This window comes from Aquarana catesbeiana, linkage group LG10 (genome assembly GCF_042186555.1).
Source record: "Aquarana catesbeiana isolate 2022-GZ linkage group LG10, ASM4218655v1, whole genome shotgun sequence".
Taxonomy (NCBI): domain Eukaryota; kingdom Metazoa; phylum Chordata; class Amphibia; order Anura; family Ranidae; genus Aquarana; species Aquarana catesbeiana.
In genome coordinates, this window is record NC_133333.1 from 209204705 (window position 1) to 209276793 (window position 72089).

The 72089-nt window shown below is 44.5% G+C and overlaps 1 protein-coding gene across 1 annotated transcript; it reads right to left on the minus strand.

Annotated features, from left to right (window-relative positions):
* Window positions 1-6780: 6780 nt before the first annotated feature.
* SIAE (sialic acid acetylesterase) lies at window positions 6781-51721 on the minus strand. The gene is made up of 10 exons (XM_073603220.1): window positions 51441-51721; window positions 42579-42764; window positions 37872-38041; window positions 35342-35480; window positions 32957-33146; window positions 29857-29966; window positions 25954-26087; window positions 22762-22916; window positions 20263-20458; window positions 6781-12027 (listed from the first exon to the last, which is right to left on the minus strand). Exons 1-10 carry the CDS (start codon window positions 51493-51495, stop codon window positions 11800-11802), a joined length of 1563 nt encoding a protein of 520 aa, XP_073459321.1. The 5' UTR covers window positions 51496-51721; the 3' UTR covers window positions 6781-11799.
* Window positions 51722-72089: the final 20368 nt, after the last annotated feature.

Sequence of the window (72089 nt, forward strand, 5' to 3'; positions counted from 1 at the left end):
GGCCCATATTTATGAAGAAAGATTATTTATTTGAAAAGTTTTACAACAAAAACAAATACTTAAAAAAAATATATCTTTTCTGTTTTTTTTTTTTTCTTTTACATAACAAGAAAAACAATGAGGATTAAATACCACCAAAAGAAAGCTCTATTGGTCTTAACAAAATGATACAAATTTAATTTGGTGTACAGTGTAATTGTCATACAAAGTGTGACAGCACTGAAATCTAAAAACTGGCCTGGGCAGGAAGGGAGTGAAAAATTCTTGTCTTGAAGTGGTTAAAGCAAAATTAACCTCCACATTTTTTTTTAAATGGGCCCCCAGGAGCTGTTAACTATAATGTGCTAGGATGTTCCCTATATTAGCACATTATAACAGACATATAGTTACATAGTAGGTGAGGTTGAAAAAAAACACAAGTCCATCAAGTCCAACCTATGTGTGTGATTATGTGTCAGTATTACATTGTATATCCCTGTATGTTCTGGTCGGTCAGGTGCTTATCTAATCGTTTTTTGAAACTATTGATGCTCCCCACTGAGACCACTGCCTGTGGGAGGGGATTCAAGAACCCTCTATGTAGTTTAAGGCTAAACCTATTTTCTTCTAATTTCAATGAGTGGCCACGTGTCTTGTTAAACTCCCTTACGCAAAATAGTTTTATCCCTATTGTAGGGTCACCAGTACGGTATTTATAAATTGAAATCATATCCCCTCTCAATTGTCTCTTCTCCAGAGAGAATAAGTTCAGTGCTCGCAACCTTTCCTCATAACTAATGTCCTCCAGACCCTTCATTAGCTTAGTTGCCCTTCTTTGTACTCGCTCCATTTCCAGTACATCCTTCCTGAGGACTGGTGCCCAGAACTGGACAGTATATTCCAGGTGCGACCGGACCAGAGTCTTGTAGAGCAGGAGAATTATCGTTTTATCTCTGGAGTTGATCCCCTTTTTAATGCATGACAATATACTGTTTGCTTTGTTAGCAGCAGCTTGGCATTGCATGCCATTTCTGAACTTATCTACTAGGACCCCCATGTCCTTTTCCATCCTAGATTCCCCCAGAGGTTCACCTCCTAGTGAGTAGATTGTATTCATATTTTTGCCACCCAAATGCATTATTTTACATTTTTCTACATTAAACCTCATTTGCCATGTATTTGCCCACAGATCTTCTTGCAAGGTTTCCACATCCTGGGGAGAAGTTATTGCCCTGTTTAGCTTAGTATACAGAGATTAAACTGTTTACCCCATCCTCCAGGTCATTTATGAACAAATTAAATAGCACTGGTCCCAGCACACAACCCCGGGGGACACCACTACCACTACTGATTACTGCTAATGATACCGTTCTCATTACTAAAATCTTGTATATAGTCCCTTATCATCCCCTTCAAGAGCTTGCATACAATTGATGTTAGGCAAACTGGTCTGTACAGGCAGTTACGAACACCCAAGTTACAAACGACTCCTACTTACAAACGGCCTCAAATGCTGGCCACTTGTGCTCCACGCGGGTCCTGGATACCTTTCAAACACTTCCGAACACATCCCACACTACCGTACTACGCCCCAGATAATGTAACAAGCGCCCAGAACATCCCACATCCATGCACAGGCGGCAGTTACACTTACGAATGCAGTGTTCCGACCGGAAGTTACACTTCCAAATGCAGTGTTGCGACTTACGAACAACTTCGACGTACGAACAAACCTACAGTCCCTATTGTGTTCGTAACTCGGGGACTGCCTGTAATTCCCAGGGATGTATTTTGGGCCCTTTTAAATATTGGTGCTACATTGGCTTTTCTCCAATCACCTGGTACCATTCCAGTCAGTAGACGGTCAGTAAAAATTAGGAACAATGGTCTGGCAATTACTTGACTGAGTTCCCTAAGTACCCTCAGATGCAAGCCATCTGATCCCGGTGACTTACCTGTTAAATGATCCCTGTTGGCACTCAGTGGTATTGGGTGCTTTCATCTTCTCCCAGTCTTCCTTCCAAGTTTGCACTATTCAGCCACACAATTGGACAGGCCGTGATGACATCACTCTCATGCATGCGCAGCTCTGTGCAGATTAACGCTGACAGGCACTGAGAGACGCTTACCCATAGGGTCTCTTCTGTCATAAAAATACTACCTGTTACCAATTTTTTTTCATGTTCAATTCCACTTTAACCTCTTTAGCTCTGCCACATAGCAATTTTACTGCTACAGTGCAGCGGATCATATTATATACACACACACAATATCTCACAAAAGTGAGTACACCCCTCACATTTTTGTAAATATTTTATTATATATTTTCATGTGACAACAGTGTGCAGCGTATGGTCTGAGCACTGACAGGCTGACCCCCACCCACCCCTTGAACCCCTTCAGCAATGCTGGCAGCATTCATACATCTATTTCCCAAAGACAACCTCTGGATATGATGCTGAGCACGTGCACTCAACTTCTTTGGCCGACCATGGCAAGGCCTGTTCTGAGTGGAACCTGTCCTGTTAAACCGCTGTATGGTCTTGGCCACCGTGCTACAGCTCAGTTTCAGGGTCTTGGCAATCTTCTTATAGCCCAGGCCAGGGATGGCAAACCTTGGCACCCCAGATGTTTAGGAACTACATTTCCCATGATGCTCATGCACTCTGCAGTGTAGTTGAGCATCATGGGACATGTAGTTCCAAAACATCTGATGTGCCAAGGTTCACCATCCCTGGCCTAGGCCATCTTTATGTAGAGCAACAATTCTTTTTTCAGATCCTCAGAGAGTTCTTTGCCATGAGGTGCCATGTTGAACTTCCAGTGACCAGTATGAGAGAGTGAGATTGATAACACCAAATTTAACACACCTGCTCCCCATTCACACCTGAGACCTTGTAAACACTAACGAGTCACATGACACCGGGGAGGGAAAATGGCTCATTGGGCCCAATTTGGACATTTTCACTTAGGGGTGTACTCACTTGTGTTGCCCGTGGTTTAGACATTAATGGCTGTGTGTTGAGTTATTTTGAGGGGACAGCAAATGTACACTGTTATACAAGCTGTACACTCACTACTTTACATTGTAGCAAAGTGTCATTTCTTCAGTGTTGTCACATGAAAAGATATAATAAAGACATAATAAAATATTTACAAAAATGTGAGGGGTGTACTGCCTCTTGTGAGATACTGTATGTGCCACTTTGTTTTCGTTGACTAAGATACATTTACGTTTTTGGTTGTAACATGACAAAATGTGGAACATTTCAAGGGGTATAAATACTTTTTCAAGGCACTGTATGATTACATTATATATATTCCGGTTCTTCCGGGTTGGGCGCACACATGTAATCCCAATAGGCGCGCTGATTGTCAGCAGGCTTCACACTTAATTCAGATGCGGCCAGGGGCGGACTGACAACTCATGGGGCCCCCGGGCAATAGGAGATTATGGGGCCCCTGGGCAATAGGAGAAGATTATGGGGCACCCGGGCAATAGGAGATTATGGGGCCCTCAGGCAATAGGAGAAGATTATGGGGCCCCTGGGCAATAGGAGAAGATTATGGGGCCCCCAGGCAATAGATTATGGGGCCACACAGTATACACACACACACACACACACACATACAGTATACACACACAGACACCCAATATACACACAGTATACACACACACACTGAAAAGGCACTGGAGAGGTGGGGCAGTTATAATCTTGGGATTTAAAAAAAAACAAAAAACAAAAAACTGATTTTTACATACTGTCCCTGTTTTTATTGAAGCTGGACACCCCGATGGGGCCCCTTAGTGGCATGGGGCCCTCAGGCAGTGCCCGAGTGCCCGAATGGTCAGTCGCCCCTGGATGCGGCTCACAGCAGGGGTCTGGTGCGTATATGTTCCAGGGACAAATCAGGCCTGAAATTCCAACCTAAAAACTGAGCCAAAGACGCACAGGATCTCTGTGCAATGCACTCTGCAGCCACCCCAGAGATGTGTGAACCGACTCCATTGAGAGCCGGTCAGTCTCCTGTCATGCGAATTGAATGCAGAGAAACCTGCAACCAATTCGCATAAGTGTGAACCCAGCCTTACAGGGTTATTAAACCTAAAAATGTTTTTTACCTTAATGCATTGTTTGCATTGAGGTAAAAAAAAGCTTAGTTTCTCTGTGCCCCCCCTTGTGAAAGGGAAGAGAGGAGAGAAGAGATGAGTGCTGTGCAGGGCTGCATCTTTTCTCTCATACTTCCTCTATACACAGAATTTGAGCAGCAGCAGCAGGAGCCATTGGCTCTTGCTGCTGTCAGAAGAAGTGGGGGGGGGGGGTTGGACCTAAGTCCTGCTGTTTAAGTCTATGGTGTGCAGCTCCGTAGATACACAGGTTGGGAGTGCAGGGACTACACCCCCCCCCCCCCCATAGCCAGCGGTTGGCTATAGTGGTCCCTCAAAAGAAGAGGAGGCTCCAAGATCCCTGCCGGGGACCCCAGAAGACGAGGATTGGGGCCACTCTGTGCAATACCATCACGGCACAGAGCAGGCAAGTATAACATGTTTGTCATTTTAATAAAAAAAATTTGGAGAGTTTAGTAACACTTTAGGCTGGGTTCACACCTATGAACCCCGCATCCAATTTGCATGACAGGAGATTGTGACCGACTCTATGGAGCCGGTACACACATCTCCGTTGCGGCTGCGGAGCGGCTTGCACAGGTGTGCTGTGCGTCTTTGGCTCTGTTTCAGGGCTGAATTCAGGCAAAAATTCAACCCTGGTTTGTCCCTGAAAAGGAGAAGAGGGACACACCGGACCCCTGCTGCGACCCGCTTAAATCGGAGGTGTGAACCCAGCCTGAAGCTTGTTGAAAGCCTGCTAGCAGCTGGCAATCAGGACTCTCATTAAGATCGGTGTATAACATTTCCAAACAGGATCTGAAGGGCTCTTTAACGACTTAAGGACCACCCACCATAGATATACTGTGGCAGGGCGGCCGCTCGTATGTGATCTGACACTCCTGGGTCTCGGGTGTGTGCGCCGCCGACGGTGGGTACCGCAGACTCGATGTCCACCAGCTGTTCGTACACAGGCAGAACGACAATCTGCCTATGTAAACAAGGTAGATCGCTGATCTGTCAGTAGGGAAGGCATTGATCCTGTGTTCCTGCAAAGCAGTGACATGGATCCCTGCCTTCCCCTAGTAAAAGCACCTCCTACAGTAGACAACATCACAGGCGAGGCACACAGGTAACCCTTTAATCACCCCTGATCTTGACCCCTTCCCAGCCACTGTCATTAGTACAATGACTGCATATTTTTTTAGCACTGATCACTGTAATAATGTCACTGGTTCCCAAAAAGTGTCAGTTAGTGTCCAAATTGTCCGATGCAATATATCGCAGTCCCGCTACAAGGCGCTGATCGCCACCATTACTAGTAAAATATAAATATCCCAGAGTTTGTAGACGCTATAACTTTTGTGCAAACCAATCAATATACGCTCATTGGGATTTTTTTTTTTACCAAAAAACATGCATTAGAGTACATACTGGCCTAAATTAAAGAAATTTGAATTCTACAATTTTTTTTAAATTTTTTTTATTATTGGACGCGTTTTATAACAAAGTAAAAAATGTCCCCCCTTTCAAAATTGTCGGTCTTTTGTTTATAACCCAAAAAATAAAAAACCCAAAAGGTGATCTAATACCACCAAAAGATTGTGGGGGGGGGGGGGGGAATAAATAAAATTTGGGTACAGCGTCGCACGACCGCGCAATTGTCAGTTAAAGTAACGCAGTGCCGTATCGCAAAAAAAAAAAAAAATGACCTGGTCGTGAAAGGGGTAAATTTTCAGGAGGGCAAGTGGTTAGGGAAGTTTCCCCACTAGGATAAAAACAGCATTCAAGTAGAGTTCCACCCACTTTTACAACTCTTCAGCATCCCTCACTAAACTGTGCACTGTAAACGAATTGGATATATTTTTTTTTTCTCAGCACCTACCTGTATATCTGCTGTATTCATTTTTCACTTCCTCCTCCCTGGCCGTGGCCCATCGCATCATTTCCTGTTTGCAATGCCTTCTGGGAAGGGGCAGCAACTTCCTCTGGCACTGTCGTTGTTATGGAAACCTGACCTGAAACCAATTACACTGCTTATGCTGCACTGAGCATGTGCGAGATCTGCAAGGATGAGATCCAGGAAGAAATACAGTCTGGCTTCAGATGCCCACACTTAAGATGGCCACGGCCTTCTGTAAGTTTAAAAAAATAACAAACTACTGCTATAAACTAACAAAACAGACCTTAGTTTACAGACTAACTTTACTAGAATACATTAAGCTTGTGTATTATAGGGGTAATTTTATTTAAAAAGTATAATTTCGGCCGGAACATCACTTTAAGCCCGCGTTCACACTGATGTGTGTTAGACATCATGTGATTTCAAACCGGCAATGCAGTCCGACTTCTAGGGCAATTTACAGACATCTCTGTGGGTTCCTGCACAGATATCTATTCAAATCGCCCCTGAAAGTTGCCAGAAGTAGTACAGGAATTACTTGGGGAATCGGAGTGGTGCTCATTCGGACAGTGCCATTGCTGGTAATAGTCGCTGATTTGCTGTGCGATTTGACAGGTCAATGTGAACGTGGGCTAAAAACATGAGGGTATCAAACCCCACCTATCAAAGTAAATGGCTGGAGATCTGCATTCGGTATCACTCTCCCCCCCATACACACACAATGAAGATACCACATACACACATAGTGGTGGAAAAGACACGCCTTGCTTTTCTGTTAAAGTAAAATTCCAGGTTTGTTAAGGAAAAAATATATCTTTTATTGAGACAAATTCATTTTCATGTTTATTTTACATTCCAGCATTGTGCATGATGAAGAGTCACTGAACTCAATTCTTTCAGCAACAGAAAATTAAAGCAGTCATCTGTTTTCACAGGCAGGATTGTACTTTTTATAGGGGCTTATGGCCTTCTTACAATGTGCATTAGAAGCTGCAGCCGCCTCATTTCCTGACTGGAGGACATCCACCATCATCTAGCCCTCTCCTCCTCAGCCTGACTGTCCCTTGTGTGCTCCTTTCATTCACCTGATTTCAGTTCTTTCAAACATGGAAGCTCAGCAGCACTTGACCTTGGGTAGTCTCCTTGCAAATACAAGCCTGCTTAGAACACCCATCAAGGCATGGAAATTTGCATATCTCCTCCCAAGAGCCAGCCCATTGCTTACATCCCAGCTGAGAATTCTTGAGAGGAGTACTGAGGCCGGGTGCTGGGATGTTTTCAGGATGCACAGCACTGTCTGCCCCTCCCACCAGCCATAATATGCCTGCATTACATAGAGAAGAACAGAGACCCAGTGGTTACATTGCTGGGTCTAAATTAGGGTAAGAAAAAAAAAATTAAAATTATTTAACCGCTTCAGCCCCTGAAGGATTCGCCCCCTTCCGGACCAGAGCATTTTTTGCGATATGGCACTGCGTCGCTTTAACTGAAAATTGTGCGGTCGTGCAATGTTACACCCAAACAAAATTGAAGTCCTTTTTTTCCTACAAATAGAGCTTTCTTTTGGTGGTATTTGATCACCTCTGTGGTTTTTAGATTTTGCGCTATAAACAAAACAAAAACAAAAAAAAAAAAAAAAAAAAAAAGGGCGACAGGTTTGAAAAAAAAAAAAAAAAAGAGCAAGATTTTTTACTTTTTGCTATAATAAATATCCCCAAAAAACATAATTTTTCCTCTGTTTAGGCCGATATATATTCTACATATTTTTGGTAAAAAAACGCATTAAGCGTATATTGATTGGTTTCCACAAAAGTTATAGCATCTACAAAATAGGGGGAAAATGTATGGCGTTTTTATTATTCTTTTTTTATTAGTAATGGTGGTGATCTGCAATTTTTATCGTGACTGCAACATTGCGGCAGACACATCGGACACTTTTGACACATTTTTGGGACCAGTGATATTTATACAGCGATCAGTGCTATAAACAAAATAAACGAATTACCATTTAACCACTTGCCGACCGGCTCACGCCGATATACGATGGCAGAGGGGCACATACAGGCAGATTAACGTACCTGTACATTGCCCTTTAAGAAGCTGTTTGCGGGCGCGACCTCCGTGAGTGTGATCGCGGGTCCCACGGACTCAATGTCCGCGGGGATACCCGCGATCGTCTCATGGAGAGGAAGAACGGGGAAATGCTGATGTAAACAAGCCTAATGACACTGATCACAGCTCCCTGTAATCGGGAGCGGTGATCAGTGTCGTGTCACACATAGCCCCTCCCCCCCACAGTTAGAATCACTCCCTAGGGCACACTTAACCTGCGATTTATTTTTATTTTTATCATGACTGCGACATTATGGCGGACACATCGGACACTTTTGGCGCTATTTTGGGACCATTCACATTTATACAGCGATCAGTGCGATTAAAAATGCATTGATTTTTGTGTAAATGTGACTGGCAGAGAAGAGGTTAAACACTAGGGGGCGATCAAGGGGTTAACTGTGTTCCCTCAGCAGAGGGGATGGGCTCACTAGAACATGAGATCACTGCTCCCGATGACAGGGAGCAGTAGATCCCTGTCATGTCACTAGGCAGAACAGGAAAATGCCTGGTTTACATCTCCCCATTCTGCCTCTCTGTGTCACGATCACAGGCTACCGGCAAACATAGAGTCTGCGGGACCCGCGGGCACGCTCACGTGGCGGGCGCCAGGTACGCCCATTTGCGCAGCCGCGCCATTGTGCCAATGTATATCATTATGTGCTGGATGACAAGCGGTTAAAGTATACAGTGGGGACAGAAAGTATTCAGACCCCCTTAAATTTTTCACTCTTTGTTATATTGCAGCCATTTGCTAAAATCATTTCAGCTCATTTTCTCCTCATTAATGTACACACAGCACCCCATATTGACAGAAAAACACAGAATTGTTGACATTTTTGCAGGTTTATTAAAAAAGAAAAACTGAAATATCACATGGTCCTAAGCCTGAGGTCCTGAGCACTCTGGAGAAGGTTTTCGTCCAGGATACCCCTGTACTTGGCCGCATTCATCTTTCCCTCGATTGCAACCAGTCGTCCTGTCCCTGCAGCATTCCCTTTTGGGTACCTGTTTTTCGTATGGCTGAGTATTAACGTTGAAGGATCATTTATCGTCTCATCAGTGAACCTGCCATCCTACAACATTCTTTGGATATGGTTACAAGCCTTTACTGACTCCCAGACTGGAAAGCTGGGTGTCATTGTGATCTGGTGAGTGGGGACACATGTGGGGGTGTCTTGGTACACCTGAAATTTTTTCTGCAACATTTTCTCTGCACTTCCCGCACACATTTTTACACACTATTTGTGAAGCACCTTCATAGTTTTGTATGGACTTTTTGTTTTTTGTTATCACTTATTAATGTTTTTTGTTTGTGAGTGCTGTATTTATATATTCCTATGGGTCATGTTCACATCTGTGTGTTTTATAGAAATGGTCAGGGACTTTGTTTTGGTTCCATAGACTTCAATTGATCAAAAACGTGTATTGAAAAACACAAGTTGCAAACTGCATAGGTGTGAACCAGGCCTTAATGTATTCCTGATGGGGGGGGGGGGGGGGACTCTTCCTGCATTTGCAGGGGCCCAGCTCCTCTATGATGGGATGGCAGTCTCTGCTGTGCACCCTCTGTCCCTGGGCACATGCCAGCCCTACACCACCATACCATGCCATGCCAGGCCTGGAACACAGAGCCCATTCAACCTTCCAAAGGGGGGGGGGGGGGGGGGGGGGGAGGCGCTGTGTACACCGGGTGATTTTAGAACACAAATAGAACAGATCCAAAATTAACAGCATATAATATTGTGCACAGAAAATATCCTCAGCCTGGAAGGCGAGAGCAGTCAGGTTTAAACATTTAAAGGTTAAATGAAAGATTAATGAAAGATTAACTCCAAATATTCTGTCCACCCCGTCAGACCCCACTGCCCATAGCAGCCGCCATGCCCGTGTAGTGGCCCTTACACAGCCCTGGAAAGAGAATCCATCATAATGCTTGCAATGGCAAGCACTCACCTTCCCAGAGGAAAAAGCCTCAGATGTGCATCTCATTGGTCAGTAGCTCAGCACTGACCAATGAGCGCATTGTTAAAGGATAGTCACTCCAGGGCTTCGTTTTGTGGTGTATGGTGAACCCGCAGCACAGGCACCATACAGGGTCCGGTGGAGGGGCCAGGATATTTGGAGCCAATAGCCCCATTTTCAAGTGTAAATGGATCCTGAAGGGCAAGTTCCTTTTTTCACAAAAAATAAATATGAAATGGTGAACTTACTCTCTAGGCCCCATTCACACTTGCGAATAGGACTGTTAGCGATTACATGAGAGACCCAGCAAGGGTTCCCGGGATTTGCTTTCAATGGGGCTGCTGCCCACAGCTGTGGGAGGCTGACAACTCCCGCATGTAATCGCTCCTGGACCAATTACTAGTTAATGATTAACCACTTCCCATCCCGCGTATAGCAATATGACGGCCGCAAGGTGGCCCTCATCCTAGGCGGCTGTCATACAACGCCCTCGGCTTCCTGGCCGTCTAGGGGGCGCGCGCGCCCACCATATCACTCAGGAGCCGATGTGTGTGGACGGTGGCCGCGATGTCCACCAGGCACCCGCAATTACTTGTCATAGAGCAGGGACAGGGATCTGTGTGTGTAAACACACAGATCCACGTCCTGTCAAGGGAGAGGAGACCAATTGTGTGTTCCTTGTATATAGGGACACTGATCGGTCTCCTCCCCCCACAGTTAGAATCACTCCCTAGGTAAGAAAATTTAACCCCTTGATAGTGTTAACCCCTTCCCTGCCAGTGACATTTATACAGTAATCAGTGGATATTTATAGCACTGATAGCTGTAGAATTGTCAATGGTCCCAAAATAGTGTCAAAAGTGTCCAATAAAGTGCCATAAATCTTTCCCCTCTTTTGTAGGCACTATAAATTTTGCGCAAACCAATCAATATACGCTTATTGAGATTTTTTTAGCAAAAATATGTAGAAGAATACATATCGGCCTAAACTGAGGAAGTCTTTTTTTTTTTTTTTTTTTTAATTGGGATATTTATTATAGCAAAAAGTAAAAAAATATTGTGTTTTTTTCAAAATTGTCGCTCTTTTTCTGTTTATAGAGCAAAAAATAAAAAACGCAGAGGTGATCAAATACCACCAAAAGAAAGCTCTATTTGTGGGGGGGGGGGGATGATCAAAATTTCATATGGGTACAGTGTTGCATAACCACGCAATTGTCATTCAAAATGTTACAGCGCTAAAAGCTGAAAATTGGTCTGGGCAGCAAGGGGGTGAAAATGCCCGTTATTGAAGTGGTTAAGCATGTTGCAGTGCACGGTGCATGCTGATAGGAGGATAGAGCAGATTGCAAGAGAGATTAGCTCATCGCTGTGCTGATTTAGCCTTTACTGTCCAGTCAAAGGATGAGGACGGGGTGGGGACCTGAAAATAAAAGTGAAAGACAGACAGAACTATGCTGTGTGGCAGAGCTGTATAAAAAAAACCTCATGGCCAGAAATGCAAATCTTTAAGCAGGTAAATCATATATATAAATCATATGTATTCTGAGTATTTAGGAGTTTGCCCGGAGTTCAGCTTTAGATTTGCCATACTGCACTGGGCACAAAGCTCCTGTGTGCTGAGCCACCCCACAGGTGCCAATAAAAAAGAAAAAAAGGGAAGAAGAAGTTTAGCTCAACGTGTATACAGGAGGGGTTGAGGGTGGGTGTGGAGGTAGTTGAAATCAGAACAGAGGGTTCAAGTGGTAAAATATTTCACAAAGAGAGGAGCAGGAAGTTTCTTGTGGACGCTGTAGAGTGAACATTGCTTATACTCGCATGGCCAGTCATTCCAGGCATAGCGGACTCCTTGAGGTTCAGGGCATCCAACAAATGAGATGGTGACTGTTTTTGGAGATATAACCAGATAGGAGGCCGGTACAGGAACCCACTTGTAGCTTTCGCCTTTGGCAGGGCTGCAATATACCTGGAGACAAACAAAGGGTAGGTCAACGTCATGGCAAACACACACTATTTTATAGTCACAATTTTCAAAGCCCTAGTCAAGTAAAATAGGATTTTTATATAACAGCTTACCTGTAAAATCCTTTTCTTTCGATGGACATCACGGTACACAGAGCCACAGTAATAACTGATGGGTTATGTAGGTACCTTTTAGGTATTGGACACTGGTCACACCCTAATCAGGAAGTTCAACCCCCTATATAATCCCTCCCCTTCCAGTTTTGTAGCAAAGCAATATAAGTGTATTAGAAGAGGGGCGGGACCTCTGTGTCCCATGATGTCCATCGAAAGAAAAGGATTTTACAGGTAAGCTGTTATAAAAAATCCTATTTTCTTTCTCGGACATCACGGGACACAGAGCCACAGTAATAACTGATGGGATGTCCCAAAGCAATGCCAACTGGGGGGGGGAAACACAACCAAGTAGGGTGCAATCAGACCTGAGGACCCTGTACCGCTGTCTGGAGCACACTAGGCGATATCCTCATGCCTTCTCACACCCACCTGATACAATCTGGTGAATGTATGGACTGAAGACCAGGTTGCGGCCTTGCAGATCTGAGCCATAGAAGCCTGGTGATGCACTGCCCAAGAAGCACTAATAGCCCTTGTGGAATGTGCCTTGATCTGAAACGGAGGGATCTTCTGTTTCAAACCGTAAGCTTGAATAATCAATTGTCGAATCCATTTAGAAATGGTCGCTTTTGACGCTGCCTGTCCTCTATTGGGACCCTCTGGCAGCACAAACAAAACATCCGTTTTGCGAATTTGAGCAGTTGCTTCCAGATTTTGACTGCTCTTACTACATCCAAAGAATGTAGCGATCTCTCTTCCGAAGAACAGGGATCTGGAAAAAAGGAAGGCAGAAAAATGTCTTGGTTTAGATGAAAATCTGAAACCACCTTCGGTAAAAAACTAGGATGAGGGCGCAATACCACTCTATCCCTGTGTACAATCAAATAAGGCTCCTTACAGGAAAGAGCTGCTAATTCTGATACTCTTCTAGCAGAAGAAATGGCTACCAGAAAAATTAACTTCCTTGTCAGCAAGACCAAAGGAATCTGACGTATTGGTTCAAAAGGCTGTTTCTGTAACACTTTCAGAACCAAGTTCAAGTCCCAGGGGTTTAGGGGCGCTTTAATCGGAAGATTAAGACTCATCACCCCCTGCATAAAGTTTCGGACCAAAGAATGCGAAGCAAGTGGCCGTTGAAACAATACTGATAAGGCCGAGACCTGGCCCTTGATGGTACTCAAGGCCAGCTTCATCTCTAATCCTAATTGCAGAAAATCAAGAATTCTACCTATCACATATTTTCTGGGATGCCAACCCCTGGATTCACACCAGGATACATAAGCTTTCCAGACTCTATGATAAATCATTCTGGAAGCTGGCTTCCTTGCATTGATCAAGGTAGATATGACAGGACCTGAAAGCCCACGACTCTTCAGAACGTGGGTTTCAAATAGCCAAACCGTCAAATTTAGCGTTTGTAAAGCAGGATGGAACATTGGACCTTGAGATAACAGGTCTGGGCGTACCGGTAGTGTCCACGGGGAACCCACCGTCATCCTTACCATTTCTGCATACCAAGTCCTTCTGGGCCAAGCGGGGGTCACCAGAAGTACCGACTTCCTTTCCTGCCTGATCCTGCGAAGGAGTCGTGGCAGTAGCAGAATAAGCGGGAATGCATAAATCAGTGTGAACCGATGCCACGGAATCACCAACGCATCTGTGCCGCATGCAAGAGGATCTCTCGTCCTTGCCACAAATCTGTCTATCTTTTTGTTGAATCGGGATGCAAAGAGATCTACATCTGGAACCCCCCATCTTTGGCATATGGCCCAAAAGACGTCGGGGTGAAGAGACCATTCCCCTGGGAGTAACTGCTGGCGACTTAGATAGTCCGCCTGCCAGTTCTCTATCCCTGGAATGAAAACTGCCGATATGCATGGTACATGCATCTCTGCCCAGACTAAGATCTGGTTCACCTCCTTTTTGAGCAGCTCGGCTCCGGGTGCCTCCCTGATGATTGACATAAGCCACTGCTGTGGCATTGTCGGACTGGATCCTGACCGGGCAACCCTGTAGCCTGATAGTCCAGGTTTTTAGGGCTAGGTATACCGCCCGGATCTCCAGAATGTTGATGGGTAAGGTCCTCTCGGTCTTGGACCATAGCCCCTGGATGTTCTGGACTGTTCCAGAACTGCGCACCAACCTGACAGACTGGCATCTGTTGTTACCACCGTCCAGGTAACCGGTAGAAAGGATTTCCCCTTCTGCAGGTTTTCGGGTATGAGCCACCAATTGAGGCTCTGACTCACCGCATGCGATAGGTGCATCGGAAAGTCTAATGCCTGAACCTTCTTGTTCCAGGCCGACAGAATACTGTGTTGCAGCAGTCTTGAATGGAACTGAGCATAGGGAACTGCTTCGAATGAAGACACCATCTTCCCCAGCAGCCTCATACAAAGGCGGACAGAAGGACCCTTCTTGATCCTGACTGTCAGAATCAGTTCCCTAAAAGCAGTAATCTTTGCCTGAGGAAGAAAAACTTTCTCCCGGCTTGTATCTATGATCAGACCCAAATACTGCAGTCTTCTTACTGGTTTTAGGAAAGACTTTTCTAGGTTGAGGATCCAACCTAGTTGTTCCAGATACTTGACCGTGGTCCTCAAGTTCCCGTTCAAGGAGGCTACCGACCGGTCTATCAAGAGCAGGTCGTCTAGGTATGCTATAACAGTTATACCCTGAGCCCTTAATCTGGCCAGAGGAGGAGCCAATATCTTTGTGAACACTCGAGGTGCAGTGGCTATCCCGAAGGGCAGAGCCACAAACTGGAAATGGCGCCCTCCTAACTCGAAGCGTAGAAACTTCTGGTGAGCAGGAAAAATGGGCACATGTAGATATGCATCTCTGATGTCTATCGATGCCAAAAATTCTCCTCCCTGCAGGATGGAGACTACTGTCCGAATTGATTCCATGCGGAAGGACTGAATCCTTAGGAATCGATTCAGATCTCTTAAATCCAGAATGGGTCTGACATCCCCATTTGGTTTTTGGACCGTAAAAAGGTTGGAATAGAAGCCCAATCCTTGATCCTTTGTGGGAACCACCATAATGACCTCTTGCGACAAGAGTCGCTCTAACGCTAGAAGGAGCGACTGCTTCTTCTCTGGGTCTCTGGGAACACTTGATCTGAAGAAACGAGGAGAGGGAAATTCTTGGAACTCCAGCCTGTACCCTAAGGTTACCGTGGAGATTACCCATCTGTCCTGGAAGTCCTCCTGCCAGAGCCTTGAGGACTGCAGCCGTTTTCCCCCCCACTCGAGCGAGCGGGGGCGCACCTTCATGAAGAGGCCTTAGTATCTTGTCTAGAAGACTTCTTTCCCCAGTACTTCTTTTGTCCCTGGGGTTGACTCTTGTTTCTTGCCCCAGACGGAGGAGGCCATCGTGACTGCCTGGAGGCTGATGCCCCTGGTGCTGGGGAAAGAGTCCGTTTGAAAGAGGGACGCTTTTCCCACAAGAGATTCTCTTGATATAGTTATCCAAGTCTTCTCCAAACAACCTTGCACCACGAAAAGGAAACCCAGCCAAGAGCTTCTTAAATGGTGCTTCGGCTGACCAATTTTTCAACCATAAGATTCTACACATATGCACCAACCCAAGTGAAAGGCGAGAGGTTTGCATGATAGAATCTCTGATGGCGTCAACAACATAACATAAGGCTGCTGGAAGGTTAGCAAACCCCTGGGCGTGTTGTTCAGGTAATTCTTTGATGACCTGCTTAACATGGTCTCTTAAGTATTGACAGACTCCAATCGCTGCTACTGCAGGTTGGGCCACTGATCCTGCTAAGGAAAAAACATCCTTTAATAAGGATTCCATCTTTTTATCCACAGGATCCCTGAGCATCTGAGCGTTGTCTACAGGACAAGTCAGACTACTATTTATAGAGGAAATGGCCGCATCAATGGCCGGCATTCCCCACATCATAAATTTTTCTTCCATAGCATAAAGTGTTGAAAACTTTTTTGGCGGAAGAAATCGCTTATCTGGGTGATCCCACTCAGAATAAAAGGAGCTTTTCAAGTAAATTATGAACAGGAAAAGCATGTGCTATTTGAGAAGGTTTCAGTGACCCCAAAGAAGATGAAGATTCCTTAACAGATTCAGGTACGGGCAACTTAAATGTGGAGCGGACCAATCCAGTAAGGATCTGCACTAAGACCTTCTCCTCTTGGGAAGTCGCAGAGGGTCCCATCCTGATCCTCTGAAGGGGATTCATCTCCTTTATCCCAGAGCTCCTCTGTCTGAGGGTCTTGGGAAACAGAGGAAGGCCTAGTACGTTTTCTTCCACTGAGTGAAGCTGTAATCACGGCCATTAATCTTTCCTCTAACCCAGTAATAGTTGAGGAAAAAACCTCTTGTGTAATGTATACAGGGGCTGAAGTGCCGGAAGCAGGTGTAGCCCCTGACCCCAACGGCTCTCCCTGGCTAGCCATCCCTGGCCCCTCAGGGGGGGAGGGTGTAGCAGACAGGGGGTCCTCAGAACCTGCTTGAGATCCCCTAGTGTCTCTGGTTCTTGGTGTACTTGAACCTCTTCTACACATAGTGCAAAGCAACAAGGTGTGAGGTATCCAAAAAAATGAACACTGACTGCTGAGCGATGTAGTCTGGCAAAGCCTTGCTACCAAATGCCCAGTCTGGTGTTACCTTAGTAAATGCAGCCTAGGAGAATGCCTGTGTCCCACCTTACATGCTGTCAGCTCTGTGTCCCTCCAAGGCTCAGAGCACCTGTAAAGTGTGCTTTAAATAGCCATGCTTTCTGGCACTGTGGGCATCTGAGCATGCTGACCCTGTGCTGACGCCCCGCCCCCCCCCTCGTTTTCAAAAAACAAGCACTTCCCGCGCAAGCCGACACTTCCTGGACAAGCATGGAGGAAGGCTGGGGGTGGAGGAAGAAGGAGGAGGCCGGCAGTGATGGGGCCTGCATTGCAATGGCGGCAGCGGCGGTGACAGTGCGGTGTAAAACCGCCTTACAGCACACCTATAGCCTCCCCCTAGCCTGGGGGGAAAATCTTACATGAGAAATCCCCCATCCATCCTACCTGGAGCTGGTCGGAAGAGCCTGTGCAGCGCCGAACGCTGAGAAAGAAAACAGCACGAGAAGGTATGTGCTCTTGGCAGCCCCCGGTGGTCACAATAGGCATAACATGCATTTACCTTAAAGGAGAAAAACCACTAGAATTCAAAAATTCTGTGGAATCTCCTCTTACCTTATCCAGCCGCAGGATTCTGTATACACAGACCCAATCTTCACCTCTCACGGTGGGCTCCGTTTGAAAAAATCGTCAGAGACTGGGGCCCCCTACGAATAGGGGGATCCACAGTTCTGGCCCTGTAAAAGCACCCAGCCAGAAATTAGGAGGTTTAAAGCCATTTTCTGATCTGCGGGGTCCAGCTCTCTAAAAAGTACGTCCCTTTGAATTTGCCACCAATTTGTGGGTCCCGGGAACTCGATGTTCGCCAGCGGCCTGTGCTTGCGGTGTGGAGAGGTAGAACGGGGAGATGCCTTTATAAACGAGGCATTTCCCTGTTCTGCCTTGTGACATGACAGAGATCACTGCTCCCTGTCATTAGGAGCAGTGATCACTATCATGTTGGTGGTAGCCCCTCCCCCCTACAGTTAGAACACCTCCCTAGGACACACATAACCCTTTGATCGCCCACTAGTGTTTAACCCCTTCCCTGCCAGTGTCATTTACACAGTAATCAGTGCATTTTTACAGCCCTGATCACTGTATAAATGACAATGGTCCCAAAATGGTGTCAAAAGTGTCCGCTGTAATGTCGCAGTCACGATAAAAAAAAAAAAAAAAAAAAGAGACACTAGACGCTATAACTTTTGTGCAAACCAATAAATATACGCTTATTGCGATTTTTTTTTACCAAAAATATGTGGAAAAATACATATTGGCCTAAACTGAGAAAGAAATTTGTTTTGTTTTTTTATAAATTTTTTGGTGATATTTATTACAGCAAAAAGTAAAAAAAAATATTGCTTTTTTTTCAAAATTGTCGTTCTTTTTTTGTTTATAGCGCAAAAAATAAAAACCGCAGGAGGTGATAAAATACCACCAAAAGAAAGCTCTATTTGTGTGAAAAAAAGGACGTCAATTTTGTTTGGGTACAACGTCGCACGACCGCGCAATTGTCAGATAAAGCGACGCAGTGCCAAATCGCAAAAAATGCTCTGGTCAGGAAGGGGGTAAAATCTTCCTGGGCTGAAATGGTTAATGGGATGATAGTGAAGCTGCTTTGCTAGTGATACTGATGTAGTTTTGCCAAACGTATTTTAAAAGGCATTTGTTTTGTGCGATCTGAAAATCGCGAATCAACGCTCACCAAACTTCTACTAACACGAAATTAGCAGAAGGGGCCCAAAGGGTGGCGCTTGAGAACAGAACTTCCTTTTTATATTCTCATAGTACGTCACTATGTTCGGGTTTGTCAAACGACAATTTGCGGATAGTTATTATGCTAGACAAAAATCAGACGTTCAGTCGTCCAACAATCAAACTGTATGTACGAGGCCTTAGACTACAAGCTGAGGTCTGTTCGCATGGACCATAAGGTTTGTTCTTGGATAGAAAACTGGTTAGAGGGGCGTGTCCAAAGGGTGGTGATAAATAACGTGTACTATGACTGGAGTGGTAAGTGGGGTACAACAAGGCTCTGTCTTGGGACCAATTCTATTTAATTTATTCATAAATTATATAAAAGGGTCGGTATAAATAGCTCAATTTCAGTTTTTGCAGACGACACAAAAATAAGCAGGGCTATAACTTCACAGCAGGATATAGGAATTTTACAAAAAGACCTGAACAAAATAATGGGGTGGGCAAATACATGGCAAAATGAGGTTTAATGTGAAGAAATGTAAAGTGATGCACTTGGGGGCTAAAAACAAATGCAAACTAATCACCAAGGGGGGAACCTCTGGGGGGGAATCAAGGATGGAGAAAGATCTGGGGGTCCTAGTAGAAGACAAACTGAGCAATAGCATGCCATGTCAAGCTGCAGCTACCAAAGCCGGCAGAATTTTTTTCTTCTTTTTTTTCTATACTAAAAGTGAATATACTGCAGAGTTAAAACTATAATTGTGCCACTTTATAAAACTCTGGTTTGGCCACATCTGGAGTATTTCATCCAGTTCTGGTCACCAGTCCTCAGAGGGGATGTGCTGGAGATGAAGTGTCCAGAGAAGGGCAACCAAAACAATAAGCGGACTGGAGGACCTCAATTATGAGGAACGACTTCAAGCACTAAATTTATTCTCACTGGAGAAGAGACGTTTGAGAGGGGATATGATAGCGATTTACAAATACCTCAATGGTGACCCCAGCATAGGAACAAACTATTCAGTCTCAGGGAGTGCAAGAGGACACAGGGCCACACAATGAGATTGAAGGAGAAGAGGTTTAACCTAAAGCTGCGTAGGGAGATTTTCACTGTCAGGGTGATAAGAATGCGGAACACTCTTCCACAAATGGTGGTGTCCACAGGAAGTATTGATATTTTTAAGATTTTTAAGATGCATGACTCCTGGACATGCATCTTAGTGAACACAACATACAGGGATATGGGAAATGATTTAGACATTGACACACGTACACCAACACAGGTTGAACTGGATGGACCATTGACTTTATTCAACCTTACCTACTATATAACTAATATATACATAAATCACTCATCCATGGGCTGCTAAAGCATTTCTCATGATATTATGTCTGCTATAAAATAACAAGGAATTCATAGTCTGGGACATAGCTCCTCCACTTATACCCCCAGCACAAGCACAGCACCCCCCAAACAAACTTGTGTGGAGCTGCTCCAATTCGGCCGACCATACATGGTTTGAATCTTGAACCATTAATGGGCAGGCTGAATGTACCAAGTTAAAATCGATCAACTTGGGTACAACCAGCCTGCCGAATTCGCTTCTAATTATTGCAAGCGGTTGCTATAGCCACTAGCAATAATCACTGTCTTCTCCCAGCGGGGACGGCTTCCCCAACCCATGGTTGCAAGAAAGAAATTGGCACTGTGCATGGCCAGCCTAAGTCAGGTGATATACAGTGATTAAACAGATTATCTGCACAAAAAATGTAATCACTTCTTCCCTCCTTACCTCAAACATATTGTCACAGGTTCCAGTGATTAGGAGCTTCTGGTCGTATGTAATATTCATGTACAGGTAATTATAATAGACATCAATATGAACTGGAAACGGACCCCGATACTGGACTTCTTTCTCGCCGTAGGCGATGGCGCGTGCCCCGAGATAGAGCCTGTACCCCACCGTCTCTTTATCCCGTGGGTGAACACTGGAAAGGAAAAACCACTTCAGTACAATCTGAGGTTAAAGCTGAAGTTTGCTGCTGGTTGAATATTAAAGTGATTTGGAGGGTTCATTTTTTTCTTTTAATATATCAAACATATCATACTTACCTCCACTGTGCAGCTCGTTTTGCACAGAGTGCCCCTGAACATCCTCTTCTGGGGTTCCCTGGTGGCTCTCGTGGCTCCTCCCCACATCAGATAACCCCCTAGGAGAAGCGCTCTCCTGGGGGTTACCTTGCAGGCGCGCTCCCGAGTCCAGCATTTGCGTCAATAGACACGAATGCCAGACTCGGCCCCGCCCCCCGGCGTTTGCGTCATTGGATTTGATTGACAGCAGTGGGAGCCAATGGCTGCTGTCCAATCAAGAGCCAGGACCCTGTGGAGAGAGGGAGAGCGCGTCTCCGGCGACAGAAATACCGGGCTCAGGTAAATAAAACGGGGGGCTGGGGGGCCGGTTACTGACAGGTGTTTTTTCATAGGATGCATTAAGATGAAAAAAACACGAGGGTTTACAACCCCTTTAAAAACACACACACACCCCTCTAGATCCTGCCTTGGTCCTTTGTCAGCTTATTTGAGGTACTTACTAAAGATCAGAAAATCAAAACTAAAATACCACTTTTGAAGCGATCGTACACCTGATCGTTAGTACACAGCTTTCGTGAGCCGATCAGGACAGTTCATCCGAAATGGGACAAAAAAAAAAAAAAATTCTCGTATGATACCAGATCATACAATTCTTGTTCAATCAGTACAGTAATCGTCCTGGAAAAAAACCCCAAAAGAAAAAAAAAAAAAAACACACACACACAATGACAGAATACATTACATCACTTCCGAAGTTGTATTCTGTAGTATTTTTGTAAAGTTTAGTAACCTCTTCATTTTCGATATGAGACCAACATGTAAAAAAAAAAAAAATAAATAAAAAAATAAAAAAAGAATCAGTTGTCCAATATTCTCATTGTGTGTATGAGGCTTTACTATTTGACAGTTTTGTTGTTTCAACCGTTTCCCAGATGCCTAAAGTATTTCCTGGATGTTTATAAAGTGGAGTTACCAAGAACAAAAAAGGTGTCAAAAATACTCTAGATGCTGTAAAATACAGATAGAAAGACGTTATTAAAGCTGAACTTCAGGTATTGTCCTCAAAAGCCACAAAAGGATACAATGCCACTTTGTGAGCACCAAATGTCTTTTCAAGACCAGATATTACCTTGTAAAATACAATCATCCCTGCTTGTACAGAGAGCAGAGCTGTGGGAGTGATCCAGCAAGCCCCGCCCACTACAAGCTGTCTGCAGAAGACTACAGGAGGGGGCGGAGACAAGACCAGTCACCTTGCGGAAGAAGTGAGAGCATCAGTGAGTGGTCTTTATTACAGGAAGCTCCTGTACACACGCTGGATTACTGCACAGATCTGGAAGAAATACACAAAGCACACCAAGATTCAAGGAAGAATACACACGGCTCTTGTATAAAGACAATATTTGCCTTTTCTGGAATTCAGCTTTAACCACTCGCATGTGTATTGTCTGGATAGGTTGGTAATTTTGGCCATAGCCATTGCCTACCAAAACCAACTGTGGGAAATCGTTCTGAAAGAACGGTAGTGAAGTAACTGGAAATACACAGGAAGAGGTATTCACTTGATGGTTCAGATGTTTGCACGCTCACAGCAACAGGAATAAAGCTGATTACTAGGCAGATATAAATATATCATTAATTGTATTTTTTTTAAATGCAAGCAGTGTACAGTAGGTACCCGAATCTGATTTGGTATTGGCTTCTCACAATCCCTGTGCAGCAGAGCTCAGACTGGGGGAGGGATAAGCAGCACAAGGACCCAATCAGTTGTGCTCATATGGAACATGCTGATGGAAGGAGAAGAGAGTGGACTGACAGTGAGATGAGCTTATAATCAGTCTACTGCTTCTCCTTCACTAACCAATCACAGGTTGAGGGAGGGACGAGACCTTTAAATGTTACTGAATTCAGAAAAAAAGAAAGAAGGAGATCATGTCTCAATATCCAGATCATCAGCATGTGGCTTCTCCTTTTACAGTTACATGACAAGTCTTCTGGCACTGTGCTGTGTGACAGAACTGTGTACAGCTGAAGACTGGATGGACAAAAATAGAATTACTTTGACAGGTAAAACGGCTGGCATACAAAATTAATCTGTGGATTTTGTGGTATTCCTGGAGTTCAGCTTTTTCTAATCAGAAATTCATAACACAGAAAAAAACAGATCTGTAAGAAGAGAAATGCATTCCTTTCATCTGACCTGCCGTACGGTGACGTTTCATCTCCGAGGTCCATTGTCACAGCCATGAATGTGTTTGGCATCTTTGAATTAGGTGCGTAGCCAAAATCTGCAGTCTGGTGCCATCGGATCACAGGATAGTTGTCTTTTTGTTGGGATTTCTGGTATGTAGACAGCTGGGGAACAATAAGTAAAAACAGCTATATTACAACACAATACAATCTGGCTGCACAATCAACTTTAGATTTACTAAAACTGGGTAACAGGAGCACCTACCTAATCTATTCAACCAGTCTGTATCCAATCAGGCAGGCCCTTGCACTATAGATCTGTTACTAGATCTAAAGTAGATTTACAGTGGCTGCTGCAGGGAGGAGGGAGCACTGACAATGGCTGGGCCATGGGAGCCTATGGGTGAGGTCACCGCTGGTGTCAAATGCTCCCTTACACAGGGGAGCCAGATCTGCAGGATCACAGCAATATAGGTAAGAGGAAAGGGGGGAAGGGGGGACACACCAACGATACAGTTAGGCTTTAAGAGCTTCCGAACATCAGAGCGAGAGCGCCAACAAGAATTTCTGTGCAAACATGTAAGCAAGTTGAAATGCTGGTTTAGTGAGACAGCTGCTGGCCCCAGCAAGAAGGGAAAAGGTTAACCTAAATGTTCAACCTCTTTGCAGAGCTCTGCCTCTCTTCCTGTGTGATTAAAAAAAGGGGGGGAGGGCTCTGCCCAGACAGACACAGTCTGCATGAGAAGAGACACAGACATATCACAGAGCTGCTGCAGCTGCCAGAGAAAGTTTCGCCTGCCTCTAGGAAACTTCCACATGTAGGGGGATTGTTGCGACCTGCAGTTGCTTCCAGTTTGAGAGTAATATATCTTTTAACCTAAAAGGGTTTTTGTGCCGACTAGCTGCAGAGCACATTGGGGAAGTTAAATGCCTGTAGAAAAAACTAACCAAGTATGGTCAGCCTTGGTCAGGGCTTCCTGTTTTTATGGGTATGGCTTGTCATTCAAGTGAAGGAGAGAGGTATTAAAAGTATATGTAGCTTTCCTTCCTCTGTCACCTCTTGTCAGAGGATCCACTGATGAAGAGGGCTTTGGCCTCTCAGCATTAATTTAGGAGGTATTCGTCGCTTAGTATATAATCACAGGCTTGAATGTGTATACGAAACTCTTCCTCCATGTGTTGATCTTAATTACGATTTCCCCCCTTCTTTTATCTATTGTTTTTTGATATATGTTTCTATTTTACTGTCCTAGCCCATGTTGGGCGTTACTATACTTTTATATTTGAAATTTTTTTTTATGTAAACCCTCACCTTGTAAAAACAACCCATTTGGTTTAAAATAGAAATGAAAGGCAAAACATTTTGTGTATGGATATAAAAAAAAAACAAAAAAAACACCGTAGAAGTACCTTTTTTCACCCTCTTGTATAGGTGATCACATCCTCTAAGATCCTTATGCAGCTGAAAACTGGGAGAGGAGTAACAGCATAACACTGAACTTCCCAGTGAATGACTGTGTGTGTGTGTGTGTGTGTGTGTGTGTGTGTGTCAGCACGAGTCTGATCATTGGAGGAGAGTAGGCCAAGTTCTCACCACAGCTAGAGAACTGACCACTGTGTGCTCTCATGCCTAGTGTGGTCACTTTTTGATAGGAAAGCAGAGGGACTGGCAGGAACACCAGGGATTTCACACAACAGAAACAATACAAAAGATTAGGAGACTTTTTTTGTAAAAGTACACGTAGAGCAGGCACATATCAGGAATATGAAATGTTGGGTTTAAAAGGTGTGAGGCGTGAGTCTACAAGGAGAGCCCACAAAAAGGATAAAATGGTTCAAAGTACCAACTTACATGTTCCCCTTTGGGGGAAATTGGGCCCGGCCAGACCAATTCGATGGAAACAGAGCGGAGAATAGTATTTGACCAGAATATATTTGTGAGTACTGCAGCACCCCTCCCTGGAACAAAGTTAAAGTTCCAGTCCTCCAAATACTTAAAAAAAATAAATAAAATAAAAAAAAACCTCCTCTTTACATGTCTAAAGCTATACAGAAACATTTAGTAAATGGCATTATGTGTGGTTAGTGTAGTTTTTGTTAAAATATTTGATTACTAGCCAGATTTTGGAAGCAGGCTGGTTCCACGTTAGCTGTGGGCATCTGAAGCCCTCTTCTCTTCATTGCTGGAATTTCGGTGTAGCTGGCTACCCAGCATGCACCTCCATGTCTCACGCATGTGCAGTAATGCCACTGTGCGGCTCTCCCTCTTCCTGACACATGAGATTTCATCACTAGGCGATTCACAAGGACTCCTGGGATACATGACGCTGCTATTCCAAGATCCCTTGCAAATCGCCTAGGTGGGGACGAGTGGAAGAAATAAAAAAAGGGGAAGGTGTTTCTAAGCAGAAAAATTATAATAAAATAAAGACCATCGTGAAAAGGGTGAGCTACGGGCATGTCATACTGAGAAAGTTCAGAAAGTGGGAGGAACTCCGCTTTAAGTGTGCATTTGACACTAACAAATGATAAACAGAACCCAAAAGATGTGACAAAATGTAAAATGTGTGAAAGATATCCAATAAAAAAACTAAAAATAAAAAATTGTTGTGTTCGGTGGGGACGATCAGTACAAGTAAGCCAAATTTGACTAGGCGATAATTTTCACGTAGCTTAAGGAAGCGGTTTAGACTGCAGCCATAAGTGCTGGTCTGTGTATATAACTGCTACGGTAATTTAATAAAAATGCTTGACTGGACCAATCTTTAGGTTACAGTAAAGCCAACACATAGGGAGTGTGGACATTACAAATCGTTCTGGTAAGGAATGAGTGGTAGACTAGTGGATATGGGGGTCTGCCTGCTTGGCAATAATAAAAATTCCCCTGGGTGTATTAGCTTGGTAATCTGGGCCCCCACGTCTCATGAGCTTTAGGCGTCGGCAGGACCTTCATGTGGCCTAGGCCTGTAATCACTGAAAAATTAGAGGCCTCTCGCAAATATGTAAGTGCATGATCCCATGAAGGTTAGTTACTGGGGTTTAGGACTCGCCAGTACAGACTTTACTATAGGCCTCAGCATGAGAATTAACCCAACCCCCCACATTTCAGGTATTTTATCTGCAATCCAAGCTCAGGAGAAAGGAAGGAAGAAAGAAAAGAAAGAAAATATAATAATAATAATAATAATATTAAAATGGTTACCTGAACAAAGCCAAAGGGGAAGCTGGGGTCTGTCTGGCCGAGGGAGCCCTCGTGGAAGTTAAGTCTCCAGTCTGAGATGAGGGCCGGAAAAGTGCAATTATACAGATTCGGGTTCAGGCCTGTGTTCTGCTCCCCTGAAATCAGCACAGACAACAACTTGTTACAAGGTGACAATATCATGGGAGCGATCCAAGTGAAACCCCCCCCGTCGGTTGCAGTGAAGGGAACGTGCGTCAAGCACCATTCAGGGGTGTAGAGGGATATTCAGTTGAAAGAAGGGGCACCGCTCACCAACCCAGTGCATTAGTATGTGGCCACTGGGACAAAACGCATCAGAGCATGGCTGGAGCGGCACTGGCTGAGGCCACATTTATCCACATACTAATGCACTCGGTTGGCGAGCGGTGCCCCTTCTTTCCATTGAAAATATCATGGGAGTGTTAAAGAGCAGTTTTAAAAACCTTTTTCAGTTTTAAAGCTGAAGTTTAATCTGCTTATCACCATGCTAATAACATTTTTCAGGTTTAAATTACATGAGGGGAACCATGTTGGTACATGAGCTACAGTGAGGGAAAAAAAAGTATTTGATCCCCTGCTGATTTTGTACGTTTGCCCACCGTCAAAGAAATGATCAGTCTATAATTTTATTGGTAGGTTTATTTCAACAGTGAGAGACAGAGCAAAAAAATATCCAGAAACACATTAAAAAAAAAAAAAAAAAAAAAAAGTTATAAGTCAATTTGCATTTTAATGAGTGAAATAAGTATTTGACCCCTTTGCAAAACATGACTTAGTACTTGGTGGCAAAACCCTTGTTAGCGATCACAGAGGTCAGACTTTTATTGTAGTTGTCCACCAGGTTTGCACACATCTCAGGAGGGATTTTGTCCCACTCCTGTTTGCAGATCCTCTCCTAGTCATTAAGGGTTCGAAGCCGATGTTTGGTAACTCGAACCTTCAGCCCCCTCCACATATTTTCTATGGGATTAAGGTCTGGAGATCTTAATGTGGTTCTTCTTGAGCCACTCATTTGTGGCCTTGGCCGTGTGTTTTGGGTCATTATCATGCTGGAATACCCATCCATGACCCATTTTCAATGCCCTGGCTGAGGGAAGGAGGTTCTCACCCAAGATTTGACAACACATGCCCCGTCTATTGTCCCTTTGATGCGGTGAAGTTGTCCTGTCCCCTTAGTAGAAAAGCACCCCCAAAGCATAATGTTTCCACCTCCATGTTTGATGGTGGGGATGGTGTTCTTGGGGTCATAGGCAGCATTCCTCCTCCAAACACGGAGAGTTGAGTTGATTCCAAAAGAGCTTGATTTTGGTCTCATCTAACCACAACCCAGTAGTCCTCTGAATCATTCAGATGTTCATTAGCAAACTTCAGACTGGCCTGTACATGTGCTTTCTTGAGCAGGGGGACCTTGCAGGCACTGCAAGATTTCAGTCCTTCATGGCGTCAGGGCCGCTTTAAGGCAGGGCAAAAGGGGCAGCTGCCCTGGGCCCTATCATTGTTGTGAGCCCAAAGCAGCTGGCTCATATTTACCAACTATCCCAGTTTAAATTCCCTTGTTCCTTAAAGTTTTAGTCCCTTGCTGTGTCTCGATATCTCAGTGTGAAGTGCTGCTACTAATGCTGCTCAGCTCTACCCTATTGCTGTGTACAGGTGACTCAGCTGCAGACCCTGTGTTTACATGTAAATAACCGGCATTCATATGTAAATAGTTGCATCCGGCAGCATAGATATGTAAATAAAGGTGGCATTCATATGTATATCATGCCCCCTCCAGTGAGGAGATGATGTGCTGTAACCTCTCAGTGAGCAGTATTACTGTACAGTAATCGCTAGCAACCAATCAATAAGCAGAAATCATGTGCTGTAACATCTAGCAACTAATCAGTGAGCCGTAATGTGTGCTGCAACTTCTAGCAACCAGTCAGTAAGCAGTAATGATACACTGTAACCCCTGCAACCAATCGCAATCTGATACAGTAAACTGATTTTAAGTCTAGCTGCTATTTATTGTATGTCTCAGAGCAGGTGGAGAGCGAAATTGTATAGGGGGGGGGGGGGGGGCCAGTGAGGTAGAAAGAAATCCTGGATAGCTGCACTCTGGGATAAGGACATCTTTATTTCAATAAAATCCAACAATACAGTCAATTGCAGAGACATACAGGGTGGTAGACTTCTAACGCGTTTCACATCATTTGGATGCTTATTCTTGGTGTCTTTTATACAGGTAACAAGCTGAGATTAGGAGCACTCCCTTTGAGTGCTTCAATCTCAGCTCATTACCTCTATAGAAGAGACCTGGGAGCCAGAAATTTTGCTGACTGATAGGATCAAAAACGTATTTCACTCATTAAAATGCAAATCAATTTATAAACTTTTTTGAAATGAGTTTTTCTGAATATTTTTGTTGTTATTCTGTCTCTCACTGTTAAAATAAACCTACCATTAAAATGATAGACTGATCATTTCTTTGTCAGTAGGCAAACTTACAAAATCAACAGGGAGAGCAAATACTCCTCCCCCCCCCCCCTTCAATAAATGCAGGCCGCGTTTTCTGATTAGTACTGCAGCACAGTAACGGTCATAGTCTCAGCACACATGATTTGTATTCTACTTTAATCACAACCGCAAATTCCCACCATAAACAATATGATCTTTCATTATAAAAAATGTGATAAAAGAATAGGGTCTTTCAGAAAGGGACTGTGCAAAGGTTCAATCGATACAGCACTATTACCGAAAAAGGAACAGTTTGGCCAAGTAGAAAATTTTCACAAAAACCATAAAATTTGTTTTTTGTTTTGTTCAATGATTGTTTATCATTATATAAATCATAGGTGAAGATTCATGTACGGTTATGAAGTCGATTTTTTTGCAGTGCACCTGAACATCCCATTCCAGAACCATGGCCAATAATATGAAACTGGCACCCTTTTGCAGCTATAGCATCCTCCACTCCTGTCAAGGCTTTCCACAAGATTTTAGAGAGTGCCTGCAGAATTTGTGCCCACTTGTGAGGTCAGGTACTGATGGTGGATGAGAAGACCTGGCTCACAATCGATGTTCCAGTTCATCCCAAAACGGTGTTCAGTAGAGTTGAGGTCAGGGCTCTATACAGAATACATGAGTTCCTCCAAACCAAACTGGTCAAACCATGTCTTTATGGAGCTATCATTGTACATGGGGGGGAAAGTCATGGAGAAACAGTAAAGAGCCTTCCCCAAACTGTTACCACAAGGATAGAAGAGCACACCTGTCTAAAATGTACCTAAACTCAATGAGAGCGGAGTTAATACTTTTGACCATATAGTAAATAACTGACAAATAAAAACACCCGGTGAGCAGATAGTGATGCGCGGAAATTTCTGCCGCTGAAAATTATCAGCCTAAAAATAGGGTTTTCAGCGTTGTGCCGAAAAGAAAATTAAAAATTGTGATAACGATTGCCGAAAACGCCCGCAATTTTGCTGGGATTTTAATTTTGACCTTATTTTACCTTGCTTATGGTGTGTTTTTCATAGGTCATGTAACTCCAAAAAAATGCAACACAGGTGTATTTTTGATGCAGTCTCAATGCATTTCAATAATGTGCGTTTTTGATGCAGTCTGCCCAACTACACCAAAAATGCAGCAAACAGGATTTTTAACATCGCTTCAAAAAGGTGCCGATAATGGCTAAAAAATTTATATTGTGATATTAATAAAAAAAAGTCAAATATAAAATATATATATATATAATTTTTTTTTTTTTTTTTTATTTATTTTCATTTTCAGTACCAAAATTTTAATGTCGGTGCACCACAATAAGCAGATTTTATAGATTAATAGCCAATGTCACGATAGAGCTTTTATAAACGGGTCATACTGCAATCATGGACTAAGATTTACCTTGATACCATATTGCTCCTTTAATGGTCATGTTGAGGAAGGGGTGAATCATGGCATTCCACAAGACGGAGTAAATGGATGGACCGGTAAGCATGTCAAAAAATGGAAAACTATTAGAAAAATAAAAAGGATGCAGTTAGTGTACAGTATAGAAAAAACATAATACATAATGAGTAAACCTAAAAGCAAAAAAAATAAAAATAAATCATATTTTTTTTTATATATATATATATATATATATATATATATATATATATATATATATATATATACACACATATACACACTAAAAATTGTGCATGTGATCATCTGCATACAAGCATGTTAATAAGTGAAAAAAAAAATATATCCAATAGTTTATGTGTGAGTAATAACCACTGCCTGTGAACAGATGTTGTATGTGTTTTCGGCAATCATCAAATAATCAGAAAAAAAAAAAAAAAACGTATCGAATCATAAACAATAAAATAAAATCCATATAACTGTAAATGTGGTAGTCCCATACAACTTGTGATGTACAGTATATAACTGCTAGGTAAGCTCTGCAAAACGTGAAAGTACTTCTACTTGCACATTGCAGTCAAAATTATATGGACTTTTACTTTTTATGATTTGATGATAGTTTATAGTAATTTGATTTCAGTTTTTTCCTATGCAAGAGGAACACAAACGTAAGTTACTAACAAGGTCTGGTTTCTTTTCCTTTTTTTCTGTGGCACATTTTCCTACCTAGCACTCCACCCATTGCCTTATACAGTCAGGTCCATAAATATTGGGACATCGACACAATTCTCATCTTTTTGGCTCTATACACCACCACAATGGATTTAAAATGAAATGAACAAGATGTGCTTTAACTGCAGACTTTCAGCTTTAATTCAAGGGTATATACATCCAAATTAGGTGAACGGTGTAGGAATTACAACAGTTTGTATATGTGCCTCCCACTTTTTAAGGGACCAAAAGTAATGGGACAATTGGCTGCTCAGCTGTTCCATGGCCAGGTGTGTGTTATTCCCTCATTATCCCATTTACAAGGACTAGATAAAAGGTCCAGAGTTAATTTCAAGTGTGCTGTTTGCATTTGGAATCTGTTGCTGTCAACTCTCAATATGAGATCCAAAGAGCTGTCACTATCAGTGAAGCAAGCCATCATTAGGCAGAAAAACAAAAACAAAACAAACCCATCAGAGAGATAGCAAAAATTTTAGGTGTGGCCAAATCAACTGGTTTTGAACATCCTTAAAAAGAAAGAACGCACCGGTGAGCTCAGCAACACCAAAAGACCCGGAAGACCACGGAAAACAACTGTGGTGGATGACCGAAGAATTCTTTCCCTGGTGAAAAAAACACCCTTCACAACAGTTGGCCAGATCAAGAACACTCTCCAGGAGGTAGGTGTATGTGTGTCAAAGTCAACAATCAAGAGAAGACTTCACCAGAGTGAATACAGAGGGTTCACCACAAGATGTAAACCATTGGTGAGCCTCAAAAACAGGAAGGCCAGATTAGAGTTTGCCAAACAACATCTAAAAAAGCCTTCACAGGAACAACATCCTATGGACAGATGAGACCAAGATCAACTTGTACCAGAGTGATGGGAAGAGAAGAGTATGGAGAAGGAAAGGAACTGCTCATCATCCAAAGCATACCACCTCATCTGTGAAGTATGGTGGTGGTAGTGTCATGGTGTGGGCATGTATGGCTGCCAATGGAACTGGTTCTCTTTTATTTATTGATGTGACTGCTGACAAAAGCAGCAGGATGAATTCTGAAGTGTTTCGGGCAATATTATCTGCTTATATTCAACAAAATGCTTCAGAACTCATTGGACGGCGCTTCACAGTACAGATGGACAATGACCCGAAGCATACTGCGAAAGCAACAAAAGAGTTTAAGGGAAAGAAGTGGAATGTTATGCAATGGCCAAGTCAATCACCTGACCTGAATCCGATTGAGCATGTATTTCACTTGCTGAAGACAAAACTGAAGAGAAAATGCCCCAAGAACAAGCAGGAACTGAAGACAGTTGCAGTAGAGGCCTGGCAGAGCATCTCCAGGGATGAAACCCAGCGTCTGGTGATATCTATGCGTTCCAGACTTCAGGCTGTAATTGACTGCAAAGGATTTGCAACCAAGTATTAAAAAGTGAAAGTTTGATGGATGATTGTTAATCTGTCCCATTACTTTCGGTCCCTTAAAAAGTGGGAAATACATATACAAACTGTTTAATTCCTACACCGTTCACCTGATTTGGATGTAAATACCCTCAAATTAAAGCTGAAAGTTTGCAGTTAAAGCACATCTTGTTCATTTCAAATCCATTGTGGTGGTGTATAGAGCCAAAAAGATTAGAATTGTGTCAATGTCCCAATATTTATGGACCTGACTGTATATCAAGGTTTCATCCAAGCCAAGGAGTCTGACAGGCAGCAATTATGCAACTCAAAAGAGGTCAAGGCCATCCTTAGGGCCCTACAAGCTCCACCTTTTAACATGAAAAAATTTGCCCTTGAGTTCCAGTGATTTTTCTCTAGGCTAAGATGATGTCTAATGTCGCGTGATCTGACAATATGACTTGTAGTAAATCACAAGGTGCAAGGCTGCAGCAGGGGCCGATCTGTGTGAATACAGCCAAGAATGGCATAGACACTGCATGATTGCGTCATCTCTGAGCTGGCATCTCAGTCCAGGTAGATGGTGACCATGGATGATGCCTGAACAAAGATGGTGCCATCCTTCCGCAAGAAAAGGGGATGAAGGCTTTGTCAGAGGGTGTATTGTGAGTTCTGCGAGGTAATAAATACCCGGTATTACAGACACAGTACCACAAAAAATAAAAATTTATATATATATATATATATATATATATATATATATATATATATATATATATATATATATATATATATATATGGCTAGGTTGAATTTACAAATTGTCCTTCTCAACCAGATGCAAAAAATAAATAAATAATAATAAAAAAAAAAAAAAAAAAAAGAAAAAAAAGGGGAGGAGAAGATAGTATGTGTCTTATCTGTACAAATATGGTTCAGAATTCTTAGTCTACCCAGATTTGTGCGTTGTGAATGAATTACTCACCTGTCTGAATTGTCTGCGTGTGAGAGCCCACATTTTTTCAGAGCAGTTTTCGATGACCAAGCCTCAACCGGAGTGCCTCCCCAGGTGGATTCCACCAGTCCTATTGGGTACTTCAGCTTCTGCGCCAAAAGTCGCCCAAACACCCAGCACACAGCTGAGAAGTAGGTGAAGTCGCCGTGTCCGAGGGTTTCTTTTTAAGAAAGCAAACAAAACCATTAGCACCAGATTGTCAAAATTATAGGTGAGGTTTAACCCGCTTACATATTTTTACCTTCCCTGGTCCTCCCGTGACAAGACGCGGCATCAGATCCCTGCCCTTCTCACCAACTCCTGACAAAGGACTGGCCAAGCTCACACCGCGCTGTCACTTACGTAACAATGCCACTCTCAGCTGCACAAAGATCTTCCAGCTTGCAGGACCCAATCTAGGTGCCAGCAGCCTGAGTGTGATGGTCACTGGGCCACGTTAATTAAAGCAGAGTTCCAGGCTTTTTTTTGTTTAATAAATTCAGCGGCTACAAAAAGTATAGCTGCTGACTTTTAATAAACAGACACTTACCTGTTCCACGTTCCAGCGATGCGGCCTCACTGAGCCCCGCTCCTCTCCCCCTCCTCTCCTCAGTGCCTCCATTGAAACTGCGAACACCCGGCCATGACAGCTTGCGGCTTCACGGCCGGGCGTGCACTGCGCATGCGCTCTCCCAGTGGACAGCCAATCTTCTACAGACATCCCAACCTGCAAAAACTCATTTCAGGGAGATGGCAAACTCATTTCAGGGAGGCGTAACCCCCCTGTACCCCGCGGCAAAATATTTTTCAAATCACTTTTTCAATATTTTTTCACAGTGCTTCTGGGGAAGGGGGTGGGTGGCAGTGGACGGTGTCAGTATTTTTTTTTTTTATTTTTAATAATTGATTTTTTTTTTACAATTTAATTTGTTTTTAATTTTTTTTTACAATGCATTTTGGAGGGGGGGGGGGGGCAGTGGACAGTGTTGGTAGGGCAGGGGAGAGTGATATCAGTAGTTTATTTTTTTACATTTTCATTTTTTAGAATTTTTTTACAATAAATTTTTTTTATATTTTTTGGGGGGCTTTGGTGAGATATCAGGGATCTAAACAGACCCCTGAGATCTCCCCTCTGAGACAGAGGAAAGGACTGAGGAAACACATTCCCCAGTCCCTTTCTCAGCACTGAAGATGAATGAAGAGGAGACAGAGGCTCCTGTCCATTCATAAACTGAGCAGAGTAAACACAGTTATCACAGGACACAGGAGCGATCTCACTCACTGCGTCCAATTCCTGACAGTTCCCCCCACATCTGGCGGGAGAGGAGGGGATGCGGATGCAGGGGGCGGAGTTGGAGGAGGACAGGAGTGGCAGAGGAGAACACGGGGGCCGGAGAAGGACACAGAGGGGGCTGGGAGGAGCACACAGAACAGCTGGGAATGATCGGTGCGGTGGGAGGGACAGCTGTGAACACTGATCTCCCTGTATAGATTTTTAGCTGACAGCCGCAGGAGGGAGAGAAGTAGTGGCTGTCAGCTAAAAATCTACACAGGGAGATCGGTGCGGCGGGGAACAGCTGTGAACACCGATCATTCCCGGGAGATCAGGAGGCGTTTCAGGTGTGCGGGAGCCGCCGAAGAAATGCATGAGACTCCCGCACCTCGTGGGAGAATTGGGGTGTCTGCTTCTGGGACCTGTCATGTGTCCCAGAAGATTGACGAGAGGGAGGGGCCGCCTAGGGGGAGAGGAGGAGTCGCCTAAGCAGTCCGTAAGCGGAAGCAGGACAGGAAGTCCCACTCAAAACTAATAAGTGATAATGAGTGCATTGATTATAAGTGCAGCCCCATCAGCGATGCCTGCCAGTGAGGGAAAACTGGTGGTACTCCATAAAATGAATGTGGACAAACTTTATTGATCTGCATCAGTGGAGATCCCAGGTGGTGTCCGCTTCTCCAGATCAATAAAGCTGGTCAGCACCGAATGGATGGAGAGCCCTCTATGTACTTGTTTCCAGGACTTCTGTGCAATATGCGTTAACATTGTGTAGTCTCAACCAGGAGTGCATGTGACAGGCTGACAACACAGGAGCACAAAGACTCATAACAGGAAGTGCCTGAATAGGAACTTCATGTCAGGATCACACGAGATTTTAACCAAAGTTGCAGATTGAAAAAGTATAAAAGAAATTATGAAATGACAAACATGTGAACCTTACATGACGTTTTACAGCTACTTTTTTTACTAAAAAAAAAGTCGTGTTGATTCTTCCTCATTGACATTACCTCCAGAACAGGAGCAAATAACATCATTGTTAAAACTCATATTGTAATTATGTAACTGGACCCATCATATGCATTATACAAGGAGAGCCTCACCAGCACTTGGAAGTGACCACGGCAGGTCCACCTTGATAAGATCTTGGAGTTCTACATCAGAATGTTCTAGGGCAGCTGTGAATATTCGTATATAAGGGTACTTGGAGGCCCTCTTCATCTCTTCACTGGCATTGAACATCTGTTGGCAAATGACATTTATTTTACTTGATACTGTACAATATTTCTGCAGAAACTAAGGCCTGGTTCACACTATAAGGCCTCATGCACCAGGGATGTGCAGTCAGGGGTGGCAGAGCCTCTCCTGCCATGAATAAACCCCCCCAAAGTTTGAGGGTCGTAGCTCAGTGACCTGGAGTCACAGAGACCCCAAATTTGGGGGTTAGGTAGCTGAATTTGGGGCTCCTATGACCTATGGTTCTGGAGATACAGGGCTCCGCAGCCTGTCAGAAGCTACATACAGAGCAGCCAGTTTAAATACAAACTGGCGCACTGTTTGCAGCAGACAGAGGATGAGCTCACAGTGCCTCTCCCCGTCAGAAGCACTGAGCTCAATGGACAGCTTGTAGTCTTGGACCAGAAAGGTGAAGTACCATTGGCCCAAGCTGTCCAATAAAAATTCAGCAGTAGAGGCACGCCTGCAGCGTCATATTAGGGGGCATGTGTCTAAAAGACAAATACTCCCTTCCAGCCCAGCCTTCTTAGCTAGAAAAAAAAAAAAGACACACATGGGTTTATATAAGATTTACCCATAATCCCATGTTTTTCTCATACAGTTAAGAGGGAGAATGAGGATATGCTGCTGTCGAAAAGGTACTGTTTTAATCAAGCTAGATCATTTATTTATATGCTATGTGTTAGAAAATAATAAATTATCTATTTACTGTGAAATTACTGAGTGGAAGTTATAACTTCAAACTTCAGTAATTTGCCTGTTAAGTGACCTGCTTGAGTACAGGTTTTTGAAATGATAGTAAATAACCTTAAAAACAATATATACTAATTATTAGTATATTACTTACTTATGGTAATTAACCACTTGCCACCCAGGTAAATTCTGACACTTCTCACCTACATGTAAAAATCATTTTTTGCTAGAAAATTACTCAGAACCCCCAAACATTAAATATATTGTTTTAGCAAAGACCCTAGGGAATAAAATGGTGGTCGTTGCAACTTTTTATGACACATGGTATTTGCGCAGCAATTTTTAAAATGCAATTAAAAAAAAAAAACTGTTTCAGGAATAAAAAAATAAAGGGAAGGGGGTGAGAAAAAAACAGTAAAGTTAGCCCAATTTTTTTGTACAATGCGAAAGATGTAGGCGACGCTGTAAAACTTTTACAGGTTACAGAGGAGATCTAGTGCTAGAATGATTGCTCTTGCTCCAACGATTGCGGTGTATGTAACCTGTGTGTGTGTGTCCGATACTAGCCAGTGCCTCACCAGCCACTGATCTAACCACAGCAGACGTTATAAAAACCATCAGTAATGTTAGCTGCAGAATGAGTTTTGCAGCGTTTTTTAGCTGTTGCAGTTTTTAGCAAAACTATACTCCCACAAAAGCTTATGGCTCAAAAGTGCTGATAAATGCCTAATTGCCACATTTTTTCAGTGTTTTTTAAGCTTTTATCAGAATATTTTTACAGCTGAAAAACTCCTCCCACTTTTTTCCAGCCATAAAACGCTCTTGCCAAAAAACGCTGATGACAGCCTATGTGTACATGGACACGTAGGATAACATGCTGGGGAGTTTACTGGCTGCAGAAAAAAAAAAAACGTCCAGTGTGCATGAGGCCTAAGGAGTGGCTGTGGGTATCGCACCTGTTCCCGCAGGCAAAACGCGCAGCTGTTCAAAAAGGCATGGGGCTGGTATTGATTCTTAATGGTACCCTCACACATCAAAAAACGCAGTGCATTTGTGGGTGTGGGAACAACAGGGAAATTATGCTTTTGCTCCATGCGATTTTCCTACCGCTGTGTTTTCAAAATGCTGCAATAGCTTTTTTCCTGCATGAAACGCAAGCACAGCAGCCCATTCAAACGAAAGCGATCTGCAGACCCGCAATAGCGTGAACCAGGCATAAGGGTGGCCATACACCCTACAACCTCCTTTAAACCTACCAAAACAATGTAAGATTAGGGCAAACCTTAACCTCTGAGCGCCAGCACCTCCGGCCCTTTAAGAGGTCTATAATGCCGGGAAGCGGCTTAAGATCACGTGACCACCGTGATTGGCTGTCAAGGCAGTCACATGGTCCAAAAATTCCCGATCGCAGGGAGCTTTCGGTTAGGAGACAGTAACTGTGCCAGGTGCGCGCAGCGTGCATGCTCTCAGCACAAATGTATTGGGCCACATTTGTGTGAATTGCCCCCTCGGGAACTAAGGACCAGGCGCCGAGAGGCCGCATATTTGCGTACGACCGGTGCCAAGGGGTTAACAACCCATTCCATTTTATTGTAATCAGGCAGGCCCTTGCACTACATAGCTAATGGTACAGCTTAATAAGATTGTACAATCAGATTGTATAGTGAACAAGGAAATGACCGATCATTCCACTGAGTGACATACCTGCGATACGGTCATCTCCATATTGCTCTGTCCTCCGCACAGCCAGACGTCACCGAATAGGACGTCCTTCAGGTAGATGGTGGTTGTGTGGATTGTAATTTGTTGGGCCACCAAGTGGTAGGGGCCTCCATAACCCATGGCGGATAGCAACAACTTCCACACCCCTTCATCTGGAACAAAGATAGGTGTAGAGAAATATGTTATGCAGGGATTTCTCTTAAATCACAAACCGATGACGTAATAATGAGATCGCAATGATACTCAGAAAGAAAAAAAAAACAAAAAAAGCCACACACACACACACACACACACACACACACACACACACAACTTGTGTACACTGTGGTTCAAAATATTTAATGCTCTACGGGGGGGGGGGGGTTGCTGGGATGGGGTGTGCCCCCCCAGATTTTAGTTTTGCCCCTTCCAGATCTCAGAGTGCATTCACTGATCTATGCGGCAGTAAAATGGGGACACCTTGATGTAAGGGGGCACAGGTTCTGTTTATTATCTTAATTTAATGACTGCCTAATACATAGTCATGGGTGCTCAACCTGTGGCCCTCCATCTGTTGCGGAACTAGTTTCCTGTTCACTCCTGCGCGACCTCGGTACTAGCTGTCAGGTTACAGAAGTGAACAGGGAATACCGGTTCCCAGCCTCTGTCACACCATTGACATTGACTACACCCCCCGATCAGAAAAGCTAGATCTGGCCCTGGAGTCATATGTAATTTTCCTTGAATCCTGGTGTGATTTGTGCATTTCTTCCAGATCTGTGTAGTAATCCAGTGTGAAATATTGCCTCTGTGTAAGAGCTTACTGTAGTAAAGACCGGTCACTGCTGCTCTCTCCTTGTGCAGGGTGACTGGTCTGGTCTCCACCCCTCCTGTAGTGTTCTACAGGCAGCTTGCAGTGGGTGGGGCCTGCGTTTGCAAATGCATTAACCACTTGAGGTCCGGGACCAGGCCATTTTTTGCAATACGGCACTGCGTTACTTTAACTGACAATTGTGTGATGCTGTACCCAGATAAAATGTATGTCCTTTTTTCCCCCACAAATAGAGCTTTCTTTTGGTGGTATTTGATCACCTCTGCAGTTTTACATTTTGTATGCTATAAACACAAAAAAAAACAAAAAAAAACAAAAAAAAACATATAACATATATAAACACACACACACATACAGTATCTCACAAAAGTGAGTACACCCCTCACATTTTTGTAAATAATTTATTCTATCTTTTCATGTGACAACACTGACGAAATGACACTTTGCTACAATGTTAAGGGGTATCTAAACCGCTGGTAACAAAAGTGAGTACACCCCTAAGTGAAAATGTCCAAATCGGGCCCAAAGTGTCAATATTTTGTGTGGCCACCATTATTTTTCAGCACTGCCTTAACCCTTTTGGGCATGGAGTTCACCAGAGCTTCACAGGTTGCCACTGGAGTCCTCTTCCACTCCTCCATGACGACATCACGGAGCTGGTGGATGTTAGAGACCTTGCACTCCTCCACCTTTTGTTTTAGGATGCCCCACAGAGGCTCAATAGGGTTTAGGTCTGGAGACATGCTTGGCCAGTCCATCACCTTTACCCTCAGCTTCTTTAGCAAGGCAGTGGTCGTCTCGGAGGTGTGTTTGGGGTTGTTATCATGTTGGAATACTGCCCTGCGGCCCAGTCTCTGAAGGGAGGGGATCATGCTCCGCTTCAGTATGTCACAATACATGTTGGCATTCATGGTTCCCTCAATGAACTGTAGCTCCCCAGTGCCGGCAGCACTCATGCAGCCCCAGACCATGACACTCCCACCACCATGCTTGACTGTAGGCAAGACAGACTTGTCTTTGTACTCCTCAGCTGGTTGCCGCCACACACGCTTGACACCATCTAAACCAAATACGTTTATCTTGGTCTCATCAGACCACAGGACATGGTTCCAGTAATTCATGTCCTTAGTCTGCTTGTCTTCAGCAAACTGTTTGAGGGCTTTCTTGTGCAACATCTTTAGAAGAGGCTTCCTTCTGGGACTACAGCCATGCAGACCAATTTGATGCAGTGTTCGGCGTATGGTCTGAGCACTGACAGGCTGACCCCCCACCCCTTCAACCTCTGCAGCAATGCTGGCAGCACTCATACGTCTATTTCCCAAAGACAACTTCTGGATATGACGCTGAGCACGTGCACTCAACTTCTTTGGTCGACCATGGCGAGGCCTGTTCTGAGTGGAGCCTGTCCTGTTAAACTGCTGTAAGGTCTTGGCCACCGTACTGCAGCTCATTTTCAGGGTCTTGGCAATCTTCTTGTAGCCTAGGCCATCTTTATGTAGAGCAACAATTCTTTTTTTCAGATCCTCAGAGAGGTCTTTGCCATGAGGTACCATGTTGAACTTCCAGTGATCAGTATGAGAGAGTGAGAGCGATAACACCAAATTTAACACACCTGCTCCCCATTCACACCTGAGACCTTGTAACACTAACTAGTCACATGACACTGGGGAGGGGAAATGGCTAATTGAACCCAATTTGGCCATTTTCACTTAGGGGTGTACTCACTTTTGTTGCCAGTGGTTTAGACATTAATGGCTGTGTGTTGAGTTATTTTGAGGGGGACAGCAAATTTACTCTGTTATACAAGCTGTACACTCACTACTTTACATTGTAGCAAAGTGTCATTTCTTCAGTGTTGTCACATGAAAAGATATAATAAAATATTTACAAAAATGTGAGGGGTGTACTCACTTTTGTGAGAGATTATATATATTTTTTTTTACCTTAGCAAGAAATGCTGGCAACACGATTGCTTCTTCTTACAAATCTTTATTTGGCACTAACAGCAGTGCCACATCTATAGTGCTAACGCGTTTTTGGCCAGAGCCTTCCTTATAGCATACAGGTTTTCAATAAAAATCAAGTTTATATAGAAAAAAAAAAATATATAAAAATATATAAATTCCACCTAAAAAGGGGGCGGTACAATTCAGTTTGAAATCAATTGACAATTAAAAACATATGAGGTTGGTGGAACCAGAGGAAGGGAGGTAAAATGGAGAGACAGACTGAAAATTCAAGAAAAGAAATGAACCCATAGTGGAATCAAATTGTATTACGTTAAAAACAAATTCACATCCATTCTACTGCTCATTCCACTAGGGAATTGAGTGTTCAATCTGTGCATCCACCACACCTCCTGCTGGAGTAGAGTATGGTGTGTATCGCCCCCCCCTTCCCCACCCTAACAGATCTTCTCACCTGTTCCAGACCGCAAAAAGAAAAGAACTCCAAATTACCACCAAACTGTTCTAAAGTGTTTAGGTTTTATTTAGTGTGTATTTTTTGCATTGCTATTAAGAGTGTCATTATAATGCTCTGATATTCTAATACGTAGATTGCGAATAGTGCATCCCACATACCATTTTCTGCCTCTATCTATCAAATGTGCACTATATCACCATTCTCTCAATTGGAAACAATGTTACATTCTTTAGCAAAATCCTCATAAGAGGAACGATTCCTCCTTGCTCCTATAAACTCACTTGTTGGCAATGCCTGTACCATATGGGCTGGATGACAACTTGATGCCAGCAGAAGCGATTTGCCTGCAGATGGTTTCCTATAGGTTTTGGTAGAGACTACTCCACTATCCACACATCCCACCAAAGTCAAATCCAAGTAGTCAATGCTGACTGGATCTGCAGTGTGAGTGAACTCCAAATTCAAATAATTGGCATTGAGATAAGCCAAAAATTAGTCCAATGCATGGGCTGGCCCTTTCCATACGAAGATCAGATCATCTATAAAAGCGACAATACCAATCATATTCTCCATATGGGTTGTCTTTGGAGAAGAGAAAAAAAAAATCTTCTCCCACCAACCCATATACAATTTTGCCACAGAAGGGGAGAATTTTGAGCCCATATGTTTTACTTCCTGCTATAAAATATCCAAAAAAAATAATTTTTCTTCATCAACTTAGGCCAATATGTATTCTGCTACATATTTTTGGTAAAAAAAAAAAAAAAATCCCAATAAGTGTATATTGATTGTAGACGCTATAACTTTTGCGCAAACCAAACTATGGGGTATTTATTTTTTACTAGTAATGATGGCGATCAGCGACTTATAGTGGGATTGTGGTAGACAAGTTGGACACTGACACTTTTTTGGCACCAGTGACACTAATAGAGTGATTAGTGCTAAAAATATGCACCGTCACTGTACTAAGGACACTGGCTGGGAAGGGGTTAACATCAGGGGCAATCAAAGGGTTAACTGTGTGCCTAGCTGCTGTTTTACTGTAGTGGGGGGTGCTTTTAGTAGAGGAAGGCATAGATCTGTGTCCCTGCTTTGCAGCAACACAGAACCCATGCCTTCATTACTGACAGAATGGTGATCACCGTTCTACCTGTGTACCGAACGATCAGCGATGCCGGCGGACATCGGGTCTCTGGGACCTGCTGATCAGCCCTGCCTACTATAATCACAGCGCCCTGGGACCAATGGCATGGGTATCCCAGGAGACTGTGGACATAGGTCATAAATAATGAAATTATGTTATAGAAGAAAAAAAAAAAAAAAAAGATATAAAGTTTCTAGGGAGGATAAAGTTCTGCTTTAAGCAATTGGTCAAAAAAGCAGAGGACCACCTGGGAACAATACACAGAGCTACACAGTTCTGGAACAGGCACTACAGATTCCATTCCACTTACCATTGATGGTCACAGCTGTCTTTGAGATGGTTTCCAATCCAGGTTCCAATCCAGGTTCCGATCCAGGTTCAAGTGATACTACCACGCGGGCACCAGGCTCACCGTACCCCCAGACAACCGCACGTGCCGGCTGCTGCTGCAGAACCATGTGATCGCCATAGTACGATGCAAATCGAAATGTGCAATCTGGAATATAGAAAACCAGCAAAAGTCTCATGTAAACTTCCACATGTAGTAGAAATGTAGGTTCAGCCAGGCTTCATGTCATATGCATCCTCAGGATTCACCAAGTATGCGGTTAGCGTCTCACCAATTGATAGCTCACCCCAACAAAAGGGTTTTCTGGGTTTTTTTCAATAGTTCACATTCTGTTTCCACCCACATTAGAATCTTCCCACTTCTTCTGCTGTAGTGTACATAATATAGATGTCTAACAAGGATGAAGGGAGCCCCTCCCAATGGTGGTAGAAGGTGTGCAGACTCAGAAACGCATTGCAGATACATTACCAAAAGTATTAGGACGCCTGCCTTTACACGCACTTGAACTTTAATGGCATCCCAGTCTTAGTCCGTAAGGTTAAACATTGAGTTGGCCCACCCTTTGCAGCTATAAAACAACTTCAACTCTTCTGGGAGGGTTGTCCCCAAGGTTTAGGAGTGTGAATATGAGAATGTTTGACCATTCTTCCAGAAGCACATTTGTGAGGTCAAGCACTGATGTTGGACGAGAAGGCCTGGCTCGTAGTCTCTGCTCTAATTCATCCCAAAGGTGTTCTTTCGGGTTGAGATCAGGACTCTGTGCAGGACAGTCAAGTTCCTCCACCCCAAACTCGCTCATCCCTGTCTTTATGGACCTTGCTTTGTGCACTGGTGTGCAGTCATGTTGGAACAGGAAGGGGCCATCCCCAAACTGTTCCCACAAAGTTGGGAGAATGAAATTGTCCAAAATATCTTGGTATGCTGACGCCTTAAGATTTCCCTTCACTGGAACTAAGAGGCCAAGCCCAACTCCTGATAAACAACCCCAAGTCATAATCCCCCCACCACCAAAGAGTTCCAAATGCACTTCTGGAAGAATGGTCAAACATTCCCATAGACACACTCCTAAACCTTGTGGACAGCCTTCCCAGAAGAGTTGAAGCCGTTATAGCTGGGAAGGGTGGGCCAACTCAATATTGAACTCTACGGACTAAGACTGGGATGCCATTAAAGTTCATGTGTGTGTAAAGGCAGGAGTCCCAATACTTTTGGTAATAAGTATGCAGGAGATAGAAGTGATACACGGGGGGTTTGACTCCACAGCATCCAGGTATTTATTCCTTCTCACAGAGATCACAGTACTCCCAATGAAAATACCTGCATCTAATTTTCTTTTCCAGAAGGACAGCCCCATCTTTGGTCAGACATCATCCATACTCACTATCCACTACCTGAACGGAGATGCTGGATCAAGGATGACACAATCATGTAAATCCTGGCCATGTTCACAAATGTCTGACACAGACCAGTGGATTGTTACAAAGTTACATTGTACAGTCTGATCACCGGGGGAGAGTAGATTGAGGAAGTGCTTCCGCTTGCCTGCAGCAGACCAAGGTCATCAACCAACCTAGGCAAGGTCCCTGAATGGAGCTCATGTGTAACTCGTTAATGATAACAGGTTGGAGTTTTTCTGAAAAATGATACAGTTGCTGTACATTACGGATAATTATCACAAAATGTATTCAGACAAACTTGTAAAGTCACTTTAGCCATTTTAACAGAAATAGTATTATAAATGGATTCGGACATGCAGTCACAGCAGAGGGCGGCACTCAACGTGCAGTAAGCCAGGGAAAGGGTGGGAAAGGGTGGGAAAGGGTGGGTGAGAACTGCTAGCAATACAGGTACAGAGACAACAGGCTCTGCAATCCTGACTAACTGGTTATTTTCTATTCAGTGACATCCTGCATAACGAAAGCAACATGCAAAAAAAAAACAAAAAAAAAAAAAACCCCACACCCCAACACAATAACCCCTTACTTTATTTGCAACACATTGATTTGGTCCAACAAGCAGCAGAAATGTCAGGGCTTCTACAGCTTAAGGAAGGTCCTCGGTTGTCATCTGCTATGATCACACTATGTAGTGCCAGGCCAAGGGATGGGCACCTTGGTTTGCAAAAAGGGCAGGACCTGCAACCTTCAAGTAGTCCACAGGTTATGGTGGTGGTAGTGGTTGCACTTTGGATTTTCACCGCTTAGATGCTAAAAAGACCTTCTTCTGGCACTGCTAGTCATTGATTGCTATCACACACCAGGGTTGATTTACTAAAACTGGAGAGTGCAAAATCTGGTGCAGCTGTGCACAGAAACCAATCAGCTTCCAGTTTTTTTTTTTTTTTTGTCAAAGCTACTGTAAATTGAGTAAGCTGATGTTAGAAGCTGATTGGATACCGTGCACAGCTGCACCAGATTTTGCACTCTTCAGTTTTAGTAAATCAACCCCACCATGTTCCAACCTGCTGGAAAAGCTTGCAGATGGTTGCAGATCCCATGTATAAAAGGGAAGGAAGCTTTGACCAGGTTTCCACCACTATCCACATGACTGAGTCACACAGACTCCTGAGGTTGTCTGTTGATCTGCACAGCCCAATTGCCGTATACAAACCTTACACATTACAAATAGGCCGTGTGAATTGCTGAACTTTGACTATCCACACTCATTACAGGCAAGATCAAGTAACACCAACCTTCTGTCCACAAGACAAACAACTTTGTGGCAGTGAATGTTAAAACCTGGACAATGTTTAATCCAAGTCTCTATTTGAAGGCTTGGCTGGAGTCACACCATTGCATGTGCGTTTTCTTGTATGCTGATAGCATGCTTTATGGGGTACATCCTATTCATTTTAATGGGCCTTCAACGCATAACAACAAATCTGATCTCACAGCGCATCACAAGGCATAAATGTTATTATACAGGTGGTTGTGGTGGCAAAAAAAAAAAAAATAAAAAAAAAATGAGTCAAGCATGTTTTATCGAGGCTTGTTCAGAGCCAGTGCCAGTGCTGGAATAAGATCCTTTAGCACTAAAACGTCAAAAGGCCAAAAGTGCATCTCTCCCCCATTTGGCCAAAAGGATAAAGTGCAAACCCCCCCAGGCCACATGCCCTCAACATGGGGCAGAGGGCCCTCAAAGCACCTTGTCCCCATGTCGATGAGGACAAGGGACTCTTCCCGACAACCCTGGCTGTTGGTTGTCGGGGTCTGCAAGCTTATCAGAATCTGGAAGCCCTCCTCCCAGCACACTGCTCCAGTGTGAAAGCACTCGGGCTTTCACACTGGAGTGAGAGGCTCTTTACAGGCACTATTTTTAGTGTTTAGTGTGAAAGCAGCCTAAGTGAATGAGTATAGGATACATTGTACCCCTACCTATTCACCAAAAAAAAAAAAAAAAAAGTGTCAAAAATAAAACACATTACACATGTTTTTAAAGTAAATTTTTAGGCAGCTCCAGGGTCCCTTCCGATCTTTTCTCCCCTCTCCGGCTCGTCTGTGTCCTCCGCTGACGTCTTCTGCCTCTGTTGGTTCTTCTCCCCCCTCTAGTTCTTCTCCCTCTGTCTTCTGCCAGGTCTCCTCTGCTATGTTCTCGCTCTTTTGCCTGGTCTTCTCCGCTGTCTTCTCCCTCTGTTCTTCTGCCGATGTTGACTCGACGCTCTCCCACGTGGTGTGCCACGACTTATATTGCCATGGGGCGGGGTTCACCGAGTGACGTCATCTGGAGGCCCCGCCCCTTATGACATCACCACCCAGGGCATGATGGGATGGTGACGTCATAAGGGACGGGCCTTCGGTGACCCCACCCCATGCCAATATAAGTAGTGGCACACCTGGCATTAGAGCGGGAGAGAGCGTCGAGTCAACATCAGAGTAAGAACAGAGGGAGAAGATAGCGGAGAAAACCGAGCAAAAGAGCGAGAAGATAGTGGAGGAGACCCGGCAGAAGACAGCGGACAGAGGGAGAAGAACCAACAGAGGCAGAAGACGTCAGTGGAGGACACAGAGGAGCCAGAGAGGGGAAAAGAGATCGGAAGAGACGATGGAGCTGCCTAATAAATTACTTTAAAAACATGTGGAATACGTTTTATTTTTGACACTTTTTTCCCCAGGTGAATGGGTATGGGTATAATGTACCCCATACTCATTCACATTGGGTAGGGGGGCCGGGATTTGGGGGTCCCCTTGTCAAAGGGGGCTTCCAGATTCTGACAAGCCCCCTGCCCGCAGACCCCGACAACAACGGCCAGGGTTGTCGGGAAGAGGCCCTTGCCAACAAACATGGCAACAAGGTGCTTTGGGGTAGGGGAGGGTGTAGGGTCCCCCCTGCCCCAAGGCACCCGTCCCCCCCCCATGTTGAGGGCATGCGGCCTGGTACGGTTCGGGGGGGGGGGGGCTCGCTCGTCCCCACCCTCTTTCCTGACCTGCCAGGCTGTGTGCGCAGATAAGGGTCTGGCATAGATTGTGGAGGGGTCCCCCACACAGTTCAGTTTTTTTTGGCGTGGGGGTTCCCCTTATAATCCATTTTTTCCCTTTTTTTTTTATATAGTTTTTTTTTTATAGTTCCCCTTCAAGATCATCAGAGCACAAATTGCATGCCAAAGTCAGATCAGTCAAGACGGCGATACGACTTCAGTGATATTCAATGGGCTGAAGTAGGATCAAAGTCGGACCAAAGTAGTGCAGGGAGCATTTTCAAAGTCGGACCAGTTAAGACGACTCCCATAGGGAAACATTGATTTTCACACATCATGAGCTTCCAATGTTGGAGCGTTTGTCGTACCAGTGTGAACCCGGCCTAAAACCTGGAAGCCGATTGATTTCTATGCAGAGCTGCACCAAATTTTACTCGCTCCAGTTTTAGTAAACCTCACCGCACTGTGCAAATGCACCAGCAAGAACCCCTGTTTTTCACCGGTCAAAATTCACCCATAGATTGGATTCCAGTTCCTTTTTTCTGTGCTATCTTTCTTTATTTGTTCCTCTGACCTTATATGATGGATCTTACGGAAAGAAATACAGTGCCTTGAAAAAGTATTCATACCCCTTAAAATTTTCCACATTTTGCCATGTTACAAACACCAAAAATATAAATTTTATTGGGATTTTATGTGAATGAACAACACAAAGTGGCACACAATTGTGAAGTTGAAGGAAAATAATAAATGGTTTTTATTTAAATTTTTTTACAAATAAATATGTGAAAAGTGTGCCGTGCATTTGTACAGCGCCCCCCTGAGTCAATACTTTGTAGAGCCGCCTTTCGCTGCAATTACAGCTGCAAGTCTTTTTGGGGATGTCTCTTAGCTTTGCACATCTAGAGAGTGACATTTTTGCCCATTCTTCTTTGCAAAATAGGTCAAACTATCAGATTGGATGGAGAGCGTCTGTGAACAGCAATTTTCAAGTCTTGCCACGGATTCTCAATTGGATTTAGGTCTGCACCATTCTAACACAAGTATATGCTTTGATCTAAACCATTCCATTGTAGCTCTGGCTGTATGTTTAGGGTCGTTGTCCTGCTGGAAGGTGAACCTCTGTCCCAGTCTCAAGTCTTTTGCAGATTCTAACAGGTTTTCTTCTAAGATTGTCCTGTATTTGGCTCCATCCATCTTCCCATCAACTCTGACCAGCTTCCCTGTCCCTGCTAGAGAAAAGAATCCCTACAACATAATGCTGCCACCACCATGTTTCACAGTGGGGATGGTGTGTTCAGGGTTAGTTTTCTGCCACACATAGCTTTTTCTTTTAGGCCAAAAAGTTCCATTTTGGTCTCATCTGACCAGATCACCTTTTTCCACGTTTGCTGTGTCCCCCACATGGCTTTCTTTCAACAATGGCTTTCTTCTCGCCACTCTTCCAGAACAGCTGTCGTTATACTGAGATTAAGTTACACACAGGTGGACTCTATTTACCAATTAGGCGACTACTGAAGGCACTTGGTTCCACTAGATTTTAGTTAGGGTTAATATCGGAGTAAGACCCCTTTCACACAGGGGCGGTGAGTCTGTTAGTGGTAAAGCGTCGCTAGTTTTAGCGGCGCTTTACCACTGTTTAAGAGGCGCTTTTCAGCCGCTAGTGAGGCGCTTTAACCCCCACTAGCGGCCGAAGAAGCGATTAAAAGCGCCTGTGTTGCGGCACTTCCGAAGCGCTAACCATTCATTCCAATGGGCAGGGGCGGTGTAGAAACAATGTATACAGTGCCCCAAAGATGCTGCTTGCGGGACTTTTTTTTCCCCTGTCCCACAAGCACTCAGCTTTCACACTGGGGAGGCATGAGAGGCAGTTTTCAGGCACTTTTTTTAGTGCTAAAACGCCTGAAAACGGCCTCAGTGTGAAAGGGGTCTTAAGCCCTGTACACACGATCAGAAAATCGTACGGAAAATACCGCTTTTGAAGCGATCGTACGATAATCGGATCGTTAGTACAGAGCTTTCGAGAGCCGAACAGTACAGTTCATCCGATATTATTCTACTGGACATACACGAAAAAAATTTTCGTACGATGCCAGATCGTATGATTTTCGTTTAATCAGTACAGCTATCGTTCGAAAATGCAATACAAATGCAATACAACACATGACATCACTTCCAAATTTTTTTTCTGTTGTGCGGGAATTTTCATGACTTTAGTAAACTCATCGGATTCGATCTGATAATCATCATAATCATCATTCGTCCGATAATCTTATTGTGTGTATGGGGCATTAAGGGGGCTGAATACAAATGCACGCCACACTTAAGATGATATTTGTAAAAATAAAAATTGAAAACCATTTATCATTTTCCTTCCACTTCGTGCTGGTCTCTCACATAAAATACATTTACGTTTTTGGTTGTAACATGACAAAATGTGCAAAATTTCAAGGGGTATGAATACTTTTTTAGGGCACTGTATCAAATGTGGCACAAATCATTTTCAAAGGGGTTGTAGGGAGCAAAAATGAGGAAGAATTGATTTGTAAATAGGCAGTAATAGCAGTGATCTCCAGCAGTCTCATGTAATGCATCTCTGGCCACGTCCTGCAGCATTGTCTGCGGTCTCTGGCAGCTTCCTGTACGATTAAAAATTGAATGATTATATGCAAACCTTTGGTGCTTTCAGGGGCCACACCCATACCCCCCATTTTACAATTCTCCTTAAGGGGGTGTGGCCTATGCTTACATACTTTTGGTGCTGTCAGGGGCCACACCCATATCTCCCAACTTTTTGAGATGGGAACGAGGGGCACTTAAGCCCCGTACACGCAATCAGAAAATCGTACAGAAAATACCGCCTTTAAAGCGATCGTACGATAATTGGATCGTTAGTACAGAACTTTTGAGAGCCGATCAGGACAGTTCATCCAATATTATTCTATCGGACATGCACGAAAAATTTTTTCGTACGACGCCAGATACAAATGCATTACAACACAGGACATCACTTCCAAATTTTTTTTCTGTCGTGTGGGAATTTTCATGACTTTAGTACTCACCAGATTCGATCTGAGATTAGCATGCAATAAAAAAAACGGAGATCATTCGTCCGATAATCTCATTGTGTGTATGGGGCATTATTAGCAAAAGTATGTAGGCATAGGACACATACACACTATGAGATTATCGGACAAATGATCGTCCGTTTTTTATTACATGTTAATCTCAGATCGAATCTGATGAGTTTACTAAAGTCATGAAAATTCCCACACGACAGAAAAAAAATTTGGAAGTGATGTCCTGTGTTGTAATGCATTTGTATCTGGCGTTGTACGAAAAAAATTTTCGTGCATGTCCGACAGAATATAATCAGATGAACCGTCCTGATCGGCTCTCGAAAGTTCTGTACTAACGATCCGATTATCGTACCATCGCTTTGAAAGCGGTATTTTCTGTACGATTTTCTGATCGTGTGTACGGGGCTTAAGTGCTCCTCGTTCCCATCTCAAAAAGTTGGGAGATATGGGTGTGGCCCCTGACAGCACCAAAAGTATGTAGGCATAGGACACACCCCCTGCCACCCCCCCTTAAGGAGAATTGTAAAATATAAAATAATAATAAAAATTATTATTATTTAAATCCACAAGTGCTTTTTTTTTTTTTAAACCACTACTATTCCTTAATGCCGTGTACTTTTCGACCGGACTGATCCAACGAAACGAATCCGTCGGACAATCCGACCGTGTGTGGGCTGCATCGGACCTTCAGCGGACTTTTTCTGTCGAAAATCAGACGGACCTTAGATTTGGAACATGTTTCGAATCTTTCCGCCGGACCCAGTTCCTATCGAGAAATCCGCTCGTCTGTATGCTAGTCCGACGGACGAAAACCGACGACTAGGGCAGCTATTGGCTACTGGCTATCAACTTCCTTATTTTAGTCCGGTGTACGTCATTACGTACGAATCCGTCGGACTTTGGTGTGATCGTGTGTAGGCAAGTCCGTTCGTTAGAAAGTCTGTCGGAAAGACCGTCGGACCTTTGATGCCGAAAAGTCCGCCCGTGTGTACATGGTATTACACTGGCTTTTGAAACTTGCAAATGATGTAGCAATTTAAAAATTGAATGAAAAGTTTAGCACTGGGAAACATTTTTTGAAATATAAAAACTGATAAAAGTTGCCGTTTATATTAAACTATATAGATCAGACCAAAATGGAGGGACAAATGAGAGTAAAAGAGGGATTTTGTTCCAAATCAGGGACAGTCCCTCAAAATCAGGGACAGTTGAGAGCTTTGCACACCTGAGGCCCCCCTATAGCAAGAAAGTTGACCACCCCTGTGCTAAGCTATATCTGAGAATGAACCTACTGTATGCAATGTGTACAGAGTGATAGAGGGTCGGTACCTGCACTTGTGACAAACGACAGTCCCAGCAGCAGGAGTGGCAGCAAAGTCTTCATGTCAGCAGCAGCTATTTTCCGCCACCAGGAAACTCTTCTTCATACAGCAACCAAGGCAGGAGGGCTCCTTCCACTGCCTACAACGAGACAGAAGGGGAAACTCTTCCTATAAAGACAACAAACAACACTGAGAACCTGCTGAATGTGCATGCTACAATTCAGCAACTGTTTGTCCTACTCTTCACAGAAACACTTCCCTATTATGTCAGCTGACTTGCCTCCTCCCCATGTCAGTATAGCTGTTCAGTAAGTTCAGGGTGGAAACTGCACAGGAGGTCTATAACCGCCCAGAAGCCTGACATTAACCCCTCACCAAATAATCTCTACATGTCGCAGTTGCACATGTTTATAGAGTGCATTTGTTACACATGCACTCAGGGGTGGCTCCAGACACCAGGGGTCCCATGCTGGTGCCCAAAATCCTATGTTGTATTGAAAGCAGATAAAACATAATGAGAAAGGCTTCCTCAAAAATGAAAAAAAAGAAAAACATTTACAGTCCGATAAGAACACAGACTGTTAATGGCACGATACGTTGCTGCTGCACGCTGGTAACCACACATCCATGCAATTACTTGCATAAGGGCCAGTTCACACCATAGAAACGCAGTCCGGATGCGTTCCAGGTGCTTTTCTGCATGCGCGTTTTTGATACATTCCAGTGCGTTTTTGATGCAGTCCAGTGCTCCCCCCCCCTCTTTTTTCTTAACCTTAAAAAAGTGCAAGTGTGTTGCAGTGCGTTTTTGGTGCATTTAGGTGCGTTCCAGTGCGTTTTTGATGCGTTTTACAGCGTTCCAGTACAGTCCAGTGCAGAAAGTTCTATTTTTTTTTCTGGAACTGAAACGCACTGGAACTGCAAGCACTGGTGTGAACTATGCCATTGAAAACCATATAGCCTACTTTCCATACGTTTTTGATGCAGAAAAAAAACGCACTGGACTGCATGTGGTGTGAACTGGCCCTAAAAGGGATGGTTTAGGGGCCCTGGACACAAACCGCCAGCATCCATCCGTGTGTGCGTTTAAATACTCAGATTTGTGGTTACCAGCATGTAGACGTGACCTTTCATTGATTTGTACAGATGACTGTATGCAAACACCTGTCACTCCTAGGCAGAGCTTCTGGTAAGGCAGTAGAAACGGCCCTCCTGTAATGGGCCCGGTTCAATCAGGTCAACAGGCGGCCCAGGCACGGCACCTGACAAGCAGGAGGACTGGTTCTACTGCTCTATCAGCCTTAGGCTTTATGTACAAACAGCCTTCTTTGACCACCGACCACAGGAAAACACAACAAAATCGCGGATTTGCCTCATTTTGCGTTTTCCGGCAGCCATCGGTCAAAACTTTCCTATCCTGAATGCGATTCTCCAGCGTTCAGGAGAGGGAGGTTGATGAAGGCTGGAGCTCCCCTAACCGCAGCACTTCCTAAACGCTGGTAAAAGTCTATGGGGGTTATTTACGAAAGGCAAATCCACTTTGCACTACAAGTGCAAACTACAAGTGCAAAGTGCGCTTGAAATTGCACCTAAAGTTTACTTGGAAGTGCAGTCCCTGTAAATCTGAGGGGTAGATCTGAAATGAGGGGAAGCTCTGCTGATTTTATCATCCAATCATGTGCAAGCTAAAATGCTGTTTTTTTTATTTTCCTTGCATGTCCCCCTCGGATCTACAGCGACTGCACTTCCAAGTGCACTTTCAGTGCAATTTCAAGTGCACTTTGTAGTTTGCACTTGTAGTGCAAAGTGGATTTGCCTTTAGTAAATAACCCCCTTTGTGTACATTGACACATTATGGGGTTGAGTTAGGGTTCCCACCTCATCCCTTTAAAACCGAACACCTATTAATTACACAGGTTCTGTAGCTGATTAAGTTGGTAATTAAACTCGCTTGGTGCCTTATCTGCATTAAATTAGCCTCAGAACCTGTGAAATTCATATGTGTTCAGGTTTAAAGGGATGAGGTGGCAACCCTAGGTTGAGTTTAGGAGCAAAAAAACCTCAAAAGCTCCTAAACTCAAGTTTAGGGGCTGTAGTGTACATGAAGCCTAAGAAATATAAAACAGGGAGCGCTTCCAGGAGTAGCCACTTGCAGGGCTGCTTTTAGAAATTATGGGGCCCTATACAGCCTACCTGACAGCGTCCCCTCCCCCCCACTCATCCTGAAACCAATCCCCCGGTATGCCAGCAGTAGGTTGCTGCCCACATGTCCCGGATTGCCCGGGATTATCCCGTAATTCATATTTGTGTCCCGGGCACCTTCATTCAGGGACAATACAGTGTCCTGGAATGAAATAAGGACACACAGCTGCCGTAATAAATGATTGCCAAACTGGTTGCTAGGGCCACCCCGCCTCGCGTCTAGCAACCAGTGACGTCACATTTGCAGAGTGTCTCAGTATCAGAGGAAGGCCAAGGGAACAAGGCCTTTACCCAGTGCTGCCCTGCGCTCGCTGAGTCCACCCACCTCTCCTCCTTCCCCTGGCACGGCAGCAGCAGCAGCAAGAGCAGCAACAGTTATTTCTGACTCCTTCAGTGACCTCTTGGCGCCGTTGGCGACTCAGCGGGTGGCGGCATTCTGCAGTGTCAGTGCTGGCTAGTCTTAGATCCACGGCTCGGCTGTTCCCAGTCCCGCTCGCAGTGCATTGCAGCAGCCCGCAACATCTCCGACCTCCTCCTGCGTGAATGCCTGAGGTGGGCCCCCCACGCTGACCTGCTGCGAGACAGGTAACTGCTGGGCAGCATCTGATGGGGCACAGTAGCGGCAATTGATGGGCACACTGGCAGCATTTGATGGGACACAGTAGTGGCAATTGATGGGCACACTGGCAGAATCTGATGGGGCACAGTAGCGACAATTGATGGGCACACTGGCAGCATTTGATGGGGCACAGTAGCGGCAATTGATGGGCACACTGGCAGCATTTGATGGGGCACACTGGCGGCAATTGATGGGCACAGTGTCACCAATTGATGAGTACAGTGGCTGCATTTGATGGCACAGTGGTGGCAATTTATGGGTACAGTGGCTGTCTTTGATGGCACAGTAGCTGCGTTTGACACAGTAGCTGGGTTTGATGGGCACAGTGGCTGCAATTGATGTTTTTTTTTTTTTGTTTGTTTGCGCCCCCCTAAAAATTTTGAGCACCAGCCACCACTGCTGTCCCCCACTTGTCAGCTTAATTTATTACTGCCCCCCACTTGTCATCCCCATTTATTACTGTCCCCCTTTTGTCAGCCCCATTCATTACTGTCCCCCACTTGTCAGCTTCATGCATTACTGTCACAGTAATACACAAAGCCGACAAGTGGGGGTCGGGGGGACAGTAATACATGAAGCTGACAAGTGGGGGACAGTAATATATGAAGCTGACAAGTGAGGGACAGTAATACATAAACCTGACAAGTAGGAGATTTGAAGGTGACATATGGGGAACAACAACTGAGGGGACAGTAATGAAGAAGGTGACACAAGTGGGGGGCAGTAATAAAGAAGGTGACACAAGTGGGAGGCAGTAATGAAGAAGAGGGTGACACAAGCGGGGGACAGTAATGAAGAAGAAGGTGACACTGGTGGGAGGCAGTAATGAAGAAGGTGACACAAGTGGGGGGCAGTAATGGAGAAGGTGACACAAGTGGGGGGCAGTAATGAAGAAGAAGGTGACACAAGTGGGGGGCAGTAATGAAGAAGAGAGTGACACAAGTGGGGGACAGTAATGAAGAAGAAGGTGACACTGGTGGGAGGCAGTAATGAAGAAGGTGACACAAGTGGGGGGCAGTAATGGAGAAGGTGACACAAGTGGGGGGCAGTAATGAAGAAGGTGACACAAGTGGGGGGCAGTAATGAAGAAGAGAGTGACACAAGTGGGGGACAGTAATGAAGAAGAAGGTGACACTGGTGGGAGGCAGTAATGAAGAAGGTGACACAAGTGGGGGGCAGTAATGGAGAAGGTGACACAAGTGGGGGGCAGTAATGAAGAAGAAGGTGACACAAGTGGGGGACAGTAATGAAGAAGAAGGTGACACAAGCTGGGGACAGTAATGAAGAAGAAGGTGACACAAGCGGGGGACAGTAATGAAGAAGAAGCTGACACAAGTTGGGGACAGTAATGAAGGAGAAGGTGATACAAGTTGGGGACAGTAATGAAGGAGAAGGTGATACAAGCGAGGGACAGTAAAGAAGCTGACAAGTGAGGGGATATGAAGGTAACACAGGGGAACAACTGAGAGAAACGGTAATGAAGGGAACGGAGGGGACGCTAATAAAGGTGACACACAGGGAACTGAGAGGATATTGATGAAGTGAATTGAACTAAGTGACTTAAAATCCTCTTTTTTTGGGCGGGCGTGGGTGCGGGGGGGGGGGGGGGGTGGCTGCCCCTGAATGGCAGTTTGGAAGTGTGGTCACCCTAGCCAGCAGGAGAGGAGAGGAGGACAGCTGGCAGCGTTGCAGGGGAGGAGGACACACAGGAGGGCCCGGACAGCAGGGGGGTGGGGACACAAATATTAGAACCAAGCATTTGGTTTCTTTGATAAGGCAGTACAGCCTGCCCTCCTGCTCAGCAGGTACCTGGGCCCCCCTTTTGAACTGATGGGACCCGGGCCTAGTACAGGAGGACCAGCTATACTGCCTTATCAGCGGCCTTGGCCACTTGTGTAAGGCAAACTTGAAACAATCTACTTTTCTCACTGTTTTTCTAAAGCCTGGTACACACTATAGTTGTTTTTCATGCATTCACGAAGAAAATAACCTGTCAGCTCCGGTCAGAGCCGCTGTACTAACCATGTGAGGTTAGTCCAGCGATCTTCCCCACTGAGCTGTGAAAGGGTTAATCCTATGTCTAGGGTGGTTCCTTTAACCTCTCAGACCTCGGATCGATGTACTATGCAATTTCAGATATATCCGGAGCCAAGTCCCAAAATACAAACGACACGCACATGACAATTATGTCTTGGGAAATGACTGTATTTGGTTTTCATCCTAGCGTCTTTATAGCAAATTACAAGTCACACAGAAGATTCATAATAAGACATGCGCAGTACATATTAATGCAGTTACAACTGGTCAAGACAAGTAGCCTTTGTTCTCTGTTCTCAGCTTCTGAAGGAATGTGAGAGACTATAGATAAGAAAGCATACCAGACAGTCCATTTAGAAGAATCTAATGCTGATAGAGACATCTGTGAAGTTAAAGTAGAGTTCCACCCACTTTTACAACTCTTCAGCATCCCTCACTAAACTGTGCACTGTAAACAAATTGGATATTTTTTAATTTTTTTTCTCAGCACCTACTGTATATCTGCTGTATTCATTTTTCACTTCCTCCTCCCTGGCCGTGGCCCATCGCATCATTTCCTGTTTGCAATGCCTTCTGGGAAGGGGCGGCAACTTCCTCTGAAACTGCCATTGCTATGGAAACCTGACCTGAAACCTATTACACTGCTTGTGCTGCACTGAGCATGTGCGAGATCTGCAAGGATATAGATCCAGGAAGAAATACAGTCTGGCTTCAGATGCCCACACTTAAGATGGCCACGGCCTGCTGTAATTTTATAAAATAACAAACTACTGCTATAAACTAACAAAACGGACCTTAGTTTACAGACTAACTTTACTAGAATACATTAAGCTTGTGTATTATAGGGGTATTTTTATTTAAAAAGTATCATTTCGGCCGGAACACCACTTTAAAGGGGTATTCAAACTCTACATATTGTGAAATGAAAACTTATGAATATTAAGATGGCTGACAGAAGACAAGATGGAGGCTTAGCATAACCTTTCAAGCTGTTGTGTTCTGACAGGGGGACGACCCCCCCCCCGCCAGAGCACTCCGATCAGCGCTCTCTGCCATTGGCTGCAATTAGGAGTCTGTATTGTGATCTTTGATCTTTACAACTCTGACTTAGCATGGACTGCAGAGGATCATCCTGGACTGCAGCTGAGTCGGAGTTGTAAAGATAAAAAGACTGGGACACAGAATCCTATCTGCAGCACTATGCTGTAAGGCCGGATTCACACCTATGCAGGTTGCATATTCCAGATACATTTTGATTTTTCATAACATGTTTGTGATCCATTGAAGTCTATGGAACCAAAAACCAGAAAAAACGTCCCTGGCCCTTTCCATAAAATGCAAAGATGTGAACTACATCCATAGGAAACCATGTTAAATGGACTGTAGTGTGTTTCTGCAAAACTGAAAACGCACTAAAAAAATGCATAAGTGTGAGCCAGGCCTAAAAATAAAAAGAAATAAAATACGGGCTCTACGAAATAATCATATAATGTCCAAAAAGAATCCAAGTGCCAGACTTTTCCCCACCCCACAGAATGCTGAAAATACACTTCTTATTTATTCCTTCCACCTTAAACGCCACCACATGTGCTTATAAAATGCGCACTCACCACGAATATTGACCCCTGGTTAAGGAAGGTCAAAAAAAGTTTCTGTGTCTTGCTGTATACAGCTAATGTAATGTGGGGAGAAAGTGGGAATTGTTGTTGGAAAGTGAAGGGAGATTATCAAACCCGCTCTGGCTGAAAACCTGTTGGAAATTAAGCGTTTATGACCTTCCTTAACCACTTGCCTTCCGGAAGATTTACTTTATTTTATTTTTTCCCCACAAATAGAGCTTTTGGTGGTATTTGATCACCTCTGCGGTTTTTATTATTTGTGCTATAAACAGAAAATTTTGAAACAAAAAAATATATATATATTTTCTACTTTCTGCTATAAAATACATTCAATAAAAAAATTGATCAATTTAGGCCAGGGATCTCCAAACTATGGCCTTCCAGCTGTTGCGGAACTACATATACCATGAGGCATTGTAAAATTCTGACATTCACAGACATGACTAGGCATGATGGGAATTGTAGTTCCTGAACAACTGGAGGGCCATAGTTTGGAGACCCCTGATTTAGGCCAATATTTATATATGTATTCTGCTACGTATTTTTGGTATAAAAAAAAACCCAACAAGCATATATTGATTGCTTTGCGCAAAAAGTTATAGCGTCTACAAACTATGGGATAGTTTTACTTATTTATTTTTTTACTAGTAATGGCGGCGATGTGCACCTTAGTGGGACTGTGATATTGTGGCAGATAATCGGACACTAACTGACACTTTTAGGGGACCAGTGACACTGATACAGTGATCAGTACTAAAAATATGCACTGTCACTGTACTATTGACACTGGCTGGGAAGGGGCTAACATCATGGGCGATCAAAGGGTTAACTGTGTGCCCAGCCAGTGTGGGTGCTGATTTTACTAGGGGAAGGCATGGATCCATGCCCTTGCTTTGCAGGAACACAGGATCCATGCCTTCCCTACTGACAGTGCAATGCCAGAAATTACCAGAAAATGCCCAGCAAATGTCAGGGCCAGCAAGGATAACCCCTGAGCATGTGTCTAACAGCAGCCCTGCTTCTAGGCACAGGAATTTGGTATTTTTTCACGGTATACAGGTGAATGGGCTCTTAGGCGCCATTCACACCTTGGCCTTCCGGGAACTTACACAGAAACGTGTGTTTCTGGACACATTCCTGAAAACACGCATCGAGCTTGTGGTGCCATTATTTCTTAATGACACCCCAAATGTGGCTAGCAGATGCACATTTTGTCTCGCTACAAAACTTCCATTAGAAAAACGCACAAGGTTCACTCCAAAAAAAAAAGGAGCAGGGGCTACTTTGGAACTTTTGTCTTGCGTAAGGTAAATGGGCTGCCCTACACTGTCTGCGAAAAAAAACTCGCACATTCGAAATTGCACAGGTGTAAATGGGGCCTTAAAGTGGAACTATACTCACCTAGGCTCCAGTGATTCCGTCGTCCCTGAGCTCCCCGCCCAGCTGCTGCCATCTTTGGGTGGCCGGCTTCCGGGTCTTGATAGCCAGTCACTTTCATTGGTTGGGCAGGAATGACGCCACTCACGCGCAAGCACTGGAGTTCAGTCAGATTCGGCATTGCCGAATTTGTAGAGTGATCTCTGCATGCATGCTCACTGTACAAGAGTGGACATGCAGGTAAGTAACTTTAATGCAAAAGAGACAAAGCATGTCTCTTCTGCATTAGTACACTGAAGAATTCAGAGAGCAGTGGTCAGTATGTAACAGTGTCCCTTGCCTTGCTGGCCAAACAGTGCAAAAATCAGTTCTACAATTGGTGTAAAATGTATAAATATCATATTTACTAACATTGGAAAAATATTAAAAGTGACACTTTCCTGACACAAGCATGACAGCATACACGTATGTGTTAGGCTCCGCCCCTCGCCCAATCAGGACTGGTTATACTATATTTAAATAAGTCACCTCCCCCTAGGCGGCATTCTCTTTTTGTTCCTCAAATGGTTATGGCTGTGAATCAAAGAAGATTTTTTATTTTTGCCCTCACCTTGCCGGATTCATCTGGCCATGCGTACAGGTTCAGCCTCTTTCCTGTGATGAAGCCCCTCCTTTCAGTTGTAAAACTTCCATACGAGAGAGACCCCCCCAGGTCTGGATACTAGGGGGCTGGGATACTGGTCTCTGGATGCAGGTAAAACAGTTCTGCCTTGTGGTTGGTTGGAACTGATCCAGTCTCTCCTACCTGGTGAGTTGTGGCCCCACACACACATTTTGTTAGTCTGGCTTTGGGTATGTTGATTTCCCTTACAAAGATGCTGGAATTTTTTGTCAGGGCTGCCCCCTTTCCAAGATGGCTCCTTGTCTGCTTCCTGTGGCTGGACTGCGCTTTCAGTAGGCAGGGAGCAGCAAGATGACGTTTGGGTAACTTCTGGCCTGCTGTAATAGATTGGATTGGTGGCCACTTATTCAGGAATGGAGCCTCTCCCATCCCCCCCCTTAGAGCCAGTCAGGGAGGGGTGCTGCACAGAGCAAGTAAGATTTCCGTGGGCTGTCATGGTGTGTCTGGATCATTATGCTGTTAATATACCAGCTGCCAAAGTAGGTTAACCGCTTGCTGACCAGCGCACGCCGATAAACGTTGGCACAATGGCACGTCTGCGCAAATGGGCGTACCTGTATGTCCCCTTTAAGACACCGCGTATTTCGTGAGCGTGCCCGAGGGTCCTGCGGACTCAATGTCCACCAGGGTCCCGTGATCGTGTCACAGAGTGGCAGAACGGGGAGATGCCTATGTAAACAAGGCATTTCCCTGTTCTGCCTAGCAACATGACAGGGATCTACTGCTCCCTGTCAACGGGAGCAGTGATCTCTGTCATGTTGTAGTGAGCCCACCCCCCCCACAGTTAGAATCACTCCCTAGGACACACTTAACCCCTTGCTCGCCCCTAGTGTTTAACCCCTTCCCTGCCAGTGTGATTTACACAGTAATCAGTGCATTTTTATAGCACTGATCGCTGTATAAATGACAATGGTCCCAAAATAGTGTCAAAAGTGTCCGATACGTCCTCCATAATGTCACAGTCATGATAAAAATCGCAGATCGCCGCTATTACTACAAAAAAAAAAAAAGATTAATTTAAAAAATGCCATAAATCTATCCCCTATATTGTAGACGCTAAAGCCAATCAATATACACCTATTGCAGGGGGGGGGGGTCCCCTAACAAAAATATGTAGAAGAATACATATCTAAACTGAGAAAGAAATGTGTTTTTTCTAATATATTTTTTGGGGGATATTTATTATAGCAAAATAAAAAATATTGCTATTTTTTTGTTTATAGCGCAAAAAATAAAAACTGCAGAGGTGACTAAATACCACAAAAAAAGCTCTATTTGTGAGAAAAAAAGGATGTCAATTTTTTTTGGGGTGCAAAGTCGCACGACTGCGCAATTATTAGTTAAAGCGACGCAGTGCCGTATCGCAAAAAGTGCTCTGGTCAGGAAGGAGGTAAATTTTTCCGGTGCTGAAGTGGTTAAACTGCTGTGTATAGTTCTGTCTGTTTCATTTGCCTCACAGGTTTTGTTTGTCTGTAACGCATGAACTGATGTACAGGTGTTTGCTGCAAAGTTGAGTCTTTCCTATTAACTCAGCAATGCCTGGCTTTACAGATTTCCTTGATTGTGCTGCTTATGACAGAGTGATGCTTCAGTATGGATGCCACTGCTATGCATTTATGTTGCTGCTATGCATTTAAGGTCTGCTTTTGGGTGTAATGTGTTTAATGATTGCTATACATTAACTTATTATGTCTAAATGCCAGCATGAAAAAAATTCAGTGTTGTGCTTAAGTTACAGGCCTTAAGTAATTTGTTTATTACAATACTATCTCTAATTGCTTCTGTCTAATGGTTTAACCCTTGCTCACAGCATATACAGTGGCTTGCGAAAGTATTCGTCCCCCTTGAACTTTTCAACCTTTTGCCACATTTCAGGCTTCAAACATAAAGATATAAAATTGTTATTTTTTGTGAAGAATCACCAACAAGTGGGACACAATTGTGAAGTGGAACGAAATCTTTTGGATTTTTGAAACTTTTTTAACTAATAAAAAAATGAAAAGTGGGGCGTGCAAAATTATTCGGCCCCCTTGCGTTAATACTTTGTAGAGCCACCTTTTGCTGCGATTACAACTGCAAGTCGCTTGGGGTATGTCTCTTTCAGTTTTGCACATCGAGAGACTGAAATTCTTGCCCATTCTTCCTTGCAAAACAGCTCGAGCTCAGTAAGGTTGGATTGGGAGCATTTGTGAACAGCAGTTTTCAGCTCTTTCCACAGATTCTCCATTGGATTCAGGTCTGGACTTTGACTTGGCCATTCTAACACCTGGATACGTTTATTTGTGAACCATTCCTTTGTAGATTTTGCTGTATGTTTGGGATCATTGTCTTGTTGGAAGATAAATCTCCGTCCCAGTTTCAGGTCTTTTGCAGACTCCAACAGGTTTTCATCCAGAATGGTCCTGTATTTGGCTGCATCCATCTTCCCCTCAATTTTAACCATCTTCCCTGTCCCTGCTGAAGAAAAGCAGGCCCAAACCATGATGCTGCCACCACCATGTTTGACAGTGGGGATGGTGTGTTGAGTGTGATGAGCTGTGTTGCTTTTACGCCAAACATATCGTTTTGCATTGTGGCCAAAAAGTTTGATTTTGGTTTCATCGGACCAGAGCACCTTCTTCCACATGTTTGGTGTGTCTCCCAGGTGGCTTGTGGCAAACTTTAGACGAGACTTTTTATGGATATCTTTGAGAAATGGCTTTCTTCTTGCCACTCTTCCATAAAGGCCAGATTTGTGTAGTGTACGACTGATTGTTGTCCTATGGACAGACTCTCCCACCTCAGCTGTAGTTCTCTGCAGTTCATCCAGAGTGATCATGGGCCTCTTGGCTGCATCTCTGATCAGTCTTCTCCTTGTCTGAGCTGAAAGTTTAGAGGGACAGCCAGGTCTTGGTAGATTTGCAGTGGTCTGATACTCCTTCCATTTCAAAATGATCACTTGCACAGTGCTCCTTGGGATGTTTAAAGCTTGGGAAATCTTTTTGTATCCAAATCCGGCTTTAAACTTCTCCACAACAGTATTACGGACCTGCCTGGTGTGTTCCTTGGTCTTCATGATGCTCTCTGCGCTTTCAACAGAACACTGAGACTATCACAGAGCAGGTGCATTTATACAGAGACTTGATTACACACAGGTGGATTCTATTTATCACCATCAGTCATTTAGGACAACATTGGGTCATTCAGAGATCCTCGCTGAACTTCTGGAGTGAGTTTGCTGCACTGAAAGTAAAGGGGCCGAATAATTTTGCACGCACCACTTTTCAGTTTTTTAAATTGCTAAAAAAGTTTAAAATATCCAATAGATTTCGTTCCACTTCACAATTGTGTCCCACTTGTTGGTGATTCTTCACAAAAAATTAAAATTTTATATCTTTATGTTTGAAGCCTGAAATGTGGCAAAAGGTTGAAAAGTTCAAGGGGGCCGAATACTTTCGCAAGCCACTGTAGGTCCATTTGCTGCTTCAATGTCTGAAAATGGGTGTGTGAATGGCCACTGATATTGTATTAAGGCTATGCCCTAGCCAGTACTTCCAGGTATTTATTATGACCACAAACCTGCAGCTCATTTCTTGAGCCATGAGCTTACCAGCCACGATAAATAAGGTGAGGGTAAGGTAGGTATGCTATACTAAAAAAAAAAAATGAGTGCGTGGCCAGTATGGATAGTAAAACTCTCCAGCCCTTAAATACCAGCACCACCCCCCAAAGGAAAAGTGGCAACTTGTTGTTCCTGAAGTGACAGGTCCTGGCTCTAAAGAAAACTGCTATACATTCAAAGTGCTGCCAGAAGGGGCAGACTAAAGGAAATCACAATAATCCTGGGCAGTATGGGGAGTGTGGTTAGCTGACGTGCCCGCTAAGATGCTATGGTAAGTTGCATATCAGGCAACAGTAAATACAAAGGCAGATGTGTTGACACAAGTGCAAACTGACTGGGTGGATCTCTAGTCGCTAACGCTCAGGTACTAAGCTAATCAAACAGCTGAGTTTGTTTAAAGGGTACCTCTGCCTCAAAAGCAGCAGACCAAGTCCATTGTTCTTAGTTGGAAAGCAGATTTAGGCAAGATAAGGAAGATATGGAGAACAATCACTCAAACAATCAGATTAAGCAGCTACAGTTTCACTAGCTCTAGCTGATGTGTACATACGCACTTCGGTACACCCAGGCTTCTGAGAGTTTCACTTCGGGTTCATTCAACAGCCTTTGACCTTTCCACATACTCAAGACATTTTCCAGAACATTGCTTCCAGTAGTGGCCATCTTGCAGAAGCAAGGGCTGCAGGTTCCTTATGTGGACAACAGCTGCGGGTGGCTCAACATCCTCCAGGTCCTGGCAAACCCTGATTCAGACTCAGCTCAAATTTGGATAGATCGTCAAGTGGGGAAGGCCAACTAATCTCATTATAATAATGACATTTTAGACATTCAGGAGAATACTGTAGAGTTGCCCTCACGGAGGGTGACAGTATTAGCTTCTTATGTGGAGGCAAGTCCTAGCTCTAGCCCATCTGTTTGTATCCAATGGTCTCAAATGGTCAATAAGTAGTCTGCAGTAATCTATGCAGTCAGTTGGATGCACTGCAAAATTGAGAACATCATAAACTGGCCTTCTAAGGTAATGGAAGATTTGCTTCCTATTCCAGGGAAGATTACCCCACATATAAGACAAGTCCCATAGATGGTGGCTAAGGATAGTTAATCTTGCCAGCTTTCATCAGCTTCCAGGCATACCAATCATCAAATATTCACTTTCTTGGAATTCACCTCAGTGACCTCCTAGCTCAAGGTCAATGACATAGGCCAGTGGAGGACCAAGTGTCTAACATCAAGGGTACAGTGATTCCCAAGTGGGGAAGTCGTTTGGGCAACACAGCCCAGGAGGCCTCAGTTATGCTCCAAACAGAAGGCAATAGGTAATCTCCTATCGTCATAACAAGAAGGAATACAAGATTATTCAACTCATGCCAGGGGTATCTCCCATTCAGGGTTTTCCAACAGTAAAACCTGTCTCATCTCATCGCTCTGTGTTCTGGCTTCCTAGAACTTCCATTCAGACTCGGTAAAACACAAAGCCTTGGATGCCAGGGGTGAGTCCCTAGACCAACAGGCAGTTTAATGAATCTCAACTTGGCAGTAAACTCAGTGGTCAGGAATGGAAGTTATTCCTGCAAGAGGAGCTTCCCAGAAGTGGAATCAGTGGATCTACTAACATCCAGCTGGGTCGGCAGGTTAATCTATATAGCCACCAGACTCTGATCTCCCCAGCTCCTCATCAGGATTTGTAGTCATACAGCTGTGATAAGGGCAACAATGATCCGGTGGCTTTGCAGGCCAAGGTGTCCTCAAAGTACAGTCTTTGGTCCAAGAACCTCCTATTCTTCCTGAGATCTCAGACCTTACACAGCGGAGCCAAGTGTATCCAAATTCAGTTACGTTATATCTAGCAACTGGGAGACTAAGTTAGGAAGGCTCATCTAAGGATCTCACCTTCAGTATTTGAAACTCTGTGGAAGCCAGGCACCTGTGGAAAACTCCAGGTATACTAGAACATGGAAAATTTTGCAGAATTTAAGGATGGAATCCTCTGCTCCTGGCTGTAAAGATTAAGATATCTGCAAGTAAACCAAGATAAAGGATTGAACGGTAGTCAAGTCTTAGTCAGGTCCTCAATTCTTGAGATCCAAGACCGCCGAACATCTTGGGGAAACCAATTCCGAAAGGCTGGTACAGTTAGTTCTTTCCCCTTTTAGAACTTGCAGTGCAACTAGTGTTGGGAAGGTTGTTCCACTCGGGTTCAGTGACACTAAAGCAGTATTTCTTAAGCCGATCACATCTGGGAGAAGGCGTTCAGATATCCAAGCGTCAAGTGGTAAACTACCTTTTTTGCTACCATAATCAAACAAAATAGCTCTGGTTTCTTTTTCTCCAGCACCTGACGAAGGTCTGCATCCTTGGTTCTGGGTCAAGACTTCACCCTTCCAGCATGTCCGAACTGAAATGTATGCGTCACCACAAGCTTGGGTAATGGACTCTATGTAGAAGAATTACATGGAATTGACCCTTCTCTAGAAGGTTAGACAGTGGCCTCTTCAGGCCTGACAGTATCAGAAGAAGACTTTTCACTGTCCATTAGAACAATGACATTATCTCAGGTCAAAGTATCCTGAGGGGCTTATAGAACGAAAATGAATTCATCAATCTAGTACAGAGCTCACTTTACCAGACGGGTGGCGTACTCATGGGCAAAATTCAGAGGTCCAGAATTTTGACAGGATACCAACCAGGTTCATATACTACAAACTAGGGGTGCGCATCTTCACTGGTCTCACGATTCGATTACGATTATCTGGTCAATGATTCGATTCGATTCCGCGATGCATCATGATTTCTGACGAGCCCCCACTTCTGCTTGGGCCGCCCTGACGGCCCTTCCACCCTGCAATCTTCTGGGACACATCACAGTTCCCAAAAGATTGCCCGGCCATGCAGGACAGCGCAGTGAGACATGCGCACCCGGCTGTGACGCTGCAAGCTGTCACAGCCGGATGTCCCAAGTAGTATTGCCAGCGCTGTGGACAGGCGGGGGAGAGAATAGAGGGCTTTTTGTAGCTGCTGACTTTTAATAAACAAAAAACTGACTGGAACTCCGCTTTGAATTAAAAATAACCTCACTCCCTTAAAAAGTGCACTAATCCGGTGCACTACAGGGTACAGACATTCACACACACTGCTGCTGGGAGGTCAGGAGGGATTACAATCCACAGCTGACAAACAGCCCTGTGAAGTTCCCTGTACTGTCTCTGTGCTGACCAGTGGCAGCTGGTGCTCAAAATTTTTGGGGGGGCACAAACAAACTGAAAAATACTGAACCTCCCCCATCAAATGCAGCCTCACTGTGCCCATCAAACTCAGCCACTGTGCCCGTCAAATGCAGCCACTGTGCCCATCAAACGCAGCTACTGTGCCTGTCCAATGCAGCTACTGTGCCTGTCAAATGCAGCCACTGTGCCCATCAAACGCAGTCACTTGTGCCCGTCAAATGCAGCCACTTGTGCCCGTCAAACGCAGCCACTTGTGCCCATCAAACGCAGCCACTTGTGCCCGTCAAACGCAGCCTCCTGTGCCCGTCAAACGCAGCCACTTGTGCCTGTCAAACGCAGCCACCTGTGCCCAATAATGCAGCCACCTGTACCCATTAAATGCAGCCACCTGTGCCCATTAAATGCAGCCATCACTTCACTAACCCCCCCCCCCCCACAATGCAGGGGCCACAACTGGTGCTGACAGTTCCTTGGCATTCCTGTTTGCACCTTCCAGCACACTAGGAGTTAACAATGGAATGTGCAAAAGGAAGCCGAGGGACCTGTCAGCACGGAGCGTGAGGTGTAAGTAGAGTACAAACACATTTGTATTCTACTTACTGTTGTTAAAATTACTTTGTTTTAATAAATGCTGTGTTACAATGAATTATGTGCCCCACTGTATGTGCTTTTTGAAAAAAATATGTCACTTCATACCGAATTTGACAGTAGTACAATACATCCCGCTCATGTGACTCCCAGGACTCGTCAGGACTCAGGAGACGTGAGAGGAGAGCGGAGAGAGGCGGGATGGGCCGGGAGTCACATGAGCAGGATGTATTGTACTATGAAATTCGGTATGAAGTGACATATTTTTTCAAAAAGCACATACAGCGGGGCACATCATTCATTGTAACACAGCATTTATTAAAAGAAAGTCATTTTAAAAATACGCTCTGAGCGCTTTCCCGGGAGGGGCGGGGCAAGTCCGGATGACGTCACTCGAAATCGATTTTCCGATCCTTATGCATCGATGCCGCATCTGGGACACCCAAATCGCGATGCATCGATGCAACGATTAATTTCAGCACCCCTACTACAAACTATGCCTATTGCAAAGTTAATCAATCAGCATTGGAAGCAGGGGAATTGATTTCAGTTCTAAATTAATCTAATGATATGTTGGTTAAAACACTTCTTCAGCATGGCCCTCCCTTGTGTTTTATGGACATGCTACATCCCATACGTGTATGCTGTCATGCTAGTGTCAGGAAAACTGAAAATTTTATACTTACCTGATGGTAATTTTCCTTTCCTGATGCAAAAGCATGGCAGCATACAGGTCCCTCCCTTGTGGGCCTCGCATTTGAGTGTAGTTACGAGAATGCCGCATAGGGGGAAGCGACTTATTTTAATATAGTATAACCAGTCCTGATTGGGCGAGAGGCGGCGCCTAACCCATGCGTGTATGCTGTCATGCTTATGCATCAGGAACATTTTAGTTCTAAGGGGATTTAGAAGAAAAATGCAGTGCGCGCTTGGGGGCTTGCCCAAAAATTGAGTGGGGTCAGTAAATTGTTTATGATTTATAGCTTGCAGTGTGCCGACTTCTCCCTTTGCTTTGCTATGGTTCTAAAAAAACAAAACAAAAAAAAACCTAGGGAGGTTGTGGGTGTATAATAAGCCCCCCTTATGGTGTCAGTGCCAGCAATGATAACCCCCAGCAAGTCTCAGTACCAGTAATGATGACCTCCAGCAAGTCTCAGATTTGGCATGGACAATCGGCAGCAAGTGTAAGTGTCAGCAATGTTAACCCCTAACAAATTGCAGTGCCAGAAATTACAATGCCCAGCAAATGTCAGGGCCAGCAAGGATAACCCTGAGCATGTGTCAGTGCCAGCAGTTATAACCTCCAACATTGCCAGTGCCAGCTGAGGTAACCTCCAACTTGTGTCAGTGCCAATAGGGATAACCCCCATGATGTGACAGGGCCAGCAATGATTGTAAAATTTGGCCATTTTGATGAATAATAGGGATGAGCCGAACACCCCCCGGTTCGGTTCGCACCAGAACCTGCGAACGGACCGAAAATTTGCACGAACGTTAGAACCCCATTGACGTCTATGGGACTCGAACGTTAAAGGCTAATTTGCATGGTATTGTCCTAAAAAGGGTTTGGAGATCCAGGTCCTGCCCCAGGGGACATGTATCAATGCAAAAAAAACTTTTAAAAACGGACGTTTTTTCGGGAGCAGTGATTCTAATGATGCTTAAAGTAAAAAAAAAAAAGTGAAATATTCCTTTAAATATCGTACCTGGGGGGTGTCTATAGTATACCTGTAAAGTGGCGCGTGTTTCTCGTGCTTAGAAAAGTCCCTGCACAAAATGTCATTTTTAAAGGAACAAAAGTCGTTTAAAACTGCATGTGGCTTTAATGTAATGTCGGGTCCTGGCAATATGGATGAAAATCAGTGAGACAAATGGCATGGGTACCCCCCAGTCTATTACCAGGCCCTTTGGGTCTTGTATGGATATCAAGGGGAACCTCACACCCAAACTAAAAAAGGAAACAGCAGTATACAGGCTCTGTACTCTGAACAGCAGTATACAGGCGGTGCAAACAAGACAGGGACTGCAGGTTTGTTGTTAAGTAGAATCTGTTTGTAATTTTGAACTGGTACATTTTTAACGTGTTTAGCTCTAGCCAAAAAATCTATTTTAAGCTTTTTGGAAAACATAGGGAAGGGTTATCACCCCTGTGACATTTGTTTTGCTGTCTGTGCTCCTCTTCAGAAGATTTCACCTCAATTGGGCCTTTGGTGGTGGTGGTGGTGCTGGTGCCACAACACTGTAAGTCCTCACTCGCTCTTGGTGGGCGCAAAAACGGGCACTGCTGTGAAATATTAGATCAAGAATTGTAATTACATGCCCCTGTTGAACAGGCGCTGAAAAATTGGGCCTTAGGCACTGGTGCTGGTGCCACAACACTGCAACCCCTCACAGATACTCTAGTTGGAACGCAGGAACGAGCCCTGCTGCAAAGTATTGCATCAAAAATTGTAATTACACACCCCTGTTAAACAGGGGCTGAAAAATTGGGCCTTAGGCACTGGTGCTGGTGCCACAACACTGCAACCCCTCACAGATACTCTAGTTGGAACGCAGGAACGAGCCCTGCTGCAAAGTATTGCATCAAAAATTGTAATTACACGCCCCTGTTAAACAGGGGCTGAAAAATTGGGCCTTAGGCACTGGTGTTGGCGCCCAGAACCAAAAATGTTCTTACAAGCTATCAGCGTGATCATTGAGGAAGAAGAGGATAATTACTCAGGATAGTCACTCAGCATCAGCATAGGCAGTCTTTGAAGGGATCTGAGAGTTTAAAAAAAATTATTCGGTTACATCAGCATCAGGTGCTTGGTAGCTGGTGGTGATCCAAGACTGATTCATTTTTTGAAGGTCAGTCGACCGACCGTGTCGTTGGACAGGCGCACCCTGTGATCGGTTACAAAGCCTCCAGCAGCACTGAATGTGCGTTCCGAAAGAACGCTGGATGCAGGACAGGCCAGTAGCTCAATTGCATACTGTGCAAGCTCTGGCTAGTGATCCATCCTCAAGACCCAGTAACCCAGTGGATTTTCGGTGGGAAAGGTGTTAAAGTCAAATCTTGCCCCTAGGTATTCCTGCACCATGTAAAACAGACACTGGCGATGGTTGCTGGAACTGATCATACCTTGGGGCTGCGGACTAAAAAATTGTCTGAACGCATCGGTCAGACGGCCACCTTCTCCACCACTCCTTCTTTGACTGACCGAAGCCTCAGCAAGACGTTGTCCAGAAACAGGAGTTTGTAACCTCCCAGTCTCTGGGAACGGGTTGCACAGACCTTTCTGCAAGGCCTGCAAGATGTTTCATCCTCTGCTCCCTCTGCGACGGCAAGATAAGGTACGCAAACTTACCCTTGTAACGTGGATCAAGGAGGGTTGCCAGCCAGTATTGGTCCTTCTCCTTGATACCACGAATACGAGGATCCTTCCGCAGGCTTTGCAGGATCAGGGAGGCCATGCAGCGTAGGTTTGCTGAGGCATTCGGTCCGGAGTCCTCTGGGTCACTAAGGATGACATGGTCCGCAGCCACCTCCTCCCAGCCACGTACAAGTCCATGTGTTTCTTGGGACTGATCCCTTAAAGACTGCTGCTGATGCTGAGTGCCAGGCTCCACCTCCATACTGACACAATCCTCCTCCTCGTCCTCTTCCTGTGTGATCGGCGGGCACGCAGGAACACTGTCTGGATAAAGGGGGCCTTGAGAGCTAAGGAAGTCCTCCTCTTCCTGCCTCTGTTCTGCCTCAAGTGCCCTGTCCATTATTTCACGCAGCGTGTGCTCCAACAGGTGGACAAGGGGGACAGTGTCACTGATGCATGCACTGTCACTGCTCACCATTCTCGTGGCCTCCTCAAATGGTGACAGGACAGTGCATGCATCCCTGATCATGGCCCACTGGCGTGGGGAAAAAAACAAGCTCCCCTGACCCTGTCCTGGTGCCATAGTCACACAGGTACTCATTGATGGCCCTCTGCTGCGTATGCAGCCACTGCAGCATGGCCAACGTTGAGTTGCTCCTGGTGGGCATGTCACAGATTAGGTGGTTCTTGGGCAGGTTAAACTCCTTTTGGAGGTCTGCCAGCTGAGCACTGGCATTATATGACCGGCGGAAATGCACACAGACTTTCCTGGCCTGCCTCAGGACATCCTGTAAGCCCGGGTACCTGCCCAAGAACCGCTGCACCACCAAGTTAAGGACGTGAGCCAAACAGGGCACATGGGTCAGTTGTCCCTGTCGGAGGGCAGAGAGGAGGTTGGTGCCATTGTCGCAAACCACCATTCCTGCCTTAAGTTGGCGTGGCGCCAACCATCTCTGAACCTGCCCCTGCAGAGCTGACAGAACCTCTGCCCCAGTGTGGCTCCTGTCCCCCAAGCACACCAGCTCAAGTACCGCATGGCATCTTTTGGCCTGCATACTTGCGTAGCCCCTTGAACGGCTACGGAGCACCACTGGTTCCGAGGACAAAGCACAGGAAGAGGCCATGGAGGAAGAAGAAGAGGAGGGGGTGGAGGAGAGAGGTGTGTCACAATCATTAGTAGTGGCATTTTGGAGGCGTGGTGGCGGAACAACCTCCAACACTACTGCACCTTGTCCTGCATCCTTCCCAGCTGCCAGAAGTCACCCAATGCGAGGTGAAACTTAGGTAACGTCCCTGTCCATGCCTGCTGGACCATGAGTCAGCGGTAATATGCACCTTACCGCTGACCGCCCTG

What these genes read in the sequence shown, in the direction of transcription:
- SIAE (XM_073603220.1), bottom strand. Translation starts at nt 51,495, where the DNA reads ATGAAGACTTTGCTGCCACTCCTGCTGCTGGGACTGTCGTTTGTCACA. An exon ending in AGGAGCAATATGGTATCAAG is followed by an intron (nt 26,088 to 29,856) that starts GTAAATCTTAGT and finishes TGCTGATTTCAG; the next exon opens with GGGAGCAGAACACAGGCCTG. An exon ending in CCTGTGACAATATGTTTGAG is followed by an intron (nt 12,028 to 20,262) that starts GTAAGGAGGGAA and finishes GTTTGTCTCCAG; the next exon opens with GTATATTGCAGCCCTGCCAA.